The sequence below is a fragment of the Pleurodeles waltl genome, chromosome 8, assembly GCF_031143425.1.
Source record: "Pleurodeles waltl isolate 20211129_DDA chromosome 8, aPleWal1.hap1.20221129, whole genome shotgun sequence".
In the NCBI taxonomy this organism is placed as follows: Eukaryota; Metazoa; Chordata; class Amphibia; order Caudata; family Salamandridae; genus Pleurodeles; species Pleurodeles waltl.
The window spans coordinates 685190708-685262796 of NC_090447.1; positions in this window are offsets into that span (position 1 = coordinate 685190708).

Genomic DNA, 72089 nt, shown 5'->3' on the forward strand with positions numbered 1-72089 from the left:
CACTGGTCCTCTGGGTCCCCTCTCATCCTGACGAGTGTGGTCCCTGGAACACAGGAGCTGGGTCCAAGTGTCTCCCACAGTCCAGTGGCCCTTCTGTCCAAAGTTGGTGGAGGTAAGTCCTTTCCTCCCAACACAAGGCAGCAAACCTGTGTACTGTGTCATTTGCAGCCGCTCTGGCTTCTTTGCACTTTTCCAAGGATTCCTTTGTGCACAGCCTAGCCTGTGTCCCCAGCACTCTTTCCTGCATTGCCCAACTCTCTGAGTTGGATTCCGACACTGTGGGACCCTCCTCTGTGACTCGAGTCAACTGCTGTCCTCAAATCTTCTAAGTGCCTGTTACGGTACTTCTGCGGGTGCTGCCTGCTTCTGTGGGGGCTCTCTGAGTTGCTGAGTGCCCCCTCTGTCTCCTCCTCCAAGGGGCAACATCCTGGTCCTTCCTGGAACCGAGCAGCACCCAAAAACCTCAACCGCAACTCTTGCAGCTAGCAAGGCTTGTTTGCAGTATTTCTGCCTGGAAATACTTTTGGAACCTCCACCATGGGACATCTTTTATCCAAATGAGAAGTTCCTAGTCCTTTTTGTTGTTGCAGAATCTTTGGCTTCTTCCACCCAGAGGCAGCCCTTTTGCACCTTCATCTGGGGTTTGTTGGGCTCCTGCCCCCCCCAGACACTTGCGTGACTCTTGGACTTGGTCCCCTTCCTTTACAGGTCCTAAGGTCCAGGAATCCGTCTTCAGTGCTTTGGTAGCAGTTGTGGTTCTTGCAGAATCCCCTATCACAACTATACTGTCTTTCTGGGGTAGTAGGGTAACTTTACTCCTACTTTTCAGGGTCTTGGGGTGGGGTATCTTGGACACCCTTACTGTTTTCTCACAGTTCCAGTGACCCTCTACAACCTCCCATAGGCCTGGGGTCCATTTGTGATTCGCATTCCACTTTTGGAGTATATGGTTTGTGTTGCCCCTAGGCCTATGTTTACCTGTTGCATCGTATTGTGATACTACATTGTTTGCACGACTTTTCTTACTGTTACAAACCTGTTTTGGGTTTGTGTACATATAATTTTGGGATATTACTTACCTCCTAAGTGAGGGTATCCTCTGAGATACTTTTGGCATATTGTCACTAAAATAAAGTACCTTTATTTTTAGTAACTCTGAGATTTGTGTTTTCTTATGATATTGTGCTATATGATATAAGTGGTATAGTAGGAGCTTTGCATGTCTCCTAGTTCAGCCTAAGCTGCTTTGCCATAGCTACCTCTAACAGCCTAAGCTGCTAGAAACACCTCTATTGTACTAATAAGGGATAACTGAACTTGGCACAAGGTGTAAGTACCACAAGGTACCCACTATAAGCCAGGCCAGCCTCCTACACTGCACAGATAGGGAATGGAACATGGTCTTGGAGAGCCCTATTCAGGTTCCACAGAATGTTGACTTCCGCTTTATCCGATTTTACATTCTTGAAAGAGCTTACCTTACCCTATGCAAAACAAACCGATACTTTTTACGTACAAATACTCCTGCCCCAGATGCTATCTTGTCCATGCCAATACTCTACACCTGTTGTGGTTATATATTTCTCTACATATATACTGGCATGAGGTTTCAACCCGTTTGGCAGTCTTCACGGGAAGCCCAGCATTGCATACATGGGAAACCTGTATACTGGGGATCCAACAACGAGATAAGAAACACAGAGCTACAGATAGGTTTATAGACCTGGGTCACTTACTTGCTAACCGAATAATCACATGTAGCTGGAGATCACCTACCCTCTCCCCACCTCACCTATTGCATGGAAGGATTCCATAATTAATTGGGCACAGGCGGAAAGCATTAATCTTCATAAAGAGGACACACTTGGGTTGTGCAAGTACCCACTGGCAGCCTCATGGGATGACACATTGGCGGACTTCCAAGCACCCCTTTCTACCACGGAAGACTCTTCCACGTGACAGCTCTCAATGCTCACGGTTGTTATCTTCTGTGTATTAGTTTTAGCCACCCCATGGTCCTATATGCCCCAGAACCTTCAGCTATATACTCAATCAGTTCACTGGCCCATATACTATACTGACTGCGTAACATGCGTGACTGCTGTGGTTGGGTGTGATTTAATACAATGTTTAGAAGAAAGGACTATCATACCGTATATTCTGTATTTTGTACCACTCAATTTACCTTGCATTACCCTGTGTATGATTTGCTCCTATTAATGTATCACACCCGTTTGCTTTGCGTACACGGATTTGAACTGAGGACTCTGCCAGTGGTAACCACCGATTTGTATTCTCTTCTTTACTCGCCTGCATGATGCAAATTGCAATTGTGCTTGATGAACCTTCTCCTACCACTCATTCACTATGCTCTGTAACCATATGAAGTGTCATAATTATGCATGTTTCTTCTGATGTCCTTGCTTTTTCCAGTTTTTCCTTTTCCTGTTTTTTTTTATTTTTTATTTTTATTTTTTATTTTATTGAAAATGTTATGAAACAGATTTAAACAAAAAAAATCACATTGGGGTAGTCCTTCATAGAGCTGGCAGTTTGCTTGGTCACATGTGCACAATGCTATTGCAACTCATAGTCGCTCTTTAACTTATGATAAATAAACTGGTAAAGATATCATTAAACACTAAGGGACTTAACCACCCAGTTAAAAGAAAAAATTGGCCTATTGTCACAACCATAAAGGTGCCATCATCCTCCATCAAGAAACGAGAATTGGTGAGACAGAATCATGCCTGCACCAATTCTATCTCATCATCCCCGGCTATCAAAAATAAAAATGGAGAAATCACACTGATCCCTGAAAAAGCAGGCATCAATTACACACAAAAAGAAAATCATGAAAATAATAGTAGGTGGCTAATCTTTAAAATGTTAGGGACAGCAATGTGTTTTATGCGGCTGATGTAAATGCCTCGACAAGTGATGACCCTAATTTCTGAACAAACATTCTCTGAACTACTGAAGAAAACTGGCCTAATATTGGGTGGTGGTAGCACTTTAGATAGATTATCGTCATGTGTTTGAAGACCAGAGTCCATAAGCAAATGTGTGAGAGGAGGCCTCTTTTTACATGGTTAGCCCCCACATTTTGCCTGATGTTAATGTTTCCTAGAAGCTGTAGTGTCCAGGGTCCCTGCTAACCAGGTTACCTAGGCCAGTGCTCTTTCCCTAAATCTGTTGTGATGCACAGCACAATTGGAAACACTCTTTAAACTTTCCCTGTAAGTCCCTAGTAAATGGGTACATATGTACTCAGGGCACGAGGTATTAAGGGTAGTCCCATGAAGGCAGCAGCTCTGATTGTGCCACACTCTAGTGCCCCGTACACAGACACCCAACACTGCCATTGCAGTCTGAGTGTTCTGGGGCAAACCTAAAAAGACAAATTCGACTTGGCACACTCCCTGTGTGTCCTGTCCACCCTACACCAAATATGTTATGGGTAAGTCACCCATCTAGCTGGCCTTTCAGTACCAAAGCAGGGTACACCATACTATATGTGAGGGCATAGTTGCATGAGCAATATGCCCCACTGTGTCCTTGCCAAACCTGGGACATAGTGAGTGAACAGAGCATCGATTTTAAGTACATGTACTGGTCACTGGTCAAACACGAGTTCCCCAGCTACATGATGGCCACTCTGCACCCTAGGTTGTTTGGTATCAAACAACTCAGGAAGATAAATACAAACTGGTACCAGTAGTGGATTTATCCCTAAATGTACCCAGGGGACACCTTGGAGGTGCCCCCTGCAAAAGCTAACCTAACTGGCATGGTTGCTGTCTAGTTCCATCCAGCATGCCACCTCCATACAGCCAATATACAAACCCTGGGGAAGAGCTCTGTCTCGCTGGTTTGTAAGACAATGCCCTTCCTGGGTGGAGGAGCTAACACCCCCTCCCTCTCTCAGGAATGTGCACTCTCCTGGTGGTGTGCTTCAACGGGCTTAAGCCCTTGAAACTTGAGCCCCCAGGCCTGCTGCTAGGAATAGATGGCTTCCCCTTTTGTCCACCCCCACTTTTGGCCAGAGCAAAGGTGGGAACCACATAAACGTTAGGCGGAGGGGTCTCACTGACCATGCATCACCCCTAAGGGCTTGCAGGCGAAGTGGACCCTCCATTTCATGTTCCTCCATGTTGGATGGCAGGAAAATAGCCAATGAGATTTAGAGTAGTGACAATTCCCACAGGAAGTGGTCACTGTAGTGGGCTCCCCTAGACCAAGAAACCAGATTCATCAGGAAGAAAAGAAGACAGCATCAAAGAACCCAAAAGCATGAGAACAGAGGACCTGCTGCAACAGAAAGGATCCAAGATCCCTGCTTGCTGCACCAGAGTCCCAACAATCGCCGCTGCAGAGGAGCTGACCACTGGACCAACCTCAAAAAAGCTAGAGGACCTCCAGACTTCACAAACAGCCTGAGATCTCCCTCCTGAGTGGAGGCACCACTCAAGAAACTAAAGAAGCCTGCAAAGAAACAGCAAACCAGTGAGGGTCACTTCACCGACCCGCCAATCTCTCTGCAACCAAAAGTTGCAGCCAGACCTGATGACACACCAAAAACAGCCCAGACGAGACCTACAAGTATGCCAACTTTGGTGGCACTGCACCCTACCATGGCCGAGTTGTGCCAATACCCCAGGTACTAGTCCGTGAACATCGGACGACAGCAAAAACAGCTTGCCCAGAGCTGCAACTGGACCAAAAGGAAGCCCCAGTTGAGGGACTTCAGGAACGCCCTTGTGGTCCTGCAAGGCTCCCAGAAGACAATTTACCTCAGCTCCAAAGGGTTCCATAGTGCACAGCCTCCAAGACGTCAAACTCGCCCTGCATCTGGCCACCCTGAGCCTTGCATCGCCGAACCTGCTGTGTGCCACGGGTCCCTAACCCCTTGCGATCTCAACTGCCCAACGGGACCCAAGGGCACCACCTTTAAACCTGCAAACCAGCTCCTTTTCCAGGTGGCCCCTCTAAGTGGCCCTTTGCCTGTGCCAAGAGCCTTTCATCACTGCTCCCGCCAGAACTGGGAGCCAACCGAAATTCTCCAGCTGGCATGGTGTGCCCACTAACCTCATTGACTATCATGCAAAAGAAGAGACTGGTAACTCACCTGTGTGATTTATATGCATTTTTCTAGGTGGCCTTCCACTGATTCCCATGGTGCGTAATTACGCACAGAAAGACTAACTTTATTTAAACTTTGAAAAATCTTAACTTAAAAAGTACTTAACCATATCTTAACCATTTTGTTCTGAAAATTATATAAAGGTCTGAAGATTTTTTTTATAAATTCTGGTTGGAGTTATTCATTGAGTGTGTGTGCTGCATGATTGATTTTGTGAGTACAACAACTGTTTAGCACATCTCCTGATTAGCCTAACTGCTTGACCAGCTACCTTAAAAGTTGGAGCATTAGGTGATCTAAATTTTACCTCTGGAAACCAACGTGTGGTTGTCTGGATGCCCTGCACAGTTTTGCACACTACATAGAGGGCCAGCCTTCTACATTTGGTGTATCAGTGGTGGGATAAAGACTTTGCATTTGCTGATACCACTCTGTCAATTGTGTGAACACATAAATAACTCTTTAAATTGTCTTCAGATAATTATTTTAGATTTTCTAATTGACTCACAATTTTTTTACAAAATTTTAAAATAAATATTAGGATCCTGGTTAGGTCCCTACAACTCTAGAAAAAGTTTAAAAGTTGTTGCTTTAGTTGGTTATCCAAAAAGGGGAATTCTAAATTCTGCAAAGGTCCCAGATTTAGTAAGATAAAAATGTCTCATAGAGAGGTCAGAACCCAGGAGCTCAACCTGGAACCTTATGAAGCATATAGTTATGACCAATTAAAGAAACTCTGCAGACTATACAAACTTCAAACTGGAAATATCCCCAAAACAGAGAAACTGGTGGCCCAGTATGAAATAGATCATCCTCCAGCTGAAAATGACGATGATACATCTGAGGTGGATGAAAATCCTGTGGATAATGGGTTGAGGGTAGCTCCTGTTCTCCCAGAAGCTCTAGAGCACCCACAGACACAGACCTGGACATTGCCTGGCTGACCAAAAGACTGGCTTTAGAAAGTCAGCTTTTGGAGATATAGAAGCAAAGAAAAGAGTTGGGCTTGACACCCATCTCTGGTGGCAGCATTCAACTATTGAAAGAAAAAGCTTTCAACATCAAACTCCCAAAAGGAGTTGTCTCTCCCTTCACTGAAGGGGATGATGTAGTTAAATGTTTTTCTGCCTTTGAAAGAACCTGCATTGGGTGGGAAATTGAAAAGAAACACTGGCGCACACTTATGTAGGAGTTAGTGCAGGGATAGGCTCCTGACGCTGAATGAGGCAGATTCTAAATCCTATGACCTCATGAAGAGTACCCTGATTGAGGGCTTTGGATTTACAACTAAAGAGTACAAAATAAAGTTCAGGGAGGCTCGAAAATCCCAGAGCCAGACCTGGGTTGACTTTCTGGACTATTCAGTGCAAATTCTGGGTGGTTGGTTAGCTGGGAACAAAGTACAAGATTATGATGGGCTGTACAATTTGTTTGTGAAAGAGCACCTGTTGAGTAATTGTTCCAATGATAGGCTACCTCAAAATCTGATAGACATGGGTCCATTTCCCCCTCAAGAGTTGGGGCGGAAGCAGACCATTGGGTCAAGACAAGGGTGACCAAAACTCCCACTAGTTGGGGAGACAGAAAGAAATATGCCAAAAAGCCCCCAAGGGAAAGATGGGAGCCAGGGAAAAAACAACAAAGAGTCTTCTCAAGGCCCCCAAAGATCTGCACAGGAGGGTTGTCTCAGAGACTACTCACAGTCCAGGGGTGGGTACAAAGGGAAACATTTTGACCCCAGCAGGCTTGGTGCCAAGATTGCAGAACCAAAGGGCACCAAATTGGAGACTCTGGCTGTAAAAACAAAAAGAATGCCTCTAGTCAACCTGCAGTAGTGGAGATGTGTGGCACAATGGTTAGAGCGGCAGACCCTGATGCAGAGATCTGGCCCGGGACCAGGGTTCAATTCCCGCCTCGGCGAGTCTTGGGCTCAATTCCCTTGGACCAGATAATTCTCGCCTCAGTGTCTAATCTAATTAATGGGTCCCACTCTGGGCAATAGCTTGCTTAATCTCCACAATGGCCCTGACAGCGCTTGGATGCCTAGCTTCACCCTGGGGGTTGCCCAGGAGTGGGCCCCTCACAGGGAAAGGCCAGGATGGGTTCCACAGCTGTATGTGTACAGCGCCTTGAGACCCTAACGGGTGAGTAATGCGCTATACAAGTGCAAAGTTTACAGTAAATGCAGTTGCCAACATCCAGATGGGGTCAGAGGTGTGACCTGACCATGTCAGTGTCCCCACAGAGGCAACATTAGTTACTGAGGGTGAGGCAGATTTGTCCTCTGCTGCCTGGCAAAGTAACATGAAAAAATATAGGCAGCACCCTATACTTAATGGGGAGAAAACTGAAGCCTTGAGAGATACATGGGCTAGTATCACTTTGGTATCTCAGCACCTGGTTCCTCAACTCAGTGCCTGGTAGGGAGGTCCTGTCCAGTCACCAATGCTGACAATGAGATCAGGTTCCACACCATGGCTATGGTAAACTTTGAATGGGGAGGAGTAATAGGGCAGAAAGAAGTGGTTGTGTCCTCATCCATCCCTGCAGATTGCTTGCTTGGAAATTACCTGGAGCATTCCCCATGGGCTAAGATAGGGCTAAAGACCCATGCAGCAATGCTAGGGATCCCTCAGTGGGTATGTGTCAAGACTAGGGCACAGAACAAACTTCAGAGGGAGAAGGGAGAGCTGGATCCTGAAATAGTGGACCAGCCTCCCAAGAGAAAAGGCAGGAAGACTGGGGAACCAGCTTCCAAACAGATCCCAAGACAGGACCCCTTTTCTCAGGAGGAGGAGTCACCCACCCTAGAGGGGACTAAGCCTGAGGAGCTTGGGCCTTACCACCCAGAGATCCTGGGCCCAGGGGGGCCCTCTAGAGAAGATCTGTGCCAGGGACAAAGAGAGGGTCCCACTCTTGAAGGCCTGAGACAGCAAGCTGCTCAGGAGGAGCTAGGAAATGTCAGTTGTACCCACAGGGTTTACTGGAAGGAGGCGCTCCTGTACACTGAGGCCAGAAACCTCAAGCTTGGTACAAATAGGATGGTGGCAGTGCCACAGAAGTTCAGGGACTTCCTTTTAACTTTAGCCCATGACATCCCCCTAGCAGGGCATCTGGGACAAACTGAAACTTGGAGTCTTGCGTAGGCTCTAATTATTCTAATGAGACTTGAAAGGCAGAATCGCCTGCGGTGTGGGAGACTGAGCCTTAACCCACTACAGGTGACACCTGTCGCCCTAATCCGGGTTTTGCTCCGGCTAACTAGCAGTGCCTCATCTCTACCCAAGACCAGGGATGATTGGGCAGCCGAGCGCATGACACAATTGATTCCTCAGGGAAATCGTGGTCACTCAGATCTCATCCGTTTCTCTCAGTTACATTAGTCTCACATGTACAAGGACAAGCAGAGGCAGTATATGTTTCAAAAGGTTTTTAATGAAGCAACTGCATCTTAGATACTAAAGCATGTACTGCAATAACCAGTACGATAAAGCATGACAGGATTAAAATGGTGAGTGAAGCATAGAAATAACGCTACCATATTGTCACTAGAGTCAATAGACTAATTCCTACCTAGGCTATAATAGAGCACAGCATGTTAAGCTCTAATTCTGCCCTTCAGGTTCCACTGGGAAGACATCATCCCCCATACCTGAGCAAAGGCCTGAAGTCTGCACAAGCAGCTGTAACAAAGCATTCAGAAATCAGCATACCCTCTCAGAACAACAGCAGACTTCAGTAGTCCTCAACCAGTATGCTGGTCTATTTTCTCTGACCCCTGGGAAGACAAACTGGTGTACCCATGATGTGGACACTGGTGACAGCCTGCCTGTCAAGAACAACATTTGCAGACAGTCTGGCCATGTCAGAGAAAGCATAGAAGATGAAGTAAAGAAAATGTTGGAATTGGGTGTCATTGAACCCTCAGAGAGCCCCTGGGCTAGCCCAGTAGTGTTAGTCCCCAAAACTCGTTCCAAGGGTGAAAAAAAGAAATGTGGTTTTGTGTGGACTGCAGGGGCCTCAACTCAGTAACTGTAGGAGGCTGGCCTGGTTTGTAGTGGGTACCTTGGGTACTTACACCTTATACCAGGTCCAGTTATCCCTTATTAGTGAAGTAGTAGTGTTCTAGCAGCTTAGGCTGATAGAGGTAGCTATAGCAGAGCAGCTTAGGCTGAACTAGGAGACATACTAAGCTCATGCAATACCACTTAACCAACCAAGTCTGCAAACGACAGCTGCTGGATTCCTAGACCTGAAGACCTGCAAAAGAAGGGAACCATGTCCAGAAGTCGAAAGAAGTTCCAAGAAGAACAGGAGCCCCTGCCAACCCAGAAGAGGGTGCAAAAGAAGAATCCCCGGTTGGACGAAGACTGCAGAAATACACCCTAGGAAGATGCCAGTGGGTTCCTGCATTATGCAATGGATGTCCCATGACATGAAGATGGATGCAGATGTGATTTTGTGTTGCAAGTCGCCAACAAGCCTTGGTTACGACCAAGTTGCGTTTTACGTCAAAATGTCGCTGGCTGGACCCAGGAGGGACCTGGGGGACTCAACTCTGTGTGAGGAGGAAGAGGGGGCTCTCAGCACTTTATAGAGCCCTCAGGATGCCAGACAGCACCCACGGGAGTCCCAGGACAAGGCCATCATCAAAGAACTCACCAAACCCAAATCCTGCACCAGCAACACCCCAACACTCCCAAGACATCTGCAACTCCCTCTCCAACTACTTCCACCGCAAGATCGCAGACATACACGACAGCTTCACACTGTCAGAACCCACCATCACTACCACCGACACAACCAACACCACAACACCCTGCCGCACCAACCTCCTGAACACTTGGACCCCCACCAAAGATGAAGAAATCGGCAAAACCATGATCTCCATCCACTCAGACTCCCGAACTGACCCTTGCCCCACCACATCTTCAACAAGGCCAGCCAAATCATTGTATCCCAGATATTTGGAAACACATTGAAGTCAACGCTCTTCTCAAAAAACCCAAAGTAGAACCTGAAGACCTCACAAACTACCGACCCATCTCTCTTCTCCCCTTCCCCGCAAAGGTCAGGAGAAGATAGTAAACATACAACTGTCTCGCTTCCTAGAAGACAACAACATACTCGACGTCTCCCATTCTGGATTCCGCAAAAACCATAGCACAGAGACTGCCCTCATCGCCTGCACAGACGACATCAGGACCAGATTGGACAAGGGCGAAATCGTCGCACTCATTCCCCTAGACCTCTCCGCAGTTTTTGACACCGTATGCCACCAAACCCTCCACACATGCCTTTTTGACGCTTAAATTCGCCACTAAGCCCTGGACTGGCTCACCTCCTCCCTCTCCGAAAGAACCCAAAGAGTTTGCCTCCCTCCTTTCCGGTCTACAGCCACCAAGACCATATGTGGGGTCTCCCAAGGACCCTCCCTCAGCCCCGCCCTTTTCAATATCTACATGGCTCCTCTCGCCAACATCATATGCCCCCACGGACCCCATCATTTCATATGCTCATCATCTCCTCACGAGGAACCCAGCTACCGCCAAGAATAACCTACACGCCAGACTCCTCGCCATCGCTAACTGGATGACAGAAAGCCACCTCAAACTGAACTCAGAAAACACAGAGATCGTCATCTTCGGTCCCAACAAGAGAGCGTGGCTCACCACCCTTGGACCCCCCCCAACACCCACCACCCATGCATGCAATCTTGGCATCATACTGGACTCATCCCTCTCCATGACTCAGCAAATCAACACCATGTCATCCTCCTGCTTCAACAATTTTCGCATGCTACGCAAGACTTTCAAATGGATTCCTTTAGAAACAAGAAGAACTGTCACCCATGCCCTCATAAGCAGCAGACTGGACAACGGCAACGCCTTCTACGGAGGGACAACAGCCAAGCTTCAGAGAAAACTCCACCGAATCCAGAACACAGCCGTACGCCTCATCCTCAACCTCCATCGCCACAAACACATCTCCGCCCACCTCAGATCCCCACCCTGGCTGCCCATCAACAAAAGGATCATTTTCAAAATCCTTGTCCACGCTCACAAAGCCCTCCACGACACCGGACTGGCCTACCTCAATGAACGAATCAACTTCCACAAACCAACTCGACAGCTCCGCTCCGCCGACTTCGTCCTCGCTACAGTCCCCCGCATCCAACGCAACACCTCTGGTGGCAGATCCTTCTCCCACCTCACCGCCAAAACCTGGAACTTCCTCCCCACAAACCTACGCAAGACCCACGACATCCTAACCTTAAGGAAGCACCTCAAAACTTGGCTTTTTGAGCAGTAACCCCCCCTCCCAGCGCCTTGAGACCCTACCGGTGAGTAGTGCGCTTAAGAAATTTGTTTGATTGATTGATTGAATCCCACTCTCAGGGCTATTTAGGGTCACTCCTGTGGGTTCTATTCATATTCTACTTGCAAGTTTCCAACAGGAATCCTCTGCAACTACTACTTAATCCTCTGACCTCGGATCAACCGCAGCCTGCTCCAGGAACTGCTGTACCAGCAGCAAAGTATCCAGAAGGGATACTTTTCCTCTGCAACTTCAGCTCAGCCAGCAACTGCAACAGTTCCCACGTTGTACACGCTCTGAGGACTACCTGTCTTCACCCTGCACCAGAAGGACCAAAGAAATCTCCCATGGGGTGACGGAGTCACTCCCCTGCTCACGCTTGCACCTTCTAAGTCGACGACCGGTTCTCTTGGACTCCTCTCCTGGCAATGAGCGTGCTCCTTTGAACACAGAGGGTAGACCCCATTGACACAAACTGTCCTGAGGTCCTGCTGTCGTAATTTGGAGGAGGTAAAACCTTGCCTTCCCCCAGAACGACAGAACCCCTGTGCACTGCATCTTCTTCACCTCCTGAGGCCTCTGCGCACTATTTGCAAAATTCCTTCATGCACCCTGGCCCAGGACCCCAGCACTCTATCCTGTGACGCTCAACTCACCGAGTTGTTCTCCAGCGGCGAGGGACCTTCCTTTGTAATGCTGCACCAACCGCATTTTGCACCTCCTTTGTCCCCGTGTCCTGGGACTCCCGTGGGTGCTATCTGGTGCTCTGGGGGCTCTCTGAAATGCTGAGATCCCCCTCTTCCCCCTCATATAGAGTTGAGGCCCTAGGTCCCTCCTGGGTCCAGATAGCGCCTAGTTGACGCAAAACGCAACTTTGCCAGAACCAAGGCTTGTTGGAGGAATCCAGTGCCAAAACTTCCCTGCATCCAACTTCACGACGTGGGACATCCTTTGCATCCACTGGCATCTTCCTAGGGTGCATTTCTGCAGCCTTTGTTCAACTAGGGACTCTTCTTTTGCACCCTCTTCTGGGTTGGCAGGGGCTGATGTCCTTCCTGGAAGTTCTTTCGACTTCTGGACTTGGTCGCCTTCTTTTGCAGGTCCAGGAATCCATTGTTTGTTGTTTGCAGACTGGGTTGGTTCTCACAATAACTCCAATCACGATGTGAAGTATGTCCTAAGGAAATTTGCAGTACTTTACTCCTGCTTTTCTGGGCTCTACGGTGTGGTAATTTACTTACCTTTACTGTATTCTTACTCTCCCAGAAATTCTGCACACACTACTCTTGTCTAGGGGGGACTTTGAGATTTGCATTCCATTTTCTTAGTATATGGTTTTTGTTGCCCCTAGACCTATTTTCTCCCTTTGCATTCTATAGCATTTCCTATTGCTTGCACTATCCTATGTCTATTTACTTGCCTTATTTTTGTGTCTAGTGTATATATTGTGTATAATACTTACCTCCAGAAGGAGTATTGCCTCTAAAATATTTATGGTACTGTGTCACCCAAATAAACAACACTGAGTATTGGCTTTACTTGTGTTTAAGTACTGTGTAACTATAAGTGGTATTGCGTGAGCTTTGCATGTCTCCTAGTTCAGCCTAAGCTGCTCTGCTATAGCTACCTCTATCAGCCTAAGCTGCTAGAACACTACTACATTTTACTGATAGGGGATTACTGGACCTGGTATAAGGTGTAAGTACCGAAAGTACTAACTACAAACCAGGCCAGCATCCTACGTTGGTGGTGCAGCGGTGGGATAAGTACTTGGAATTGCTTTTCCACTTTGTTACTGGTGCTTTTCACAAAAAAGCTTGCTCCAATACTTAGAGCATATATATTATATATCTAGGAGTAATTTTCTAACTTTCTAAAAAGTTCTTTAAAGTTTGCAAAAGGTTTTAAAAAGTTCTGAAACGTTTTCTTCTTTTCTCTAAAAAGTTAGCTATGTTATTCTACTAACTTTTTACTCACTTTCCAAAACTTTTTCTCTTTCAATATGTCTTCTGTAGAAGCTACCCCTAGAGTTCTGAAAACAACCTATGAGAATTTAAACTTTAAAAGTTTGAGGGGTCTCTGTACTGAAAGACGTTTAGGGATTGTGAAGAACCCCAATAAGGAGTTCCTCTTAAATTTTCTCCTTCAAGATGACCAGGGACTCAGCACTGGTCCAGATCAGACAGAGGAGGGGGTGGATGAAGATTCCAACCAGGCAGGCTCAAAGGAACACACTGATAAACCTGGGGAGGGTCCTTCCACTGATGTATCTGTTAACAGACCCCTTAGAACAGCTCGGAGTGGGAAGGGTTCACACACTAGTAGGGCTCGCTTCACACCTAGAGGCCAGGTCACTAAGGTGGCTCCAATAAGGGACAGATCAGCATCTGCACATTCCCATGTTACCTCTGTTTCAGAGGCATCCCACACATCTAGCCCTGAGGACCAGTCCCTAGATAGGGAACTCAGAAAGCTGATGTTAGAGGAGGCCAGACTGAGGCTACAGCAGCAACAGTTGGCCTTAGACAGGGAATCCCTGGCTGTGGCGAGGGAAAGGCAGGGATTAGGGGTAGTTCCCCGTAGTGGCAGCAGCAGTTTCAGTAATTCAAATGTTAGGGAACCTTCATTTTACTCTAGGAATCTGCATAAACTTGTCCCTCCTTACAAGGATGATGATGATATATATAAGTGGTTTGCTGCACTTGAGAGGGCCTGTAAAGTTCAGAGGGTCCCTTATATACAGTGGGCTGCTATCCTGTGGCTATCCTTCTCTGGTAAGAGAAGAGACAGATCCTTATTGTCAGAGAGGATGATGCAGATAATTACCAAATTCTTAAAAGTGCACTCTTACATGGTGTGGGCTTAACCACTGAACAATACAGGATAAAGTTCAGAGAAACCAGAAAGGAGTCATCACAGGATTGGACAGACTTTGTAGACTGTTCAGTGAAGGCCCTAGAAGGTTGGTTAAATGGGAGTAAGGTGACTGACTATGGAAGCCTATATAACTTGATTCTGAGAGAGCATATCTTGAATAATTGTGTATCTGACTTGTTGCATCAGTATCTTGTGAACTCAGATCTGACCTCTCCCCAAGAATTGGGAAAGAAGGCAGACAAATGGGTCAGAACAAGAGTGAACAGAAAAGTTCATACAGGGGGTGACAAGGATGGCAAGAAGAAAGATGGTGAGAAATCTCAGGATAAGCATGGGGATAAAGGTAAAACTAAAGATCCTTCTTCAAATCCTAAACACTCTTCAGGGGATGGGGATAAATCATCTTCCTCCTCTTCTTCACAACCCACACACATTAAAAAGCCTTGGTGCTATGTGTGTAAAAGTAAAGGCCGTAGGCCAGGGGATACGTCCTGCCCAGGTAAATCCCCTGAGCCTACCACCACTAATACATCAAACTCTAGTGCCCCTAGCAGTAGTGATAATAGTGGTGGGACTGCTGGCAACAGTCAAAATAAGGATATAGTTGGGTTCACTTATGGGTCCATCATAGAAACTGGGGTAGTCAGTCCCAAGACGGTTTCTCTCACACCTGGTGGCACTGGCCTTGCCACACTGGCTGCTTGTCCCCTTACAATGGATAAGTACAGGCAGACAGTTTCAATAAATGGTGTTGAGGCTCAGGCCCACAGGGAAACAGGTGCCAGCATCACTTTGGTGACTGAAAACCTAGGGCCTGATTCTGACCCTGGCGGCCGGTGACCGCCAGGGTCACCGGCCACGGGAGCACCGACAACAGGCTGGCGGTGCTCCGAAGGGCATTCTGACCGCGGCGGTTCAGCCGCGGTCAGAAAGGGTAAACCGGCGGTCATCCGCCGGTTTACCGCTGCCCTTCTGAATCCTCCATGGCGGCGGAGCGCGCTCCGCCGCCATGGGGATTCAGACACCCCGTACCGCCATCCTGTTCATGGCGGGAAACCCGCCATGAACAGGATGGCGGTAGGGGGTGCCGCGGGGCCCCTGGGGGCCCCTGCAGTGCCCATGCCAATGGCATGGGCACTGCAGGGGCCCCCGTAAGAGGGCCCCGCAAAGTATTTCAGTGTCTGCTATGCAGACACTGAAATACGCGACGGGTGCCACTGCACCCGTCGCACCTTCCCACTACGCCGGCTCAATTCTGAGCCGGCGTCCTCGTGGGAAGGTTGATTTGCCCTGGGCTGGCGGGCAGCCTTTTGGCGGCCGCCCGCCAGCCCAGGGCAAATCTCAGAATCACCGCAGCGGTCTTTCGACCGCGGTGCGGTGTTCTGACGGGGTTACTTTGGCGGGCGGCCTCCGCCGCCCGCCAAAGTAAGAATGACTACCCTAGTGTCTCCTGAACAACACATCATTGGACAACAGTGCAAGATTATTGATGTCCATAACTCCACTAAGTTTCTTCCCTTAGCTATAATTCAGTTTAGCTGGGGTGGAGTTACTGGCCCTAAGCAGGTGGTAGTATCACCTAGCGTACATGTAGACTGTCTTTTAGGTAATGACCTAGAGGCCTCAGGTTGGGCTGAGGTAGAGTTTAATATCCATGCAGCCATGCTGGGTATCCCTGAGGAATTGCTTCCTCTCATTTCAGCTGAAATGAAAAAGCAAAGGAGAGAAAAAGGCCTGAAAACTCAGGATCCTTCTCCAACAACAGGTAAAAAGGGCATCAAAGTATTCCCTACCCACCCTGCCATTCAGGATACCATTCCTGTGGTGGGAGAAACCTCTCCTGGGGTGGCACCTGTACCAAGGGAACCATCAGCTGGCACAGCTGTACTCCCTGAGGTGGAAGTACCTCTCTGTGGTATACTTAATATTGGTGAGACAAAGTGCGCCATTTTAGTTAACATGGAGCATCCCTCCAACCCTCCCAGAGAAACTTTAATGTAGCAACCCTGCACTGCAACACAACACAGCAGCCCTGCCCTAGTGTGGAGCTCATAGGACAGCATCCCTACCCTGTTCCAACTCAAGAGAAACAGCAACCCTGTTCTCTCATACAGCCATGTGGACAAAGTTTTTGCCCAGCTATGGCTTTATTGAGACAGCATCCCAGTCTGGCATTCCCATCACTTTATATAGGTCCAGTGGACAATTCCCACTGCCCTAACTTAAACATACTAATAGGAACTCTGAGAATATAACTTCACATTGTTGGCTAGCTAAAAAACTTCAAACAGGGTGGTTTACATCCCCACAGGGAAGTAACCATATAGTGGATAATAAAGGGAGTAACCAATCTATTGCAGAGCTACTCTCCACTTATCACCACTTAGACAATAAAGACTCAACTGGCCAAGGTTAGCCTTATTGTGCTTCGTTTGGGGGGGGGGGGGTTGTGTAGGAAGGTAGCCTCTTTCTAGCCTTGTTACCCCCACTTTTGGCCTGTTTGTGACTATATGTCAGGGTGTTTTTACTGTCTCACTGGGATCCTGCTAGCCAGGGTCCAGTGCTCATAGTGAAAACCCTATGTTGTCAGTGTGTTTGATATGTGTCACTGGGATCCTGCTAGCCAGGACCCCAGTGCTCATACGTTTGTGGCCTATATGTGTTCCCTGTGTGGTGCCTAACTGTATCACTGAGGCTCTGCTAACCAGAACCTCAGTGTTTATGCTCTCTCTTTGCTTTAAAATTGTCACTGCAGGCTAGTGACTAATTTTACCAATTCTCATTGGCACACTGGAACACCCTTATAATTCCCTTGTATATGGTACCTAGTCACCCAGGGTATTGGGGTTCCAGGAGACCCCTACGGGCTGCAGCATTTATTTTGCCACCCATAGGGAGCTCAGACAATTCTTACACAGGACTGCCACTGCAGCCTGAGTGAAATAACGTCCACGTTATTTTACAGCCATTTTTCACTGCACATAACTAACTTATAAGTCACCTATATGTCTAACCTTCACCTGGTGAAGGTTAGGTGCCAAGTTACTTAGTGTGTGAGCACCCTGGCACTAGCCAAGGTGCCCCCACATTGTTCAGGGCAAATTCCCCGGACTTTGTGAGTACAGGGACACCATTAAACGTGTGCACTACACATAGGTCACTACCTATGCGTAGCGTCACAATGGTAACTCCGAACATGGCCATGTAACATGTCTAGGGTCATGGAAGTGTCACCCCAATACCATTCTGGTATTGGGGGGACAATTCCATGATCCCCCGGGTCTCTAGCACAGAACCCGGGTACTGTCAAACTGCCTTTCTGGGGTTTCCACTGCAGCTGCTGCCAACCCCTCACACAAGATTCTGCCATCCTGGGATCTGGGCAGCCCCGACCCAGGAAGGCAGAACAAAGGATTTCCTCTGAGAGAGGGTGTTACACCCTCTCCCTTTGGAAATAGGTGTGAAGTGCTGGGGAGGAGTAGCCTCCCCCAGCCTCTGGAAATGCTTTGATGGGCCCAGATGGTGGCCATCTCTGCATAAGCCAGTCTACACCGGTTCAGGGATCCTCCAGCCCTACTCTGGCGCAAAACTGGACAAAGGAAAGGTGAGTGACCACTTCCCTGACCAGTACCTCCCAGGGGAGGTGCTTAGAGCTCCTCCAGTGTGTCCCAGACCTCTGCCATCTTGGATTCAGAGGTGTTGGGGCACAATGGACTGCTCTGAGTGGCCAGTGCCAGCAGGTGACGTCAGAGACCCCTCCTGATAGGTGCTTACTTCTTTAAGTAGCCAAGCATCCTTTCTTAGTAGCCAAACCTCCTTTTCTGGCTATTTAGGGTCTCTCCTCTGGGCTATTCCTCAGATAACGAATGCAAGAGTTCACCAGAGTTCCTCTGCACATCCCTCTTCGACTTCTGCCAAGGATCGACCGCTGACTACTCCAGGACGCCTGTAAAACCGCAACAAAGAAGCAAGACGACTACCAGCAACATTGTAGTGCCTAATCCTGGCGGCTTTCTCGACTGTTCCTGGTGGTGCATGCTCTGAGGGCTGTCTGCCTTCATCCTGCACTGGAAGACAAGAAGAAATTGTAGGAGGCTGGACTGGCTTGTAGTGAGTACCAAGGGGTACTTGCACCTTGCACCTTGCACCAGGCCCAGTTATCCCTTATTAGTGTATAGGGTTTCTAGCAGCTTAGGCTGATAGATAATGGTAGCTTAGCAGAGCAGCTTAGGCTGAACTAGGAGACGTGTGAAGCTACTACAGTACCACTTAGTGTCATATGTACAATATCATAAGAAAACACAATACACAGTTATACTAAAAATAAAGGTACTTTATTTTTATGACAATATGCCAAAGTATCTCAGAGTGTACCCTCAGTGAGAGGATAGGAAATATACACAAGATATATATACACAATAGCAAAAATATGCAGTATAGTCTTAGAAAACAGTGCAAACAATGTATAGTTACAATAGGATGCAATGGGGACACATAGGGATAGGGGCAACACAAACCATATACTCCAAAAGTGGAATGCGAACCACGAATGGACCCCAAACCTATGTGACCTTGTAGAGGGTCGCTGGGACTATTAGAAAATAGTGAGAGTTAGAAAAATAACCCTCCCCAAGACCCTGAAAAGTGAGTGCAAAATGCACTAAAGTTCCCCTAAGGACAAAGAAGTCGTGTTAGAGGAATAATGCAGGAAAGACACAAACCAACAATGCAACAACGATGGATTTCTAATCTAGGGTACCTGTGGAAGAAGGGGACCAAGTCCAAAAGTCACAAGCAAGTCGGAGATGGGCATATGCCCAGGAAATGCCAGCTGTGGATGCAAAGAAGCTTCTACTGGACAGAAGAAGCTAAGGTTTCTGCAGGAACAAAAAGAGCTAGAGACTTCCCCTTTGGTGGAAAGATCCCTCTCGCCGTGCAGAGTCGTGCAAAAGTGTTTTCCCGCCGAAAGAATGCCAACAAGCCTTGCTAGCTGCAAATCGTGCAGTTAGAGTTTTTGGATGCTGCTGTGGCCCAGGAGGGACCAGGAGGTCGCAAATTGGACCAGGAGGTAGAGGGGATGTCGAGCAAGACAGGGAGCCCTCTTAGCAGCATGTAGCACCTGGAGACGTGCCAGGAACAGGCACTACGAGGATGCGTGAAACGGTGCTCACCCGAAGTCGCACAAAGGAGTCCCATGTCACCGGAGACCAACTTAGAAAGTCGTGCAATGCAGGTTAGAGTGCCGTGGACCCAGGCTTGGCTGTGCACAAAGGATTTCCACCGGAAGTGCACAGGGGCCGGAGTAGCTTCAAAAGTCGTGGTTCCCAGCAATGCAGTCTAGCGAGGTGAGGCAAGGACTTACCTCCACCAAACTTGGACTGAAGAGTCACTGGACTGTGGGAGTCACTTGGACAGAGTTGCTGGATTCGAGGGACCTCGCACGTCGTGCTGAGAGAAGACGCAAGGGACCGGTAATGCAGCTTTTTGGTGCCTGCGGTTGCAGGGGGAAGATTCCGTCGACCCACAGGAGATTTTTTCGGAGCTTCTAGCGCAGAGAGGAGGCAGACTACCCCCACAGCATGCACCACCAGGAAAACAGTCGAGAAGGCGGCAGGATCAGCGTTACAGAGTTGCAGTAGTCGTCTTTGCTACTATGTTGCAGGTTTGCAGGCTTCCAGCGCGGTCAGCAGTCGATTCCTTGGCAGAAGGTGAAGAGAGAGATGCAGAGGAACTCGGATGAGCTCTTGCATTCGTTATCTAAAGTTTCCCCAGAGACAGAGACCCTAAATAGCCAGAAAAGAGGGTTTGGCTACCTAGGAGAGAGGATAGGCTACTAACACCTGAAGGAGCCTATCAGAAGGAGTCTCTGACGTCACCTGGTGGCACTGGCCACTCAGAGCAGTCCAGTGTGCCAGCAGCACCTCTGTTTCCAAGATGGCAGAGGTCTGGAGCACACTGGAGGAGCTCTGGACACCTCCCAGGGGAGGTGCAGGTCAGGGGAGTGGTCACTCCCCTTTCCTTTGTCCAGTTTCGCGCCAGAGCAGGGCTAAGGGGTCCCCTGAACCGGTGTAGACTGGCTTATGCAGAATTGGGCACATCTGTGCCCAAGAAAGCATTTCCAGAGGCTGGGGGAGGCTACTCCTTCCCTGCCTTCACACCAATTTCCAAAGGGAGAGGGTGTAACACCCTCTCTCAGAGGAAGTCCTTTGTTCTGCCATCCTGGGCCAGGCCTGGCTGGACCCCAGGAGGGCAGATGCCTGTCTGAGGGGTTGGCAGCAGCAGCAGCTGCAGTGAAACCCCAGGAAGGGCAGTTTGGCAGTACCAGGGTCTGTGCTACAGACCACTGGGATCATGGGATTGTGCCAACTATGCCAGGATGACATAGAGGGGGTAATTCCATGATCATAGACATGTTACATGGCCATATTCGGAGTTACCATTGTGAAGCTACATATAGGTAGTGACCTATATGTAGTGCATGCGTGTAATGGTGTCCCCGCACTCACAAAGTCCGGGGAATTGGCCCTGAACAATGTGGGGGCACCTTGCTAGTGCCAGGGTGCCCTCACACTAAGTAACTTTGCACCTAACCTTTACCAGGTAAAGGTTAGACATATAGGTGACTTATAAGTTACTTAAGTGCAGTGTAAAATGGCTGTGAAATAACGTGGACGTTATTTCACTCAGGCTGCAGTGGCAGGCCTGTGTAAGAATTGTCAGAGCTCCCTATGGGTGGCAAAAGAAATGCTGCAGCCCATAGGGATCTCCTGGAACCCCAATACCCTGAGTACATCAGTACCATATACAAGGGAATTATAAGGGTGTTCCAGTAAGCCAATGTAAATTGGTAAAATTGGTCACTAGCCTGTGAGTGACAATTTGAAAGAAATGAGAGAGCATAACCACTGAGGTTCTGATTAGCAGAGCCTCAGTGAGACAGTTAGTCACTACACAGGTAACACATTCAGGCACACTTATGAGCACTGGGGCCCTGGTGAACAGGGTCCCAGTGACACATACAACTAAAACAACATATATACAGTGAAAAATGGGGGTAACATGCCAGGCAAGATGGTACTTTCCTACACAACCCCCCCCCAAACGAAGGACAATAAGACTAGCCATGACCTGATGAGTCTTCATTGTCTAAGTGGAAATATCTGGAGAGTCCATCTGCATTGGAGTGGCTACTCCCAGGTCTATGTTCCACTGTATAGTCCATTCCCTGTAGGGATATGTACCACCTCAACAATTTAGGATTTTCACCTTTCATTTGTTTTAGCCAAAGTAGAGGTTTGTGGTCTGTCTGAACAATGAAGTGAGTGCCAAACAGGTATGGCCTCAACTTCTTCAGTGCCCAGACCACAGCAAAGGCCTCCCTCTCAATGGCAGACCAACGCTTTTCTCTAGGGGTCAACCTCCTACTAATAAAAGCAACAGGTTGATCCTGGCCCTCAGAATTAAGTTGTGATAGGACTGCCCCTACTCCTAATTCAGATGCATCAGTTTGGACATAGAATTGTTTAGAGTAACTAGGGCTTTTCAGGACAGGTGCAGAGCACAGGGCCTGCTTCAGCTCCTCAAAAGCTTTCTGCCAGTTTGCTGTCCATAATACCTTTTTAGGCATTTTCTTGGATGTGAGGTCATTAAGAGGGGCTGCAATGGAGCCATAGTTCTTAATGAACCTCCTGTAATACCCAGTGAGGCCTAGGAAGGCTCTCACCTGAATCTGAGTAGTAGGGGGAACCCAGTCTATGATAGTCTGGATTTTCCCCTGAAGTGGTGCAATCTGTTCCCCACCAACAAGGTGTCCCAGATAAACCACCTTACCCTGCCCTATCTGGCACTTTGAAGCCTTGATAGTGAGGCCTGCCTTTTGCAGGGCCTCCAAAACTTTCCATAGGTGGACCAGGTGATCATCCCAGCTGGAGCTAAAGACAGCTATATCGTCCAAATATGCTGCACTGAAGGCTTCCAGCCCTTGCAGGACTGTGTTCACCAACCTCTGAAAAGTGGCAGGTGCATTTTTCAATCCAAAAGGCATTACAGTGAACTGGTAATGTCCTCCAATGGTTGAAAATGCTGTTTTAGGTTTAGCATCTTCTGATAATTTGATCTGCCAATACCCTGCAGTCAAATCAAAAGTGCTTAGATACTTGGCAGATGCCAGTGTATCTATGAGCTCATCTGCCCTGGGTATAGGGTGAGCATCAGTTTTGGTTACCAGGTTGAGACCTCTATAGTCTACACAAAACCGCATTTCCTTCTTTCCATCTTTGGAATGGGGTTTTGGTACAAGTACCACAGGAGAAGCCCATGGACTTTCAGAGTGCTCAACCACTCCTAGTTCTAGCATTTTCTGCACCTCTTGCTTTATGCAGTCCCTGACATGGTCAGGCTGCCTATAGATCTTACTTTTGACAGGCAAGCTGTCTCCAGTATCTATAGTGTGCTCACACCAAGAAGTGGTACCTGGCACAGTAGAGAAGAGTTCAGAGAATTGATCTAGGAGATTTATGCAATGGTCTTTCTGCTCAGCAGTAAGACAATCAGCCAAAACTACACCTTCCACAAGAGCATCTTGTTCTTGGAAGAGAAGAGATCAGGTAGAGGATCACTGTCTTCTTCCTGTCCCTCATCAGTTGCCATGAGCAGGGTGAGATCAGCCCTGTCATAGTAGGGTTTCAGGCGGTTGACATGGAGCACCCTAAGGGGACTCCTGGCAGTGCCTAAGTCAACTAAATAGGTGACTTCTCCCTTCTTTTCAACAATTGAGTGGGGTCCACTCCATTTATCTTGGAGTGCTCTTGGGGCCACAGGCTCCAAGACCCACACTTTCTGCCCTGGTTGGTACTGAACCAAAACAGCCTTCTGATCATGCCATTGCTTCTGGAGCTCTTGGCTGGCTTGAAGGTTCTTACTGGCCTTTTTCATATACTCAGCCATCCTTGATCTGAGGCCAAGTACATAATCCACAATATCCTGCTTAGGAGCTTTTAAAGGTTGTTCCCAACCCTCCTTTACAAGTGTGAGTGGACCCCTAACAGGGTGTCCAAAAAGAAGTTCAAAAGGGCTGAAGCCCACTCCTTTCTGGGGTACCTCCCTGTAGGCAAAAAGGAGGCATGGTAACAGGATATCCCATCTCCTGCGGAGTTTTTCAGGGAGACCCATAATCATACCTTTGAGAGTTTTGTTAAATCTCTCCACCAGTCCATTTGTTTGTGGATGATAGGGTGTAGTGAACTTGTAAGTTAGACCACACTCCTTCCACATGGCCTTTAAGTATGCAGACATGAAATTGCTTCCCCTGTCTGATACTACTTCCTTTGGGAAGCCCACCCTGGAAAATATTCCCAGGAGGGCCTTTGTCACTGCAGGAGCTGTAGTGGTCCTTAAAGGAATAGCTTCAGGATATCTTGTGGCATGGTCCACTACCACCAAGATAAACCTATTGCCTGAAGCAGTAGGAGGGTCAAGGGGGCCAACTATGTCAACCCCTACCCTCTCAAAGGGAACCCCAACCACAGGCAGTGGGATAAGGGGTGCCTTTGGGGTGCCACCTGTCTTGCCACTGGCTTGACAGGTTTCACAGGACTTACAAAATTCCTTTGTGTCCTCAGACATCCTAGGCCAATGAAACAAGGGGACAAGTCTGTCCCAAGTTTTCATTTGTCCCAGGTGTCCAGCTAGGGGAATGTCGTGAGCAAGAGTTAGGAGGAACTTTCTGTACTCCTGAGGGATCACTTATCTCCTGGCAGCTCCAGGTTTAGGATCCCTTGCCTCAGTGTACAAGAGATTGTCCTCCCCCAGTAAACTCTGTGAGAGTCACTAACATCCCCATTAGCCTGTTTGACAGCTTGCTGTCTCAGACCCTCTAATGTGGGACAGGTTTGCTGTGCCACACTCAGCTCCTCCCTGGCAGGCCCCCCTTCACCGAAAAGCTCAGCAGTGTCTGCTTCAAGCTCCTCTGGTGTAGGTTCTGCACAGGGAGGGAATTCTTCTTCCTCAGAAGTTGAATCCACTGTAGAGGGAGGGATAGTAGGAAGTGGTTTGCTTCTACTAGCCCTAGCTTTAGGGAGCACTTGGTCCATTGTTCCAGGATCCAAGTCACCCTGTCCTTTTTGCTTTTTGGCCTGAGCCTTTGTTAAAGCAAAAATATGCCCTGGGATGCCCAGCATTGCTTCATGGGCCTCCAACTCCACATCCGACCAAGCTGATGTCTCCAAATCATTCCCTAATAGACAGTCTACAGGTAAATCTGAAGCTACCACAACTTTCTTTGGACCAGTAACCCCCCCCCCAGTTGAGATTTACAACAGCCATGGGGTGGCTATGTGTGTTGTTGTGAGCATCGGTTACTTGGTACTGGTGACCAAGTAGGTGTTGTTCAGGGTGAACCAGTTTCTCTATGACCATAGTCACACTGGCTCCAGTGTCCCTGTAGGCCTGAACCTCAACACCATTTATTAGGGGTAGCTGCTTGTACTTATCCATATTAAGGGGACAAGCAACTAAGGTGGCTAAATCAATAGCCCCCTCAGAGACTAACAGCCTCTGTGGCCTCCCTAACAAGGCCAACCCCAACTAAGTTACCAATAGTGAGCCCAACTACTCCCTTGGATTGGCTATTAGTAGGTTTGCTCCCACCACCACTGCTATTAGTAGGGACACTAGGGGTAGCAGTAGGGGTTGTAGTGGTAGGAGGCTTGGTGCTTTTCTTTGGACAACTGGGATCTGTTGTCCAATGGCCTTTTACTTTACATAAATAGCACCATGGTTTCTTTTCTTTGTTTTGATTAAAGGAGGATTTGGACCCACCACCCCCACCAGAGTGTTTTAGTGGGCCTGATGAAGACTCATTTTTAGATTTGTCCCCACCCTTGTCAGAAGACTTACCATCCTTCTTTTTGTTGCCATCTTTGTCACCCCCTGTATGAACTTTTCTGTTCACCCTTGTTCTGACCCATTTGTCTGCCTTCTTTCCCAATTCTTGGGGAGAGGTCAGATCAGAGTCCACCAAGTACTGGTGCAACAAATCAGACACACAATTATTAAGAATATGCTCTCTCAGGATCAAGTTATACAGGCTGTCATAATCAGTAACTTTACTGCCATGTAACCACCCCTCCAAGGCCTTCACTGAATGGTCAATGAAATCAACCCAGTCTTGTGAAGACTCCTTTTTGGTCTCTCTGAACTTTATCCTGTACTGTTCAGTGGTTAAGCCATAACCATCCAGGAGTGCATTCTTAAGAACTGTAAAATTATTGGCATCACTTTCTTTCACAGTAAGGAGCCTATCCCTACCTTTTCCACTAAATGATAGCCATAGGATAGCAGCCCACTGCCTTTGAGGGACATCCTGTACAACACAGGCCCTCTCAAGTGCAGCAAACCACTTGTTAATGTCATCCCCCACCTTATAAGGGGGAACTATCTTATGCAGATTCGTGGAATCATGCTCTTTTGCAGGATGACTATGGGGAATACTGCTGCTCCCACCATGGGTTTCTAAACCCAGTTTCTGTCTCTCCTTCTCTACTTCTAAAGTCTGTCTTTCCAAATCCAGCTGTTGCTTCTTGAGCTTCAGTCTGGTTTGTTCCACTCTCAATCTATTGAGCTCCCTTTCTAACAATCTGTCATCAGGGTGGGTGGGAGGGACATGCCTTGAAACAGAAGTATGGTGAGAATGGACAGAAGGAGACCTGTCCCTTACAGAGGACACCCTAACAGCTTCGCTGACAGAAACATCATTTCTACTGTGATGAGAATGAATGCTCTTGCTATGATGTGAGACAACACTATCTGTATGGTGTGACTCAACATCAGTACCAACTATGCTAGACTGTCTAGTAATGGGCAGGCTTGGAAGTTTCTTTCCTGAATCTTTCCCTGGGGGAGTCCCTGGATCAGATTGGGAACCATTAGCTACTTTTTCTACAGATGGGGCACTTCTAGCCTTATCCTGTTCTCTAAGCATGTTAAGTAACAGTTCCAAGGAAGGATTCTTCCCTACACTCAAACCTCTCTCTACACAGAGACTCCTTGCTCCTTTCAAGCTAAGGTGGTCATATGCAAGTTTGGACAGATCAACATTTTGGCCTGTGCCAGACATTTTTAGAGAGAGTTAAAGTGATAGAAAAAGAGAAAAAAGTTTGTCAGAGCTTTTTAGAAAGACAGAGAAAAAATCTTTTTAAACTTTTTAGAACTTTTTAGAAAGTTTAGAAGTACTTTTCAGCACTTAGAAAAGAGTGAAAAGAGAAAATGCAAAACTTTTTGGCTATGTGTATATACACTGAACTTGTTTTGTATATTTTTCTCTTATGAAAAGTACAATGACAAGAGTGGTAAGTAGTCTCAAAGCACTTATCCCACCGCTGCACAACCAATGTAGGAGGCTGGACTGGCTTGTAGTGAGTGCCAAGGGGTACTTGCACCTTGCACCAGGCCCAGTTATCCCTTATTAGTGTATAGGGTGTCTAGCAGCTTAGGCTGATAGATAATGGTAGCTTAGCAGAGCAGCTTAGGCTGAACTAGGAGACGTGTGAAGCTACTACAGTACCACTTAGTGTCATATGTACAATATCATAAGAAAACACAATACACAGTTATACTAAAAATAAAGGTACTTTATTTTTATGACAATATGCCAAAGTATCTCAGAGTGTACCCTCAGTGAGAGGATAGGAAATATACACAAGATATATATACACAATAGCAAAAATATGCAGTATAGTCTTAGAAAACAGTGCAAACAATGTATAGTTACAATAGGATGCAATGGGGACACATAGGGATAGGGGCAACACAAACCATATACTCCAAAAGTGGAATGCGAACCACAAATGGACCCCAAACCTATGTGACCTTGTAGAGGGTCGCTGGGACTATTAGAAAATAGTGAGAGTTAGAAAAATAACCCTCCCCAAGACCCTGAAAAGTGAGTGCAAAGTGCACTAAAGTTCCCCTAAGGACAAAGAAGTCGTGTTAGAGGAATAATGCAGGAAAGACACAAACCAACAATGCAACAACGATGGATTTCCAATCTAGGGTACCTGTGGAACAAGGGGACCAAGTCCAAAAGTCACAAGCAAGTCGGAGATGGGCATATGCCCAGGAAATGCCAGCTGTGGATGCAAAGAAGCTTCTACTGGACAGAAGAAGCTGAGGTTTCTGCAGGAACGAAAAGGGCTAGAGACTTCCCCTTTGGTGGACAGATCCCTCTCGAGCAAGACAAGGAGCCCTCTTAGCAGCAGGTAGCTCCCGGAAAAGTGCCAGAAACAGGCACTACGAGGATGCGTGAAATGGTGCTCACCCGAAGTCGCACAAAGGAGTCCCACGAAATGTAGGAGTAAATTTACCCTACTACCCCAGAAAGACAGTATAGTCGTGATAGGGGATTCTGTAAGAACCACAAGCACCAGCAAAACACTGAAGACGGATTCCTGGACCAGAGGACCTGTAAAGGAAGGGGACCAAGTTCAAGAGTCACGAAAGTGTACGGGGGGGCAGGAGCCCACAAAATCCCGGATGAAGGTGCAAAAGGGCTGCCTCCAGGTGGAAGAAGCCAAAGATTCTGCAACAACGAAAAGGGCTAGGGACTTCTTCTTTGGATGGAAAATGTTCAACGGTATGCTGGAGGTTGCAGAAGTGTTTCAGGCAGAAAAACTGTAAACAAGCCTTGCTAGCTGCAAGAGTCTTGGCTGAGGATTTTGGGTGCTGCTGGGGACCAGGAAGGACCAGGATGTTGCCCCTTGAAGAAGGAGACAGAGGGGGCGCTCAGCAACGCAGAGAGCCCCCGCATAAGCAGGCAGCACCCGCAGAAGCACCAGAACAGGCACTTGGAAGATCTGAGGACAGTGGTCAACTCAGAGTCACAAAGGAGGGTCCCACGACGTCGGAGTCCAACTCAGCGAGTTGGGCAATGCAGGACGGAGTGCTGGGGACCCAGGCGAGGCTGTGCACAAAGGAAGTCCTAGAAAAGTGCAGAGAAGCCGGAGCAGCTGCAAATCATGCAGTACACGGGTTTGCTGTTTGGTGTGGGGAGGCAAGGACTTACCTCCACCAAACTTGGACAGAAGGGCCACTGGACTGTCAAAGACACTTGGACCCAGCTCCTGTGTTCCAGGGACCAGTGATGCAGAAGTTTGGTGCCTTCGTTGGCAGGGGGAAGATACAGTTGACCCACAGGAGATTTCTGTAGGAATGTACCATCTTGCCTGGCATGTTACCCCCATTTTTCACTGTATATATGTTGTTTTAGTTGTATGTGTCACTGGGACCCTGTTCTCCAGGGCCCCAGTGCTCATAAGTGTGCCTGAATGTGTTACCTGTGTTATGACTAACTGTCTCACTGAGGCTCTGCTAACCAGAACCTCAGTGGTTATGCTCTCTCATTTCTTTCAAATTGTCACTAACAGGCTAGTGACCAATTTTACCAATTTACATTGGCTTACTGGAACACCCTTATAATTCCCTAGTATATGGTACTGAGGTACCCAGGGTATTGGGGTTCCAGGAGATCCCTATGGGCTGCAGCATTTCTTTTGCCACCCATAGGGAGCTCTGACAATTCTTACACAGGCCTGCCACTGCAGCCTGAGTGAAATAATGTCCACGTTATTTCACAGCCATTTTACACTGCACTTAAGTAACTTATAAGTCACCTATATGTCTAACCTTTACCTGGTAAAGGTTAGGTGCAAAGTTACTTAGTGTGAGGGCACCCTGGCACTTGCCAAGGTGCCCCCACATTGTTCAGGGCCAATTCCCCGGACTTTGTGAGTGCGGGGACACCATTACACGCGTGCACTACATATAGGTCACTACCTATATGTAGCTTCACAATGGTAACTCCGAATATGGCCATGTAACATGTCTATGATCATGGAATTGCCCCCTCTATTTCATCCTGGCATAGTTGGCACAATCCCATGATCCCAGTGGTCTGTAGCACAGACCCTGGTACTGCCAAACTGCCTTTCCCGGGGTTTCACTGCAGCTGCTGCTGCTGCCAACCCCTCAGACAGGCATCTGCCCTCCTGGGGTCCAGCCAGGCCTAGCCCAGGATGGCAAAACAAAGGACTTCCTCTGAGAGAGGGTGTTACACCCTCTCCCTTTGGAAAATGGTGTGAAGGCAGGGGAGGAGTAGCCTCCCCCAGCCTCTGGAAATGCTTTCATGGGCACATTTGGTGCCCATTTCTGCATAAGCCAGTCTACACCGGTTCAGGGACCCCTTAGTCCTGCTCTGGCGCGAAACTGGACAAAGGAAAGGGGAGTGACCACTCCCCTGACCTGTACCTCCCCTGGGAGGTGCCCAGAGCTCCTCCAGTGTGCTCCAGACCTCTGCCATCTTGGAAACAGAGGTGCTGCTGGCACACTGGACTGCTCTGAGTGGCCACTGCCATCAGGTGACGTCAGAGACTCCTCCTGATAGGCTCCTTCAGGTGTTGCTAGCCTATCCTCTCTCCTAGGTAGCCAAATCCTCTTTTCTGGCTATTTAGGGTCTCTGTCTCTTGGGATTCCTTAGATAACGAATGCAAGAGCTCATCCGAGTTCCTCTGCATCTCTCTCTTCACCTTCTGCCAAGGAATCGACTGCTGACCGCGCTGGAAGCCTGCAAAACTGCAACATAGTAGCGAAGACGACTACTGCAACTCTGTAACGCTGATCCTGCCGCCTTCTCGACTGTTTTCCTGGTGGTGCATGCTGTGGGGGTAGTCTGACTCCTCTCTGCACTAGAAGCTCCGAAGAAATCTCCCGGGGGGCGACGGAATCGTCCCCCTGCAACCGCAGGCACCAAAGAACTGCATCACCGGTACCTTGGGTCTCCTCTCAGCACGACGAGCGAGGTCCCTTGAATCCAGCAACTCTGTTCAAGTGACTCCCACAGTCCAGTGACTCTTCAGTCCAAGTTTGGTGGAGGTAAGTCCTTGCCTCCCCACGCCAGACTGCAATGATGGAAACCGCAACTTGTGCAGCTACTCCGGCCTCCATGCACTTCCGGCGGAAATCCTTTGTGCACAGTCCAACCTGGGTCCACGGCACTCTAACCTGCATTGCACGACCTCCTAAGTTGTTCTCCGGCGACGTGGACTCCTTTGTGCGACTTCGGGTGAGCACTGTTTCACGCATCCTCGTAGTGCCAGTTTCTGGCATTTCTCTGGGTGCTGCCTGCTGCTGAGAGGGCTCTTTGTCTTGCTCGATGTCCCTTCTGTCCCCTGACGCAATTTGCGACATCCTGGTCCCTCCTGGGCCACAGCAGCATCCAAAAACCCTTACCGCATGATTTGCAGCTAGCAAGGCTTGTTGGCGGTCTTTTGGCGAGAAAATACTTCTGCATGACTCTCCACGGCGTGCGGGATCCGTCCTCCAAAGGGGAAGTCTCTAGCCCTTGTCGTTCTTGCAGAAACCTATGCTTCTACTGTCCAGTAGCAGCTCCTTTGTACCCACAGCTGGCATTTCCTGGGCATCTGCCCATCTCCGACTTGCTTGTGACTTTTGGACTTGGTCCCCTTGTTCCACAGGTACCCTCGACTGGAAATCCATCGTTGTTGCATTGTTGATTTGTGTCTTTCCTGCAGAATTCCCCTATCACGACTTCTATGTCCTTTGGGGAACTTTAGTGCACTTTGCACTCACTTTTCAGGGTCTTGGGGTGGGCTATTTTTCTAACCCTTACTATTTTCTAATAGTCCCAGCGACCCTCTACAAGGTCACATAGGTTTGGGGTCCATTCGTGGTTCGCATTCCACTTTTGGAGTATATGGTTTGTGTTGCCCCTATCCCTATGTGTCTCCATTGCATCCTATTGTAACTATACATTGTTTGCACTGTTTTCTAATACTATTACTGCATATTTTGGTATTGTGTACATATATCTTGTGTATATTTGCTATCCTCATACTGAGGGTACTCACTGAGATACTTTTGGCATATTGTTATAAAAATAAAGTACCTTTATTTTTAGTATATCTGTGTATTGTGTTTTCTTATGATATTGTGCATATGACACTAAGTGGTACTGTAGGAGCTTCACTCGTCTCCTAGTTCAGCCTAAGCTGCTCTGCTAAGCTACCATTATCTATCAGCCTATGCTGCTAGACACCCTATACACTAATAAGGGATAACTGGGCCTGGTGCAAGGTGTAAGTACCTCTTGGTACTCACTACAAGCCAGTCCAGCCTCCTACAGAGGGGGTGCCCAGTAAGTCAGGGAGCCCTCACAGAAGCAGGCAGCACCCGCAAAATTACCGGGTCAGGCACTTAGAAGAGGAGTGAACCGGAGTCCACCCGAAGTCAGAAAAGGGAGTCCCACGACGCCGGAGGACAATTCAGAAGGTTGTGCACTGCAGGTTAGAGTGTCGGGGACCCAAGCTTGGCTGTGCACGAAGGAAATCCTGGAAGAGTGCACAGGAGCCGGAGCAGCTGCAAATCACGCGGTACCCATCAATGCAGTCTAGCGTGGGGCTGCAAGGACTTACTCCACCAAACTTGGACTGAAGAGTCACTGGACTGTGGGAGTCACTTGGACAGAGTTGCTGAGTTCCAGGGACCACGCTCGTCGTGCTGAGAGGGGACCCAGAGGACCGGTGATGCTGTCTTTTGTTGCCTGCGGTTGCAGGGGGAAGATTCCGTCGACCCACTGGAGATTTCTTCAGAGCTCCTGGTGCAAGAAGAAGGCAGGCTACCCCCAGAGCATGCACCACCAGGAAACAGGCGAGAAAGCCAGCAGGATGAAGCGATACAAGGTTGCAGTAGTCATCTTTGCTACTTTGTTGCGGTTTTGCAGGCGTCCTGAGCAGTCAGCGGTCGATCCTTTGGCAGAAGGTGAAGAGGGAGATGCAGAGGAAGTCTGATGAGCTCTTGCATTCGGTATCTGCAGAATTCCCCAAACAGAGACCCTAAATAGCCAGAAAATGAGGTTTGGCTACCTAGGAAGAAGGATAGGCTAGTAAGAAAGGTAAGAGCCTATCAGAAGGAGTCTCTGACGTCACCTGCTGGCCACTCAGAGCAGTCCAGTGTGCCAGCAACACCTCTGAATCCAAGATGGCAGAGGTCTGGGGCACGCTGGAAGAGCTCTGGGCACCTCCACTGGGAGGTGCAGGTCAGGGGAGTGGTCACTCCCCTTTCCTTTGCCCAGTTTCGCGCCAGAGCAGGGCTGGGGGATCCCTGAACCGGTGTAGACTGGCTTATGCAGAGATGGGCACCATCTGTGCCCATCAAAGCATTTCCAGAGGCTGGGGGAGGCTACTCCTCCCCAGCCCTGACACCTTTTTCCAAAGGGAGAGGGTGTAACACCCTCTCTCTGAGGAAGTTCTTTTTTCTGCCTTCCTGGGCCAAGCCTGGCTGGACCCAGGAGGGCAGAAACCTGTCTGAGGGATTGGCAGCAGCAGCAGCTGCAGTGAAACTCCAGGAAAGGCAGTTTGGCAGTACCCGGGTCTGTGCTAGAGACTCGGGGGATCATGGAATTGTCTCCCCAATGCCAGAATGGCATTGGGGTGACAATTCCATGATCTTAGACATGTTACATGGCCATGTTCGGAGTTACCATTGTGACGCTATACATAAGTAGTGACCTATGTATAGTGCACGCGTGAAATGGTGTCCCCTCACTCACAAAGTCCGAGGAATTTGCCGTTAACGATGTGGGGGCACCTTGGCTAGTGACAGGGTGCCCTCACACTAAGTAACTTTGCACCCAACCTTCACCAGGTGAAGGTTAGACATATACGTGACTTATAAGTTACTTAAGTGCAGTGGTAAATGGCTGTGAAATAACATGGACGTTATTTCACTCAGGCTGCACTGGAAGCCCTGTGTAAGAATTGTCAGAGCTCCCTATGGGTGGCAAAAGAAATGTTGCAGCCCATAGGGATCTCCTGGAACCCCAATACCCTGGGTACCTCAGTACCATATACTAGGGAGTTATAAGGGTGTTCCAGTATGCCAATGTGAATTGGAAAAATTGATCACTATCTTGTTAGTGACAATTTGTAAAGTAGAGAGAGCATAACCACTGAGGTTCTGGTTAGCAGAGCCTCAGTGAGACAGTTAGGCATCACACAGGGAACACATACATATAGGCCACAAACTTATGAGCACTGGGGTCCTGGCTAGCAGGGTCCCAGTGACACATAACAAACATACTGACAACATAGGGTTTTCACTATGAGCACTGGGCCCTGGCTAGCAGGATCCCAGTGAGACAGTGAAAACACCCTGACATATACTCACAAACAGGCCAAAAGTGGGGGTAACAAGGCAAGAAAGAGGCTACTTTCTCACACTCACTTTATTCTTCAAACAGACCACAAACCTCTATTATGGCTTAAACAAATGAAAGGTGAAAACCTTAAATTGTTGAGGTGGGCCATTTCCCTACAAGGTATGTGTAGGAGGCTGGCTGGCATACAGTGGGTACATTGTGGTACTTACACCTTGTGCCAGGTCCAGTTATCCCTTAATAGTAGATTAGTAGTGTTCTACCAGCTTAGGCTGATAGAGGTAGCTATAGCAGAGCAGCTTAGGCTGAACTAGGAGACATGCAAAGCTCCTACTATACCACTTATATCATATAGTACTATATCATAAGAAACACAATACTCAGAGTTACTAAAATAAAGGTACTTTATTTTAGTGACAATATGCCAAAAGTATCTCAGAGGATATACTCCCTTAGGAGGTAGGTAAAATACACAAAATATACACACAAGCTAAAATCAGGTAAGTAAAACACTGAGGGCCATATTTATACTTTTTGACGCACAACTGCGGCAACGCAGTTGTGCGCCAAAAATTTTAACGCCGGCTAACGCCATTCCAAAGTGCCATGCGGGCGCCTTATTTATGGAATTACGTTAGCCGGTGCAGCTGACTGGTGTGCGTCAAAAAAAATGACCCACACCAGGCTGCGCCGCGTAGGGGAAAATGGAGCTTGGGCGTCAAAAAATGGGGCAAGTCGGTCTGAGGCAAAAAATCGGCCTCAACCCGATTTGCGCCAAACTTTTTTGACTCCCACCCTCCATTGACATGACTCCTGTCTTAGCAAAGACAGGAGTCATGCCCCCTTGCCCAATGCCCAGGCCCAGGGGACTTATGTCCCCTGGGCATGGTCATTGGGCATAGTGGCATGTAGGGGGGCACAAATCAGGCCCCCCTATGCCACAAAAAAAAAATATATATATACTTACCTGCTCTTACCTTAAGTTCCCTGGGATGGGTCCCTCCATCCTTGGGTGTCCTCCTGGGGTGGGCAAGGGTGGCAGGGGGTGTCCCTGGGGGCATGGTAGGGCACCTCTGGGCTCCTTCCGAGCCCACAGGTCCCTTAACGCCTGCCCTGACCAGGCGTTAAAAAATGACGCAAAAGCGGCTGGACGTCATTTTTTCTTTGACCCGCCCTCTCCTGTGCGTCATTTTTGCACGGGAGTTTAAATAAGGCGCACATGGAGTCATTTTTTAGACGGGAACGCCTACCTGGCATATCATTAACGCAAGGTAGGTGTCCACGCTAAAACATGACGCAAACTCCAAGATCTTTGGCGCTAGACTGGTCTAACGCCAAAGTATAAATATGGAGTTAGCTTTGCGTCAGATTTGCGTAAAAAAAAATGACGCAATTCCGGCGCAAACAGAGTATAAATATGCCCCTTAGAAAAGTACTGCAAACACTGTAGCACACAATAGAATGCAATAGGAGACAATAGGCCTAGGGGCAACACAAACCATACACCCCAAAAGTGGAATGCGAACCACGAATGGACCCCAGGCCTAGTGTAGTGTGTAGAGGGTCGCTCGGAGTGTAAGAAAACAGTAAGTATGTCCAAGATACCCCACCCCAAGACCCTGAAAAGTAGGAATAAAGTTACCCTAGTACCCCAGAAAGACAGTAAAGTTGAGATAGGGGATTCTGCAAAGACAACAACTGACTGCAAAGCACTGAAGATGGAATCCTGGACCTGAGGAACTGCAAAGGTAGCGGACCAAGTCCAAGAGTCACTCAAGTGTCCAGGGAGGGCAGGAGTCCACTAACCCCCGGATGAAGGTGCAAAAAGGCTGCCTCTGGGTGGAAGAAGCTGAAGATTCTGCAACAACAGAATGGGCCAGGAACTTCTCCTTTGGTCAGAAGATGTCTCACAGCGTTCTGGAGGATGCAGCATTATTTTCAAGCAGAAAGACAACAAACAAGCCTTGCTAGCTGCAAGAGCCGCGGTTAAAGGTTTTGGGTGCTGCCAGGGTCCAGGAAGGACCAGGAGGTCGCCCCTTGGAGGAGGAGATAGAGGGGGCGCTCAGCAATACAGAGAGCCCATGTAGAAGCAGGAAGCACCCGCAGAAACACCTGAACAGGCGTTCAGGAAGTCTGAGCATGGCAGTCGTCTGAGCACAACAAAAGAGGGTCCCACGAAGTCGGAGGTCAACTCAGCGAGTTGGGCAATGCAGGACGGAGTGCTGGGGATCTGGGATATGCTGTGCACAAAGGAAGTATTGCAAAAGTGCACTGAAGCCCTAGCAGCTGCAGATCACGCAGAACACAGTATTACTGTCTGGCGGGGGAGGCAAGGACTTACCTCCACCAAATTTGGACAGTAGGACCACTGGACTGTCGGGGTCACTTGGATCCAGCTCCTGTGTTCCAGGTACCACGCTCCTCAAGATGAGAGGGGACCCAGAGGACAGGTGATGCAGAAGTTTGGTGCCTGCGTTAGGAGGGGGAAGATTCCGTCAAGCCACAGGAGATTCATGTCAACCGCCTGAAACCCTACTATGACAGGGCTGCTCTCACCCTGCTCATGGCAACAGATGAGGGACAGGAAGAAGAGAGTGACCCTCCCCTGATCTCTTCTCCACCACTGAAGCAGATGCCTTAGTGGAGGGAGTAGTTTTAGCATATTGTCTGACTGTGGAACAGAAAGACAACTGCATCAATCTCCTAAGCCAGTTTTCAGACCTCTTTTCACTTGTACCAGATACAACATCCTAGTGTGAACATACAATTGACACTGGAGACAGCCTGCTGGTCAAAATTAAAATTTATAGGCAGCCTGACCATGTCAGAGATTGCATAAAACAAGAGGTGCAGAAAATGTTGGATTTAGGGGTGAATGAACCTTCTGAAAGTCCATGGGCTAGCACAGTGGTGCTTGTACCTAAACCTCACACCAAAGATAGAAAGAGAGAGATGAGGTTTTGTGTAGATTACAGAGGACTCAATCAGGTAACCAAAACTGATGCTCGCCCTATACCCAGGGCAGATGAGCTCATTGATACACTGGCTTCTGACAAGTATCTTAGCACTTTTGATTTACTGCAGGCTATTGGCAGATTAGATTGGCAGAAGATGCATTTTCTACCATTGGAGGGCACTACCAATTCACAGTAATGCCCTTTGTTTTGAAAAATGCACCTGCTACTTTTCAGAGGTTGGTGAACACAGTCCTGCAAGGGTTGGAGGCTTTCAGTGCAGCATATCTAGATGATATTGCTGTCTTTATCTCAACCTGGGATGATCACCTGGTCCACCTATGGAATGTTTTGGAGGCCCTGCAAAAGGCAGGCCTCACTATCAAGGCCTCAAAGTGCCAGATAGGGCAGGGGAAAGTGGTTTATCTGGGCCACCTGGTTGGTGGAGAACAGATTGCACCACTACAGGGGGAAATCCAAACTACCGTGGATTGGGTGCCCCCTAGAACACAGACCCATGTGAGAGCCTTTTTAGGCCTCACAGGGTTCTATAGGAGATTCATCAAGAATTATGGCTCCATAGCAGCCCCGCTTAATGATCTCATTAGCAAGAAAATGCCTATGAAGGTGTTATGGACAGCAAGCTGTCAGAAAGCTTTTGAGGAGCTCAAACAGGCCATGTGCTCTGCACCTGTCCTAAAAAGCCCATGTTACTCCAAGAAATTCATTGCTCAAACTGATGCATCTGAATTAGGGGTAGGGGCAGTACTATTACAACTGAATTCTGAGGGCCAGGATCAACCAGTTGGTTTTATCAGCAGAAGGTTGACCCCTAGAGAAAAGCATTGGTCTGCCATAGAGAGGGAGGCCTTTGCTGTGGTCTGGGCACTGAAAAAGTTGAGACCATACCTGTTTGGTACTCACTTTATTGTTCAGACAGACCACAAACCTCTACTTTGGCTAAAACAAATGAAAGATGAAAACCCTAAATTGTTGAGGTGGTCCATATCTCTACAGGGAATGGACTATACAGTGGAACATAGACCTGGGAATACCCACTCCAATGCAGATGGACTCTCCAGATATTTACACTTAGACAATGAAGACTCATCTGGACAAGGCCCCCAGTGCTCATAGTATGTGCCCTGTATGTGCTCCCTGTGTGGTGCTTAACTGTATCACTGAGGCTCTGCTAACCAGAACCTCAGTGTTTATGCTCTCTCTGCTTTCTAAATTTGTCACTGCAGGCTAGTGACTAAATTTACCAATTCTCATTGGCACACTGGTGTGAGAAATTAGCCTCTTTCTAGCCTTGTTACCCCCACTTTTGGCCTGTTTGTGAGTATATGTCATGATGTTTCCACTGTCTCACTGGGATCCTGCTAGCCAGGGCCCTGTGCTCATAGTGAAAACCCTAAGTTGTCAGTATGTTAGTTATGTGACACTGGTACCCTGCTAGCCAGGACCCCAGTGGTCATAAGTTTGTGGCCTATATGTATGTGGTCCCTGTGTGATGCCTGACTGTCTCACTGAGGCTCTGCTAACCAGAACCTCAGTGGTTATGCTCTCTCTGCTTACCAAATTTGTCACTAACAGGCTAGTGACGAAATTTACCAATTCACATTGGCATACTGGTACACCCATATAATTCCCTAGTATATGGTACTGAGGTACCCAGGGTATTGGGGTTCCAGGAGATCCCTATGGGCTGCAGCATTTCTTTTGCCACCCATAGGGAGCTTTGACAATTCTTACAAAGGCCTGCCAGTGCAGCCTGAGTGAAATAACGTCCACATTATTTCATAGCCATTTACCACTGCACTTAAGTAACTTATAACTCACCTATATGTCTAACCTTCACCTGGTGAAGGTTGGGTGCAAAGTTACTTAATGTGTGGGCACCCTGGCACTAGCCAAGGTGCCCCCACATTGTTCAGGGCAAATTCCCCGAACTTTGTGAGTGCGGGGACACCATTACACACGTGCACTATACATAGGTCACTACCTATGTATAGCGTCACAATGGTAACTCCGAACATGGCCATGTAACATGTCTAAGATCATGGAATTGTCACCCCAATACCATTCTGGTATTGGGGGGACAATTCCATGAGCCCCCGGGTCTCTAGCACAGAACCCGGGTACTGCCAGACTGCCTTTCTGGGGTTTCCACTGCAGCTGCTGCTGCTGCCAACCCCTCAGACAGGTTTCTGTCCCCCTGGGGTCTGGGCAGCCCTGGCCCAGGAAGGCAGAACAAAGGATTTCTTCTGAGAGAGGGTGTTACACCCTCTCCCTTTGGAAATAGGTGTGACGGGCTGGGGAGGAGTAGCCTCCCCCAGCCTCTGGAAATGCTTTGATGGGCACAGATGGTGACCATTTTTGCATAAGCCAGTCTCCACCGGTTCAGGGACCCCCCAGCCCTGCTCTGGCGCGAAACTGGACAAAGGAAAGGGGAATGACCACTCCCCTGACCAGTACCTCCCAGGGGAGGTGCCCAGAGCTCCTCCAGTGTGTCCCAGACCGCTGCCATCTTGGAAACAGAGGTGTTGGGGGCACACTGGACTGCTCTGAGTGACCAGTGCCAGCAGGTGACGTCAGAGACCCCTCTGATAGGCTATTACCTCTCTTGGTAGCCAATCCTCCTTTCTGGGTAGCCAAACCTCCTTTTCTGGATATTTAGGGTCCCTCCTCTGGGGAATTCTTCAGTTAACGAATGCAAGAGCTCACCAGAGTTCCTCTGTGTAGGAGGCTGGTCTGGCTTGTAGTGGGTTTCAGAGGTACTTACACCTTGTGCCAGGTCCAGTTATCCCTTATTAGTGTAGAAGAGGTGTTTCTAGCAGCTTAGGCTGATAGAAGGTAGCTATGGCAAAGCAGCTTAGGCTGAGCTAGGAGACATGTAAAGCTCCTACTATACCACTGGTGTCATATTCACAATAGCATAAGAAAACACAATACACAGATATACTAAAAATAAAGGGACTTTATTTTTATGACAATATGCCAAAAGCATCTCAGTGAGTACCCTCAGTATGAGGATGAGAAATATTCACAAGATATATGTACACAAACCAAAATTATGCAGATAATAGCAAAAGGAAGTAATGCAAGCATTGTAAAATTACAATAGATTGCAATAGGAGTACATAGGTATGGGGGCAACACAAACCATATACTCCAAAAGTGGAATGCGAACCACGAATGGACCCCAAACCTATGTGAGCTTGTAGAGGGTCGCTGGGACTGTAAGAAAACAGTGAGGGTTAGAAATATAGCCCACCCCAAGACCCTGAAAGGTAGGTGTAAAGTGCACCTACTACCCCCAGAGAGCACAGAAGTCGTGATAGGGGGATTCTGCAGGAAGAACAAACACCAGCAATCAACAACAGTGGATTTCCAGACCTGAGTAGCTGTAAGACAAGGGGACCAAGTCCAAGAGTCGCGACAATGTCGAGAGTGGGCAGGAGCCCAAGAAATGCCAGCTGAGGGTGCAAGGAAGCTGCCACCTGTTGGAAGAAGCTTGGTGTTCTGCAAGAACGAAGAGGCCTAGGAACTTCCCCTTTGGAGGATGGATGTCCCACGTCGTGAACAAGCTTGCAGAGGTGTTCCCACGCAGAAAGACCGCAAACAAGCCTTGCTAGCTGCGTGGGAACACGTCTGCAAGCTTCTTCACGACGTGGGACATCCATCGTCCGAAGGGGAAGTTCCTAGCGTGGTCCCTGGAACACAGGAGCTTGATCCAAATGACCCCGACAGTCCAGTGGTCCTTCTGTCTAAATTTGGTGGAGGTAAGTCCTTGCCTCCCCACACCAGACAGTAATCCTGTGTACTGCGTGATCTGCAGCTGCTAGGGCTTCTGTGCTCTTTTGCAAGGAATCCTTCATGCACAGCATATCCCAGGTCCCCAGCACTCCGTCCTGCATTGCTCAACTCGCTGAGTTGACCACGTTCTTTGTGGGACCGTCCTTTGTAGTGTTGAGATGACTGCCGTGCTCAGATTTCTTGAATGTCTGTTCAAGTGCTTCTGTGGGTGCTGCCTGCTTCTGCATGGGCTCTCTGTGCTGCTGAGCGGCCCCTCTGTCTCCTACTTCAAGGGGCGACCTCCTGGTCCTTCCTGGGCCCGGGCAGTACACATTTTCTTTAACCACGACCTTTGCAGCTAGCAAGGCTTGTTTGCGGTCTTTCTGCGTGGAAACAACTCTGCATCCTCCAGCACTCCGTGGGACATCTTCTCTGCAAGGTAGAAGTTCTTGGCACCTTCTGTTGTTGCAGAATCTTCAGCTTCTTCCACCCAGAGGCAGCCCTTTTGCACCTTCATCGGGGGTTTAGTGGGCTCCTGCTCCCCCTGGACACTTGTGTGACTCTTGGACTTGGTCCCCTTTCTTTACAGGTCCTCAGGTTCAGGAATCCGTCTTGAGTGCTTTGCAGTCAGTTGTTGCCTTTGCAGAATCCCCTATCACGACTTTCCTGTGTTTCTGGGGTAGTAGGGTAATGTTACTCCTTCTTTTCAAGGTGTTGGGGTGGGGTATCTTGGACACCCTTAGTGTTTTCTTACACTCCCAGCGACCCGCTACACACTACACTAGGTCTGGGGTCCATTTGTGGTTCGCATTCCACTTTTGGAGTATATGGTTTGTGTTGCCCCTAGGCCTATTGTGTCCTATTGTATCCTATTGTATTCTACAGTGTTTGCACTGCTTTTCTAACTGTTTACTTACCTGATTTTGGTTTGTGTGTATATTTTGTGTATTTTACTAACCTACTAAGAGAGTATATCCTCTGAGATACTTTTGGCATATTCTCACTAAAATAAAGTACCTTTATTTTGAGTAACTCTGAGTATTGTGTTTCTTATGATATAGTGCTATATGACATAAGTGGTATAGTAGGAGCTTTGCATGTCTCCTAGTTCAGCCTAAGCTGCTCGGCTATTGCTACCTCTATCAGCCTAAGCTGCTAGAACACTACTAATCTACTAATAAGGGATAACTGGACTTGACACAAGGTGTAAGTACCATAAGGTACCCAATATAAGCCAGGCCAGCCTCCTACACAGCAACATTGTAGCGCCTAATCCTGCTGGATTTCTCGACTGTTTCCTGGTGGTGCATGCTCTGAGTGCTGTCTGCCTTCAACCTGCACTGGAAGCCAAGAAGAAATCTCCCATGGGTTGACGGAATCTTCCCACTGCTAACGCAGGCACTAAACTTCTGCAACACCGGTCCTCTGGGTCCCCTCTCATTTTGACGAGCATGGTCACTGGAATACAGGAGCTGGAGCCAAGTGACCCCTACAGTCCAGTAGTCCTTCTGTCCAAATTTGGTGGAGGTAAGTCCTTGCCTCCCAATGACAGACAGTAATCCTGTGTACTGCGTGATCTGCAGCTGCTAGGGGTTCTATGCTCTTTTGCAAGGAAGTATTCATGCACAGCATAGCCCAGGTCCCCAACACTCCGTCCTGCATTGCTCAAATTGCTGAGTTGACCACCGGCTTCGTAGGACCCTCCTTTGTAATATTGAGACGAGTGCCATGCTCAGATTTCTTGAATGCCTGTTCAAGTGCCTCTGCGGGTGGTGCATGCTTCTGCATGGGCTCTCTGTGCTGCTGAGCGCCCCCTCTGTCTCCTTCTCCAAGGGGCGACCTCCTGGTCATTCCTGTGGCCCAGGCAGTACCCATTTTCTTCAAACGCGACCATTGCAGCTAGCAAGACTGGTTTGAGGACTTTCTGCATAGAAACAACTCTGCATCCTCCAGCACTCTGTGGGACATCTTCTGTGCAAAGGAGAAGTTCTTGGCGCCTTCCGTTGTTGCAGAATCTTCAGCTTTTTCCACCCAGAGGCAGCCCTTTTGCACCTTCATCCGCGGTTTAGTGGGCTCCTGCTCCCCCTGGACACTTGCGTGGCTCTTGGACTTGGTCCCCTTCCTTTACAGGTACTCAGGTCCAGGAATCCGTCTTCAGTGCTTTGCAGTCAGTTGTTGCCTTTGCAGAATCCCCTATCACGACTTTCCTGTGTTTCTGGGGTAGTAGGGTAACGTTACTCCTACTTTTCAAGGTCTTTGGGTGGGGTATCTTGGACACCCTTAGTGTTTTCTTACACTCCCAGCGACCCTCTACACACTACACTAGGTCTGGGGTCCATTCGTGGTTCGCATTCCACTTTTGGAGTATATGGTTTGTGTTGCTCCTAGGCCTATTGTGTCCTAATGCATCCTATTGTATTCTACAGTGTTTGCACTGCTTTTCTAACTGTTTACCTACCTGATTTTGGTTTGTGTGTATATTTTGTGTATTTTACTTACCTCCTAAGGGAGTATATCATCTGAGATACTTTTGGGATATTGGGCCAGATGCAGGAAACGGATAGCGACTTGCAAACGGCAAAAATTGCCATTTGCGACTCGCTAATCGCGTTTCCCTATGCAGAAATGCATATTGCGAGTCGGTACCGACTCGCAATATGCATTTCAGAATCGCAAATAGGAAGGGGTGTTCCCTTCCTATTTGCGATTCGGAGTGGTATGCAATACCATTTGCGACCGCATTTGCGGTCGCAAATGGTGTCGCAGTTACCATCCACTTCAAGTGGATGGTAACCCACTCGCAAATTGAAAGGGGTCCCCATGGGACCCCTTCCACTTTGTGAATGGACCCACAAATATTTTTTCAGGGTAGGTAGTGGTCCCAGGGACCACTACCTGCCCTGAAATAAAACCGAAACTAAAGGTTTCTGATTTTTTTTTAAGTGCAGCTCGTTTTCCTTTAAGGAAAACGGGCTACACTTAAAAAAAAAAACTGCTTTATTTAAAAGCAGTCACGAACATGGAGGTCTGCTGACTACAGCAGGCCTCCATGTTTGCGAGTTCCTAGACTCGCTATGGGGCCGCAATTTGGGACCCACCTCATGAATATTGATGAGGTGGGTCATTGCGACCCCATAGCGAGTCGCAGACAGTGTCTGAGACACCGTTCTGCATTGGAAATTGCGACTTGCAATTTGCGAGTCACTCCGACTCGTAAATTGCAAGTCGCAATTCCCAACTTTGCTACATCTGGCCCATTGTCACTAAAATAAAGTACCTTTATTTTTAGTAACTCTGAGCATTGTGTTTCTTATGATATAGTGCTATATGACATAAGTGGTATAGTAGGAGCTTTGCATGTCTCCTAGTTCAGCCTAAGCTGCTCTGCTATAGTTACCCCTATCAGCCTAAGCTGCTAGAACACTACTAATCTACTAATAAGGGATAACTGGACCTAGCACAAGGTGTAAGTGCCATCAGGTACCCAATATAAGCCAGGCCAGCCTCCTACATTGGTGGTGCAGCGGTGGGATAAGTACTTGTAACTGCTTTACCACTTTGTCATTGGTGCTTTTCATAAGAAAAACATCTACCAAATACTTCAGAATATACACAGTTAACCTAAACAGTTTTACTTTCTTTCTTTAAACTTTCTAAAACATTTCTGAAAAGTTTTCCAAAGTTTTGAAAAGTTTGAAAAAGTTTTTCTCTTTTCTTTAAAAGTTTCTAAACTTTTTTCTCTCTTTCTAACAGTCATGTCTGTAGTAGAACTTACTCCCACAGTTGTCCAGGCAGTCTATGGTAGTTTAAACTTTAAAAGTTTGAGGGGTCTCTGCATTGAAAGAGGTTTTAGCATTGGTAAGAACCCTACCAAAGGTCTTCTCCTTAGCCTTCTCCTAGAAAGTGAACAGAACCAGTCTGGCCCATCCCAGGATCAGGAGGTAGAGGAGGGGGGTACCCAGCAAGACTACGAGGAGTCCCCTGAGGATGCTGGGGAAGGTTCATCCAAAGACCTGCCAGCTAACAGGCCATCTAGTGACACTGGTAGTGGGAGGGGGGTCACACACACTAGTAGGGCACCATTCACTCCTAAAGGCCAGGTTACTAGAGTCCAGCCAGTTAGAGACAGGTCACATTCTGCCAATTCCCACATTTCTTCTGTGTCCCAGAATTCTGAAGCCTCCCACCCTGTGGATAACCTGATGGAAAGGGAACTCAGAAAGCTAAAGTTGGAAGAGGCCAGGCTGAAGCTAAGACAGTAGCAGCTGGTCTTAGACAGGGAATCTCTAGATGTAGAGAGGGAAAGGCAGCGGTTGGGGTTAGTTCCCCATGGTGGTAGCAACAGTGTTTTTGATAGCAATCCTGTAAGAGAACAAGATTCCAGAAACCTGCATAAGATAGTCCCCCCTTACAAGGAGGGGGATGTCATTAACAAGTGGTTTGCTGCACTTGAGAGGCCTTGTATGGTACAGTTGGTCCCTCAAAGGCAGTGGGCTGCTATTTTGTAGCTATCTTTCACTGGTAAGGGTAGGGATTGTCTCCTTACTGTCAGAGAAAGTGATGCTAATAATTACAAAGTTTTGAAGGATGTACTCTTGGATGGATTTGGCTTAACCACTGAACAATACAGGATAAAGTTCAGAGATACCAGAAAAGAGTCCTCTCAAGACTGGACTGACTTGGTAGACTGTTCAGTGAAAGCCTTTGGAGGGTTGGTTACATGGCAGTAAGGTGACTGACTATGAAAGTCTAAATAATCTAATCCTGAGAGAGCATATTTTGAACAATTGTGTGTCTGATTTGTTGCACCAGTACTTGGTAGACTCAGATCTGACCTCTCCCAAGAATTGGGAAAGAAGGCAGACAAATTGGTCAGAACAAGATTGAACAGAAAAGTTCATCCAGGTGGTGACAAGGATGACAAGAAGAAAGATGGTGAGAAATCTCAAGATAAGCATGGGGATAAAGGTAAAACTAAAGATCCTTCTTCAAATCCTAAACACTCCCCAGGGGTGGGGATAAATCATCTTCTTCCTCTTCTTCACAATCCATACACTAAAAAGCCTTGGTGCTATGTGTGTAAAAATAAAGGCCATAGGCCAGGGGATAAGTCCTGCCCAGGTAAACCCCCTGAGCCTACCACCACTAATACATCAAACTCTAGTTCCCCTAGCAGTAGTGGTAATAGTGGTGGGACTGTTGGCAACAGTCAAAATAAGGGTGTAGTTGGGTTCACTTATGGGTCCATCATAGAAACTGGGGTAGTCAGTCCCAAGACAGTTTCCGTCACACCAGGTGGCATTGGCCTTGCCACACTGGCTGCTTGTCCCCTTACAATGGATAAGTACAGGCAGTCAGTTTAAAAAAAATATGTTGAGGCTCAGGCCTACAGGGACACAGGTGCCAGTATCACTTGGTGACTGAAAACCTAGTGTCTCGAGCACAACACATCATCAGACAACAGTACAAGATTATTGATGTCCATAACTCCACTCAGTTCCTCCCCTTAACTATAATTCAGTTTAGTTGGGGTGGAGTTACTGGCCCTAAGCAGGTGGTAGTATCACCTAGCTTACCTGTATAGTGTCTCTTAGGTAATGACCTATAGACCTCAGGTTGGGCTGAGGTTGAATTTAAGAACCATGCAGCCATGCTGAGTATCCCTGAGGAATTGCTTCCTCTCATTTCAGCTGAAATGAAAAAGCAAAGGAGAGAAAAAGGCCTGAAAACAAAAATCAGGATCCTTCTCTAACAACAGGTAGAAAGGGCATCAAAGTACCCCCTACCCACCCTGCCATTAAGGATACCATTCCTGTGGTGGGAGAAACCTCTCCTGGGGTGGCACCTGTACCAAGGGAACCATCAGCTAACACAGCTGTACTCCCTGAGGTGGTAGTACCTTTCTGTGGGATAACTAATATTGGTGAGAAAAAGTGCACCATTTTAGTTAACATGGAGCATCCCTCCCACCCTCCCAGAGAAACTTTAGTGCAGCAACCCTGCACTGCCTCACAACACTTAGGACAGCAACCCTGCCCTAGTGTGGAGCTTATAGGACAGCAGCCCTGCCCTGTTCCAACTCAAGAGAAACAGCATTCCTGTTCTCTCTGACAGCCATATGGACAATGTTTTTGCCCAGCTATGGCTTTATTGTGACAGCATCCCTGTCAGACATTCTAATCATTTGACATAGGCCCAGTGGACAATTACCACTGCTCTAAACTAATACATACTAATAGGAACTCTGAGAATATAACTTCACATTGTTGGCTAGCTAAAAAAACTACTTCAAACAGGGTGGTTCACATCCCCACAGGAAAGTAACCATACAGTGGATGATAAAGGGAGTAACCAATCTATTGCAGAGCTACTCTCCACTTATCACCACTTAGACAATAAAGACTCAACTGGCCAAGGTTAGCCTTATTATCCTTCGTTTGGGGGGGTTGTGTAGGAAGGTAGCCTCTTTCTAGCCTTGTTACCCCCACTTTTGGCCTGTTTATGAGTATATGTCAGGGTGTTTTTACTGTCTCACTGGGATCCTGCTAGCCAGAGGCCCCAGTGCTCATAGTGGAAACCCTATTTGTCAATGTGTTTTATATGTCTCACTGGGATCCTGCTAGCCGGGACCCCAGTGCTCATAGTTTGTGTCCTCAATATGTTCCCTGTGTGGTGCCTAACTGTGCCACTGAGACTCTGCTAACCAGAATCTCAGTGCTTATGCTCTCTCTGCTTTTAAAATTGTCACTGCAGGCTAGTGACCATTTTTACCAATTCTGATTGGCACACTGGAATACCCTTATAATTCCCTAGTATATGGTACCTACGTACCCAGAGTATTGGGGTTCCAAGAGATCCCTATGGGCTGCAGCATTTCTTTTGCCACCCATAGGGAGCTCAGACCAATATTACACAGGACTGCCACTGCAGCCTGAGTGAAATAACATCCACTTTATTTCACAGCCATTTTACACTGCACTTAAGTAACTTATAAGTCAGCTTTATGTCTAACCCTCACCTAGTGAAGGTTAGGTGCAAAGTTACTAAGTGTGAGGGCACCCTGGCACAAGCCAAGGTACCCCCACGTTGTTCAGGGCAATTTCCCCAGACTATGTGAGTGAGGGGACACCATTACACGTGTGCATTACACATAGGTCAATACCTATATGTAGCTTCACAATGGTAACTCCAAATATGGCCATATAACATGTCTAAGATCACGGAATTGTCCCCCCATGCAAATTTGATATTGGGGTGCCAATCCCATGCATCCCCGGGGCTCCAGCATGGACCCCGGGTACTGCCAAACCAGCTCTCTGCGGTTTTCACTGCAGCTACCGCTGCTGCCAACCCGCAGACAGGCTTCTGCCCTCCTGGGGTCTGGGCAGCGCAGTCCCAGGAAGGCAGAACAGAGGATTTCCTCTGAGAGAGGGTGTTACACCCTCTCCCTTTGAAAATAGGTGTTAAGGGCTGGGGAGAAGTAGCCTCCCCCAGCCTCTGGAAATGCTTTGAAGGGCACAGATGGTGCCCTCCTTGCATAAGCCAGTCTACAAATGTTCAGGGATCACCCAGCCCCTGCTATGGCACGAAACTGCACAAAGGAAAGAGGAGTGACCCCTCCCCTGTCCATCACCACCCCAGGGGTGGTGCCCAGAGCTCCTCCAGTGTGTCCCAGACCTCTGCCATCTTGAATGCTGAGGTGTGAGGGCACAATGGAGGCCTCTGAGTGGCCAGTGCCAGCAGGTGACGTCAGAGACCCCTTCTGATAGGTGCTTACCTGGTTTGGTGGCCAATCCTCCTCTTAGGGCTCTTTAGGGTCTCTCCTGTGGGTTTCTCATCCGATACCGAATGCACGAGCTCACCAGAGTTCCTCTGCATCTCCCTCTTCGACTTCTGCCAAGGATCGACCACTGACTGCTCCAGGACGCCTGCAAAACCGCAACAAAGTAGCAAGACGACTACCAGCAACATTGTAGCATCTAATCCTGCCAGCTTTTTCGACTGTTTCCTGGTAGTGCCTGCTCTGAGGGCTGTCTGCCTTCACCCTGCACTGGAAGCCAAGAAGAAATCCTGCGTGGGTTGATGGAATCTTCCACCTGCTAACGCAGGCACCAAACTTCTGCATCTCCATTCCTCTGGGTCCCCTCTCATCTCGATGAGCGTGGTCCCTGGAACACAGGAGCTTGATCCAAGTGACCCCGACAGTCCAGTGGTCCTTCTGTCTAAATTTGGTGGAGGTAAGTCCTTGCCTCCCCACACCAGACAGTAATCCTGTGTACTGCGTGATCTGCAGCTGCTAGGGCTTCTGTGCACTTTTGTAAGGAATCCTTCGTGCACAGCATAGCTCAGGTCCCCAGCACTCCGTCCTGCATTGCTCAACTCGCTGAGTTGAACACCAGCTTCGTGGGACCCTCCTTTGTTGTGTTGAGACAACTGCCGTGCTCAGATTTCTTGAACGCCTGTTCAAGTGCTTCTGCGGGTGCTGCCTGCTTCTGCGTGGGCTCTCTGTGCTGCTGAGTGCCCCCTCTGTCTCCTCCTCCAAGGGACGACCTCCTGGTCCTTCCTGGGCTCTGGCAGCACCCATTTTCTTTAACTGCAACCTTTGCAGCTAGCAAGGCTTGTTTGTGGTCTTTCTGTAAAGAAACAACTCTGCACCATCCAGCACGCCATGGGACAGCTCCTGTGCAAAGGAGAAGTTCCTGGTATCTTCCGTTGTTGCAGAATCTTCAGCTTCTTCCACCTGGAGGCAGCCCTTTTGCACCTTCATCGGGGGTTTAGTGGGATCCTGCCCCCCTGGACACTTGCGTGACTCTTGGACTTGGTCCCCTCCTTTACAGTTCCTCAGGTCCAGGAATCCGTCTTCAGTGCTTTGCAGTCAGTTGTTGCCTTTGCAGAATCTCCTATCACAACTTTCCTGTGTTTCTGGGGAAGTAGGGTAACTTTATTCCTACTTTTCAGAGTCTTGGGGTGGGGTATCTTGGACACCCTTAGTGTTTTCTTACACTCCCAGCGACCTTCTACACACTGCACTAGGCCTGGGGTCCATTCGTGGTTCACATTCCACTTTTAGAGTATATTTTTTGTGTTGCCCATAGGCCTATTGCATCCTATTGTATTCTACAGTGTTTGAACTACTTTTCTAACGGTTTACTTACCTGATTTTGGTTTGTGTGTATATTTTGTGTATTTTACTTACCTCCTAGGGGAGTATATCCTCTGTGATATTTTTGGCACATTGTCACTAAAATAAAGTACCTTTATTTTTAGTAACTCTGAGTATTGTGATTCTTATGATATAGTGCTACATGATATAAGTGGTATAGTAGGAGCTTTGCATGTCTCCTAGTTCAGCCTAAGCTGCTCTGCTATAGCTACCTCTATCAGCCTAAGCTGCTAGAACACTACTAATCTACTAATAATGGATAACTGGACCTGGCACAAGGTGTAAGTACCATCAGGTACTCACCATAAGCCAGACCAGCCTCCTACAGTACCTAAGGTATTTACACCTTGTACCAGGTCCAGGTATTCCCTTTTACTTAAATGTAGCCAATATCTAGAAGCCAGGCTCTCTAGCGGTAGCTGTGGATGAGCAGCCAATGCTTATAAAGGAGACATGCAAAGCTCATGCAATAGCATGGTAGTCACGCAGCACTTTTACACATGAAAGAAACCACACAGTGTTAAAAAAAGGTACTTTGTTATGGTAACACAGTACCAAAAATACTATAGAGGCAATACTCCCTTAGGAGGTAAGTAATACACATGTTGTATACACTAATTGTCAGAAATAGGCATAAGAATAGTTAGAAAACAGTGCAAATAGTGTTAAACACAATAGAGAATAGTGGCCCTAGGGAAAGCACAAATCATATACTAAATAAATGGAATTCAAGAGTGTCACCCCCACCTAGATAAGTGGAGTGTGTAGAGGGCCACTGGAGGTAGCAGGAAAACACTAAGGTAAGTACCACAACACCCCCCCAGCAACCAGGAAAGCAGGACTAAATTACTAGAATTGGAAGACCTGTGGTGGAAAGAGGGGACCAAGTCCAGAAGACACAGGAGAGTCCAGTGGGGGAGGAGCCCCTACCCACTAAGCTGAGGTTAACAGGAGTTGGTCGACGGTGAGAAAGGAAAGTCAGCACTGCAGCCCTGGATTCGGAGTTAAGTTCCTGGAGCATGGAGGTGAAGTCCCACATTGGAAAGAAGATTGCAGTTGGGTTTGCATGTCCTGATTCCACCAACAAGCCTTTGCACAGGCAAAACCTGCGGGTGGCAGGAAGTTGTAGAGACCTATGTCCAGCACATGGTTAAAATAGCATCCTGCACTCACAAAGGCCAGTAAAGTGGATCTGGAGTTTGTGGGGGCGCCCCTGCTAGTACAGGGGTGTCTTCACACACAGGTACCTGCACCCTGCCCCTCTAGGCTGAGAGGGCATACCATAGGTGGTGCCATGGTGCAGTGACCTATAGTAAAAAAGGGCGCATGCACCTGGTTCACGCAGACTGCAATGGCAGGCCTTCAGAAACTTTTGAATGGGCTCCCTATGGGTGGCAGAATAACTACTGCAGCCATTAGGGATCCCCTGGTACCTATGTACCATTTACTAGGGGCTTCCATGGGGGCACCAGTATGCAAATTGTGGGATGAAATGTCACCAGTAACCAAATTTAAAGGAGAGAGCATAATCACTGGGGTCCTGGTTAGCAGGATCCAAGTGAACACAGTCAAACACACTGACAAACAGGCCAAAAAGTGGGGGTAACCAAGCTAGAAAGACGCTACTTTCCTGCAAGGATTATGGCACAATAGTTGCCCTCTCAATGAGTTTACCTCCAAGTCATGCCCAGAAAAATCAACTGGACAGAAGGTTGTCAAAAGGCCTTTGACACTGAAGAAAGCTATGTGCTCTGCTCCAGTTCTACAAGCACAAGACTACTCCAAGGAATTCATAGACCAGACAGATGCTTCAGAAATGGGGATATGAGTGGTCCTTTCCCAAAGGAATGATGATGGACACGACCAGCCTATTGCTTTTATTAACATAAAAGCTACTTCCTAGGGAGCAAATATGGAGTGCCATAGAGAGGGAGGCCTTTGATGTGATTTGGGCTCTGAAAAAGTTGATGCCATACATGTTTGGCTCTCACTTCACTTTTGAGACTGATCACAGGCCTCTCAGATGGCTACAACATATGAAAGGTGGGAACCCCGAACTGCTTAGGTGGTCCATTTCCCTACAGGGGATGGACTTTAAAGTGGAACACAGACCTGAGACTGCCCATGCCAATGCAGATGGCCTCTCCAGGTTCTTCCACTTAGAAGATAGAGACTCACTAGGAAAAGGGTAGTCTCATCCTCTGGGGCGGTAGTGTGAGAGGAGCCCTCTTTTTGCATGGATAGCCCCCACTTTTTGACTGATGTTGATATGTCCTAGACGTTGTAGTTCCCAGGGCCCCTGCTAACCAGGGTCCCTGGGCCAGAGCTCTTTCCCTAAATCTGTTGTGATACTTGGCACAATTGGATACACTCTTAACTTTCCCTGTAAGTGCTAGTAAATGGGTACCCATGTACCTAGGGCATGGGGTATTAAGGGTAAGCCCCTGAAGGCAGCAGCACTGACTGTGCCACCCTCTAGGGCCCTGCACCCAGATACACCCATTGCAAACTGAGTGTTCTGGGGCTAACCTAAAAGACCAGTTTGATTTGGCACACTCCCTGTGTGCCCTGTCCACCCTACACTGCATATGTTATGGATTAGTCACCCCTCTTGCAGGCCTTTCAGCCCTAAGGCCGGGTGCACCATACTATATGTGAGGGCATAGTTGCATGAGCAATATGCCCCCACTGTGTCCTTGCCAAACCTGGGAAATAGTGAGTGAACAGAGCAGCCATTTTAAGTACATGTACTGGACACTGGTCAAACACGAGTTCCCTAGCTACATGATGGCCACTCTGCACCCTGGGTTGTTTGGTATCAAACAACTCATGAAGATAAATCCAAACTGGTACTAGTAGTGGATGTATTCCTAAATGTACCCATGGGACACTTTAGAGGTGCCCCCTGCAAAAGCTAACCTAACTGACATGGTTACTGACTGGTTCCATCAAGCATGCCACCTCCAGATAGCCAATATACAAACCCTGGAGGAGAGCCTCTCTGGTTTGTAAGACAATGCCCTTCCTGGTTGGAAGAGCTAACACCCCCCTCCCTCAGGAATGTGCACTCTCCTGGTGGTGAGCTTCAAAGGGCTACCGCCCTTGAAACTCAAGTCCCCAGGCCTGCTACTAGAAGCAGATGGCTTCCCCTTTGTCCACCCCTACTTTTGGTGGGAGCAAAAGTGGCAAACCACACAAAGGATAGGAGGAGGGGTCTCACTGAGCATGCACCACACCTAGGCATTTGCAGGTGAAGTGGACCCTCCATTTAATTTTCCTACATTTTGGATGACAGGAAAACAGACAATGAGGTTTAAGGTAGTGACCCTTCCCACAGGAAGTGGTCACTGTAGTGGGTGTAGCCACCCAAGGGTAAGTGTCCCATTGGATACTACCATTTCCCCCTAAAACGCTCACTAAATTCAGCATTTAGTGGGCTCCCCTAGAGCAAGAAACCAGATTCATCAGGAAGAAAAGAAGACAGCACCAAAGAACCCAACAGCATGAGAACTGAGGACCTGCTTCACCAAGGGCACTGCCTGCTGCACCAGAGTCCTGACAATCACTGCTGTGGAACAGCTGACCACTGGACTGACATCAAAAGACCCAGAGGACCTCCAGACTTTACAAATAGAGAGAGATCTCACTCCTGAGTGGAAACACCACTCAAGAAACTTAAGAAACCTGCAAAGAACCATCAAACCAGTGAGGGTCAACTTCACCGACTGGATGATCGCTCCACAACCGGAAGTCGCAGCTACAAGTGTGCCAAATTTGTTGGCACTGCACCCTCCTGTGGCTGAGTTGTGCCAATACCCCAGGTACTGGTTGTAGGAGGCTGGCCTGGCTTGTAGTGGGTACCAAGGGGTACTTACACCTTGCACCAGGTCCAGGTATCCCTTATTAGTGTAGAGGGGTGTCTAGCAGCTTAGGCTGATAGAAAAGGTAGCTTAGCAGAGCAGCTTAGGCTGAACTAGGAGACGAGTGAAGCTCCTACAGTACCACTAGTGTCATATGTACAATATCATAAGAAAACACAATACACAGATATAGAAAAAATAAAGGTACTTTATTTTTATGACAATATGCCAAAGTATCTCAGTGAGTACCCTCAGTATGAGGATAGCAAATATACACAAGATATATGTACACAATACCAAAATATGCAGTAATAGCAATAGAAAACAGTGCAAACAATGTATAGTCACAATAGAATGCAATGGGGGCACATAGGGATAGGGGCAACACAAACACTATACTCGAGAACTGGAATGCGAACCACGAATGGACCCCAAACCTATGTGACCTTGTAGAGGGTCGCTGGGACTGTAAGAAAACAGTGAGGGTTAGAAAAACAGCCCACCCCAAGATCCTGAAAAGTGGGTGCAAAGTGCACCTAAGTTCCCCAAAGAGCACAGAAGTCGTGATTGGGGAATTCTGCAAGAAAGACCAACACCAGCAATGCAACAACGATGGATTTCCAGACGAGAGTACCTGTGGAACAAGGGGACCAAGTCCAAGAGTCACGATCAAGTCGGGAGTGGGCAGATGCCCAGGAAATGCCAGCTGTGGGTGCAAAGAAGCTGCCACTGGATGGTAGAAGCTGTGGATTCTGCAGGAACGAAGAGGGCTAAAAACTTACCCTTTGGAGGATGGATGTCCAACGTCGTGAAGAAGCTTGCAGAGGTGTTTTCGTGCAGAAAGACCGCAAACAAGCCTTGCTAGCTGCAAGGGTTGTGGTTAGGGTTTTTGGATGCTGCTGTGGCCCAGGAGGGACCAGGATGTCGCCAATTGCGTGAGGAGACAGAGGGGGCGCCCAGCAAAACAAGGAGCGCACTCAGAAGCAAGCAACACCCGCAGAAGTGCCGGAACAGGCACTACGAAGTGGAGTGAACTGGAGCTCACCAGAAGTCACAAAGGAGGGTCCCACGATGCCAACTCAGGAGGTCGTGCACTGCAGGTTAGAGTGCCGGGGACCCAGGCTTGGCTGTGCACAAAGGAAATCCTGGAAGAGTGCACAGGAGCCGGAGCAGCTGCAAATCACGCGGTTCCCAACAATGCAGTCTAGCGTGGGGAGGCAAGGACTGACCTCCACGAAACTTGGACTGAAGAGTCACTGGACTGTGGGAGTCACTTGGACAGAGTTGCTGAGTTCAAGGGACCTCGCTCGTCGTGCTGAGAGGAGACCCAGAGGACCGGTTGTGAGAAAGTAGCCTCTTTCTAGCCTTGTTACCCCCACTTTTGGCCTGTTTGTGAGTGTATGTCAGGGTGTTTTCACTGTCTCACTGGGATCCTGCTAGCCAGGGCCCAGTGCTCATAGTGAAAACCCTATGTTTTCAGTATGTTTGTTATGTGTCACTGGGACCCTGCTAGTCAGGACCCCAGTGCTCATAAGTTTGTGGCCTATATGTATGTGTTCCCTGTGTAGTGCCTAACTGTCTCACTGAGGCTCTGCTAACCAGAACCTCAGTGGTTATGCTCTCTCATTTCTTACAAATTGTCACTAACAGGCTAGTGACCAATTTTACCAATTTACATTGGCTTACTGGAACACCCTTATAATTCCCTAGTATATGGTACTGAGGTACCCAGGGTATTGGGGTTCCAGGAGATCCCTATGGGCTGCAGCATTTCTTTTGCCACCCATAGGGAGCTCTGACAATTCTTACACAGGCCTGCCACTGCAGCCTGAGTGAAATAACATCCACTTTATTTCACAGCCATTTTACACTGCACTTAAGTAACTTATAAGTCACCTATATGTCTAACCTTTACCTGGTAAAGGTTAGGTGCAAAGTTACTTAGTGTGAGGGCACCCTGGCACTAGCCAAGGTCCCCCCCACATTATTCAGGGCCAATTCCCTGAACTTTGTGAGTGCGGGGACACCATTACACGCGTGTACTACATATAGGTCACTACCTATATGTAGCTTCACAATGGTAACTCCGAATATGGCCATGTAACATGTCTAAGATCATGGAATTGCCCCCTCTATGCCATCCTGGCATTGTTGGCACAATTCCATGGTCCTAGTGGTCTGTAGCACAGACCCTGGTACTGCCAAACTGCCTTTCCTGGGGTTTCACTGCAGCTGCTGCTGCTACCAACCCCTCAGACAGGTTTCTGCCCCCTGGGGTCAAGCCAGGCTTGTCCCAGGATGGCAGAACAAAGGTCTTCCTCTGAGAGAGGGTGTTACACGCTCTCCCTTTGGAAAATGGTGTGAAGGCAGGGGAGGGGTAGCCTCCCCCAGCCTCTGGAAATGCTTTCTTGGGCACAGATGTGCCCAATTCTGCATAAGCCAGTCTACACCGGTTCAGGGACCCCTTAGCCCTGCTCTGGCGCAAAACTGGACAAAGGAAAGGGGAGTGACCACTCCCCTGACCTGCACCTCCCCTGGGAGGTGTCCAGAGCTCCTCCAGTGTGCTCCAGACCTCTGCCATCTTGGAAACAGAGGTGCTGCTGGCACACTGGACTGCTCTGAGTGGCCAGTGCCACCAGGTGACGTCAGAGACTCCTTCTGATAGGCTCCTTCAGGTGTTAGTAGCCCATCCTCTCTCCTAGGTAGCCAAACCCTCTTTTCTGGCTATTTAGGGTCTCCGTCTCTGGGGAAACTTTAGATAACGAATGCAAGAGCTCATCCGAGTTCCTCTGCATCTCTCTCTTCACCTTCTGCCAAGGAATCGACTGCTGACCGCGCTGGAAGCCTGCAAACCTGCAACATAGTAGCAAAGACGACTACTGCAACTCAGTAACGCTGATCCTGCCGCCTTCTCAACTGTTTTCCTGGTGGTGCATGCTGTGGGGGTAGTCTGCCTCCTCTCTGCACTAGAAGCTCCGAAGAAATCTCCCGTGGGTCGACGGAATCTTCCCCCTGCAACCGCAGGCACCAAAAAGCTGCATTACCGGTCCCTTGGGTCTCCTCTCAGCATGACGAGCGAGGTCCCTCGAATCCAGCAACTCTGTCCAAGTGACTCCCACAGTCCAGTGACTCTTCAGTCCAAGTTTGGTGGAGGTAAGTCCTTGCCTCACCTCGCTAGACTGCATTGCTGGGAACCGCGACTTTTGCAGCTACTCCGGCCCCTGTGCACTTCCGGCGGAAATCCTTTGTGCACAGGCAAGCCTGGGTCCACGGCACTCTAACCTGCATTGCACGACTTTCTAAGTTGGTCTCCGGCGACGTGGGACTCCTTTGTGCGACTTCGGGTGAGCACCATTTCACGCATCCTTGTAGTGCCTGTCTCTGGCACTTCTCCGGGCGCTACCTGCTGCTAAGAGGGCTCCTTGTCTTGCTCGACGTCCCCTCTACCTCCTGGTCCAATTTGCGACCTCCTGGTCCCTCCTGGGCCACAGCAGCGTCCAAAAACTCTAACCGCACAATTTGCAGCTAGCAAGGCTTGTTGGCTTTCTTTTGGCGGGAAAACACTTCTGCACGACTCTCCACGGCGAGCGGAATCCGTCCACCAAAGGGGAAGTCTCTAGCCTTTTTCGTTCCTGCAGAAACCTCAGCTTCTTCTGTCCAGTAGAAGCTTCTTTGCATCCACAGCTGGCATTTCCTGGGCATCTGCCCATCTCCGACTTGCTTGTGACTTTTGGACTTGGTCCCCTTGTTCCCCAGGTACCCTAGATTGGAAATCCATCGTTGTTGCATTGTTGGTTTGTGTCTTTCCTGCATTATTCCTCTAACACGACTTCTTTGTCCTTAGGGGAACTTTAGTGCACTTTGCACTCACTTTTCAGGGTCTTGGGGAGGGTTATTTTTCTAACTCTCACTATTTTCTAATAGTCCCAGCGACCCTCTACAAGGTCACATAGGTTTGGGGTCCATTTGTGGTTCGCATTCCACTTTTGGAGTATATGGTTTGTGTTGCCCCTATCCCTATGTTTCCCCATTGCATCCTATTGTAACTATACATTGTTTGCACTGTTTTCTAAGACTATACTGCATATTTTTGGTACTGTGTACATATATCTTGTGTATATTTCCTATCCTCTCACTGAGGGTACACTCTAAGATACTTTGGCATATTGTCATAAAAATAAAGTACCTTTATTTTTAGTATAACTGTGTATTGTGTTTTCTTATGATATTGTGCAAGTGACACTTGTGGTACTGTAGTAGCTTCACACGTCTCCTAGTTCAGCCTAAGCTGCTCTGCTAAGCTACCATTATCTATCAGCCTAAGCTGCTAGACACCCTATACACTAATAAGGGATAACTGGGCCTGGTGCAAGGTGCAAGTACCCCTTGGTACTCACTACAAGCCAGTCCAGCCTCCTACACCGGTGATGCAGCTCTTTGGTGCCTGCGGTTGCAGGGGGAAGATTCCGTCGACCCACAGGAGATTTCTTCAGAGCTTCTAGTGCAGAGAGGAGGCAGACTACCCCCACAGCATGCACCACCAGGAAAACAATTGAGAAGGCGGCAGGAACAGAGTTACAAGGTCGCAGTAGTCGTCTTTGCTACTTTGTTGCAGTTTTGCAGGCTTCCAGCGCGGTCAGCAGTCGATTCCTTGGCAGAAGGTGAAGAGAGAGATGCAGAGGAACTCTGATGAGCTCTTGCATTCGTTATCTAAAGAATTCTCGAAAGCAGAGACCCTAAATAGCAAGAAAAGGAGGTTTGGCTACTTAGGAGAGAGGATAGGCTAGCAACACCTGGAGGAGCCTATCAGAAGGAGTCTCTGATGTAACCTGCTGGCACTGGCCACTCAGAGCAGTCCAGTGTGCCAGCAGCACCTCTGTTTCCAAGATGGCAGAGGTCTGGAGCACACTGGAGGAGCTCTGGGCACCTCCCAGGGGAGGTGCAGGTCAGGGGAGTGGTCACTCCCCTTTCCTTTGTCCAGTTTCGTGCCAGAGCAGGGCTGGGGGATCCCTGAACCAGTGTAGACTGGCTTATGCAGAGATGGGCACCACCTGTGCCCATCAAAGCATTTCCAGAGGCTGGGGGAGGCTACTCCTCCCCAGCCCTGACACCTTTTTCCAAAGGGAGAGGGTGTAACACCCTCTCTCTGAGGAAGTCCTTTGTTCTGCCTTCCTGGGCCAAGCCTGGCTGGACCCCACAAGGGCAGAAACCTGTCTGAGGGGTTGGCAGCAGCAGCAGCTGCAGTGAAACCCCGGGAAAGGTAGTTTGGCAGTACCCGGGTCTGAGCTAGAGACTCGGGGGATCATGGAATTGTCTCCCCAATGCCAGAATGGCATTGGGGTGACAATTCCATGATCTTAGACATGTTACATGGCCATGTTCGGAGTTACCATTGTGACGCTATACATTTGTCGTGACATATGTATAGTGCATGCGTGTAATGGTGTCCCCGCACTCACAAAGTCCGGGGAATTTGCCCTGAACAATGTTGGAGCACCTTGGCTAGTGCCAGGGTGCCCACACACTAAGTAACTTAGCACCCAACCTTTACCAGGTAAAGGTTAGACATATAGGTGACTTATAAGTTACTTAAGTGTAGTGGTAAATGGCTGTGAAATAACGTGGACGTTATTTCACTCAGGCTGCACTGGCAGGCCTATGTAAGAATTGTCAGATCTCCCTATGGGTGGCACAAGAAATGCTGCAGCCCATAGGGATCTCCTGGAACCCCAATACCCTGGGTACCTCAGTACCATATACTAAGGAATTATAAGGGTGTTCCAGTATGCCAATGTAAATTGGTGAAATTGGTCACTAGCCTGTTAGTGACAATTTGGAAAGAAATGAGAAAGCATAACCACTGAGGTTCTGGTTAGCAGAGCCTCAGTGAGACAGTTAGTCATAACACAGGTAACACATACAGGGCACACTTATGAGCACTGGAGCCCTGGCTAGCAGGGTCCCAGTGACACATACAACTAAAACAACATATATACAGTGAAATATGGGGGTAACATGCCAGGCAAGATGGTACTTTCCTACACAACCCCCCCCCCCAAACGAAGGACAATAAGACTAGCCATGACCTGATGAGTCTTCATTGTCTAAGTGGAAATATCTGGAGAGTCCATCTGCATTGGAGTGGGTACTCCCAGGTCTATGTTCCACTGTATAGTCCATTCCCTGTAGGGTTATGGACCACCTCAACAATTTAGGGTTTTCACCTTTCATTTGTTTTAGCCAAAGTAGAGGTTTGTGGTTTGTCTGAACAATGAAGTGAGTGCCAAACAGGTATGGCCTCAACTTCTTCAGTGCCCAGACCACAGCAAAGGCCTCCCTCTCGATGGCAGACCAACGCTTTTCTCTAGGGGTCAACCTCCTGCTGATAAAAGCAACAGGTTGATCCTGGCCCTCAGAATTAAGTTGTGATAAGACTGCCCCTACCCCTAATTCAGATGCATCAGTTTGGACAATGATTTTTTTGGAGTAACAGGGGCTTTTCAGGACAGGTGCAGAGCACATGGCCTGCTTCAGCTCCTCAAAAGCTTTCTGACAGTTTGCTGACCATAATACCTTTTTAGGCATTTTCTTAGATGTGAGGTCATTAAGAGGGGCTGCAATGGAGCCATAGTTCTTTATGAACCTCCTGTAGTACCCAGTGAGGCCTAAAAAGGCTCTCACCTGAGTCTGGGTTGTAGGGGGAATCCAATCTATAATAGTTTGTATTTTCCCCTGAAGTGGTGCAATCTGTTCTCCACCTACCAGGTGTTCCAGATAAACCACTTTCCCCTGCCCTATCTGGCACTTTGAAGCCTTGATAGTGAGGCCTACCTTTTGCAGGGCCTCCAAAACTTTCCACAGGTGGACCAGGTGATCATCCCAGGTGGAGCTAAAGACAGCTATATCATCTAGATATGCTGCACTAAAAGCATCCAACCCTTGCAGATCTGTATTCACCAACCTCTGAAAAGTGGTAGGTGCATTTGTCAACCCAAAAGGCATTACTGTGAATTGGTAGTGCCCTCCAATGATTGAAAATGCAGTTTTTGTTTTTGCATCCTCTGATAACTTGATCTGCCAATAATACCCTGCAGTCAAATCAAAGGTGCTTAGATAATTGGCAGATGCCAGTGTATCTATTAGCTCATCTGCCCTGGGTATAGGGTGAGCATCAGTTTTAGTTACTTGGTTGAGACCTCTATAGTCTACACAAAATCTAATTTCCTTCTTTCCATCTTTGGAATGAGGTTTTGGTACAAGTACCACAGGAGAGGCCCATGGACTTTCAGAGTGCTCAACCACTCCCAGTTCAAGCATTTTCTGAACCTCTTGTTTTATGCAGTCCCTGACATGGTCAGGCTGCCTATAGATCTTACTTTTGACAGGCAAGCTGTCTCCAGTATCTATAGTGTGCTCACACCAAGAAGTGGTGCCTGGGACAGTAGAAAAGAGTTCAGAAAACTGACCCAGGAGACTTATGCAGTGGTCTTTCTGCTCAGCAGTAAGACAATCTGCCAAAACTACACCTTCCACTAGAGCATCTTGTTCTGTGGAAGAGAAGAGATAAGGGAGAGGGTCACTCTCTTCTTCCTGTCCCTCATCTGTTGCCATGAGCAGGGTGAGATCAGCCCTGTCATAGTAGGGTTTCAGGCGATTGACATGGAGCCCCCTAAGGGGGCTCCTGGCAGTGCCTAAGTCAACTAAGTAGGTGACTTCACCCTTTTTCTCAACAATAATGTGGGGTCCACTCCATTTGTCTTGGAGTGCTCTTGGGGCCACAGGCTCCAAGACGCACACTTTCTGCCCTGGTTGGTACTGAATCAGAACAGCTTTCTGGTCATGCCATTGCTTTTGGAGCTCTTGGCTGGCCTGAAGGTTTTTACTGGCCTTTTTCATGTACTCAGCCATCCTAGATCTTAGGCCAAGTACATAATCCACTTTGTCTTGCTTAGGAGCTTTTAAAGGTTGTTCCCAACCCTCCTTCACAAGTGTTAGAGGACCTCTTACAGGGTGTCCAAATAGGAGTTCAAAGGGGCTGAAGCCCACTCCTTTCTGGTGTACCTCCCTGTAAGCAAAAAGGAGGCAAGGTAACAGGACATCCCATCTCCTGCGGAGTTTTTCAGGGAGTCCCATTATCATTCCTTTGAGAGTTTTATTAAACCTCTCAACCAGTCCATTTGTTTGTGGATGATAGGGTGTGGTGAACTTGTATGTCACACCACATTCCTTCCACATGGCCTTTAAGTAAGCAGACATGAAATTGCTTCCCCTGTCTGATACCACCTCTTTTGGGAAGCCCACCCTGGAAAAGATTCCCAGGAGGGTCTTTGCCACTGCAGGAGCTGTAGTGGTCCTTAGAGGAATAGCTTCAGGATATCTGGTGGCATGGTCCACTACCACCAAGATAAACCTATTGCCTGAAGCAGTAGGAGGGTCAAGGGGGCCAACTATGTCAATCCCTACCCTTTCAAAGGGAACCCCAACCACAGGCAGTGGAATAAGGGGTGCCTTTGGAGTGCCACCTGTTTTGCCACTGGCTTGACAGGTTTCACAGGACTTACAAAATTCCATTGTGTCCTCTGACATTCTAGGCCAATGAAACAAGGGGACAAGCCTGTCCCAAGTTTTCATTTGCCCCAAATGTCCAGCTAAGGGAATGTCATGGGCTAGAGTTAGGAGGAACTTTCTGTATTGCTGAGGAATCACCAATCTCCTGGCAGCTCCAGGTTTTGGATCCTTTGCCTCAGTATACAAGAGGTTGTCCTCCCAGTAAACTCTGCGAGAGTCACTGACATCCCCATTTGCTTGTTTGACAGCTTGCTGCCTTAGACCCTCTAGTGTAGGACAGGTATGCTGTGCCACACTCAGCTCCTCCCTGGCAGGCCCCCCTTCACCCAAAAGCTCAGCAGTGTCTGCTTCCAGCTCCTCTGGTGTAGGTTCTGCACAGGGTGGAAATTCTTCTTCCTCAGAAGTTGAATTCACTGTAGAGGGAAGGATAGTAGGTAGTGTTTTACCTTTACTAACCCTAGCTTTAGGGAGCACTTGGTCCATTCTTCCAGGATCCAAGTCACCCTGTTCTTTTTGCTTTTTGGCCTGAGCCCTTGTCAAAGCAAAAATATGCCCAGGAATGCCCAGCATTGCTGCATGAGCCTCCAACTCCACTTCTGCCCAAGCTGATGTCTCTAAATCGTTCCCTAGTAGACAGTCTACAGGTAAATCTGAGGCAACCACAATTTTCTTTGGACCAGGAACCCCCCCCCCCCCAGTTGAGATTCACAACAGCCATGGGGTGGCTAAGAGTGTTGTTATGAGCATCAGTCACTTGATACTGGTGACCGAGTAGGTGTTGTTCAGGGTAGACCAGTTTCTCTATTACCATTGTAACACTGGCACCTGTGTCCCTGTAGGCCTGAACCTCAACACCATTTATTAGGGGCAGTTGCTTGTACTTATCCATGTTAAGGGGACAAGCAACCAAGGTGGCCAAATCAATGGCCCCCTCAGAGACTAACACAGCCTCTGTGGTCTCCCTAACAAGACCAACCCCAACTAAATTACCAAAAGTGAGCCCAGCTACTCCCTTGGATTGGCTATTAGTAGGTTTGCTCCCACCACCACTGCTATTACTAGGGGCACTAGGTGCAGCAGCAGGGGTTGTAGTAGTAGGAGGCTTGGTGCTTTTCTTTGGACAACTGGGATCTGTTGTCCAATGGCCTTTTATTTTACATAAATAGCACCATGGTTTATTTTCTTTATTTTGATTTGAAGAGGATTTGGGCCCACCACCCCCACCAGAGTGTTTTTGTGGGCCTGATGAAGACTCATTTTTAGATTTGTCCCCACCCTTGTCAGAAGACTTACAATCCTTCTTCTTGCCATCCTTGTCACCCCCTGTATGAACTTTTCTGTTCACCATTGTTCTGACCCATTTGTCTGCTTTCTTTCCCAATTCTTGGGGAGAGGTCAGATCAGAGTCTACCAGATACTGGTGTAACAAATCAGACACACAATTATTAAGAATATGCTCTCTCAGGATTAAGTTATACAGGCTTTCATAGTCAGAAACTTTACTGCCATGTAACCACCCCTCCAAGGCCTTCACTGAATGGCCAACAAAGTCTACCCAGTCTTGTGAAGACTCCTTTTTGGTTTCTCTGAACTTGATCCTGTTCTGTTCAGTGGTTAAGCCATAACCATCCAGGAGTGCATTCTTAAGAACTGTAAAATTATTGGCATCACTTTCCTTAACAGTAAGGAGCCTATCCCTACCCTTTCCACTGAAAGATAGCCATAGGATAGCAGCCCACTGCCTTTGAGGGACCTTCTGTACAACACAGGCTCTCTCAAGTGCAGCAAACCACTTGTTAATGTCATCCCCCTCCTTGTAAGGGGGAACTATCTTGTGCAGATTCCTAGAATCATGCTCTTTTGCAGGATGACTATTTGGAATACTGCTGCTGCCACCATGGGGTCCAAACCCCAACCTCTGTCTTTCTTTTTCTAAGTCAAATGCTTCCCTGTCTAGATCCAGCTGTTGCTTCTTAAGCTTCAGCCTGGACTCTTCCACTCCCAATCTATTGAGTTCCCTTTCTAACATTCTGTCATCAGGGAGGGTGGGTTGGGCATGCCTTGACACAGAAGAATGGTGTGAATGAACAGAGGGAGACCTGTCCCTAACAGATGGCACTCTAACATTCTGGCCTATAGAAGTAACACTCCTACTGTGATGAGAACTCACATTAGTACCAGCCATGCTAGGTGGCCTGCTAAGGGGCAGGTTGGGAAGGTTCCCTTCTAACACTTTTACTGGGGGTGCCCCAGAGTCAGAGTGTGAACCATCAGCTAATTTCTCACCAGATGTGCCAACTAAGGTCTTATCCTGTTCAATGAGCATATTAACTAACAGTTCTATTGAGGGATTCTTCCCTACCCCTAAACTTCTTTCAATGCAGAGACTCCTTGCTCCTTTCCAGCTAAGGTGATCATAAGCAAGTATAGTCAGATCAACAGTTTGACCTGTACCAGACATTATAGAAAAGGTTTAAGGGACAGAAAAAGAAAGAAAAAGTTTCAGAACTTTTTAAAGAACAGAAAAAAACTTTAAAAACTTTTTAAGAACTTTTTGAAAGTTTTAGAGGTACTTTTCAGCACTTAGCAAAAGAGTAAGAGAAGAAAAGCAAAACTTTTTGGTTAGGTGTACATACACTGAACTTGTTTTGTATATTTTTCTCTTATAAAAAGTACAAAATGACAAAGTGGTAAGTAGTTGCAAGTACTTATCCCACCGCTGCACAAACAATGTAGGAGGCTGGCCTGGCTTGTAGTGGGTACCAAGGGGTACTTACACCTTGCACCAGGTCCAGATATCCCTTATTAGTGTAGAGGGGTGTCTAGCAGCTTAGGCTGATAGAAAAGGTAGCTTAGCAGAGCAGCTTAGGCTGAACTAGGAGACGAGTGAAGCTCCTACAGTACCACTAGTGTCATATGCACAATATCATAAGAAAACACAATACACAGATATACTAAAAATAAAGGTACTTTATTTTTATGACAATATGCCAAAGTATCTCAGTGAGTACCCTCTGTATGAGGATAGCAAATATACACAAGATATATGTACACAATACCAAAATATGCAGTAATAGCAATAGAAAACAGTGCAAACAATGTATAGGCACAATAGAATGCAATGGGGGCACATAGGGATAGGGGCAACACAAACACTATACTCGAGAACTGGAATGCGAACCACGAATGGACCCCAAACCCATGTGACCTTGTAAAGGGTCGCTGGGACTGTAAGAAAACAGTGAGGGTTAGAAAAATAGCCCACCCCAAGACCCTGAAAAGTGGGTACAAAGTGCACCTAAGTTCCCCAAAGAGCACAGAAGTCGTGATAGGGGAATTCTGCAAGAAAGACCAACACCAGCAATGCAACAACGATGGATTTCCAGACAAGAGTACCTGTGGAAGAAGGGGACCAAGTCCAAGAGTCACGATCAAGTCGGGAGTGGGCAGATACCCAGGAAATGCCAGCTGTGGGTGTAAAGAAGCTGCCACCGGATGGTAGAAGCTGTGGATTCTGCCAGAACGAAGAGGGCTAGAAACTTCCCCTTTGGAGGATGGATGTCCCACGTCGTGAAGAAGCTTGCAGAGGTGTTTTTGTGCAGAAAGACCGCAAACAAGCCTTGCTAGCTGCAAGGGTTCTGGTTAGGGTTTTTGGATGCTGCTGTGGCCCAGGAGGGATCAGGATGTCGCCAATTGCGTGAGGAGACAGAGGGGGCGCCCAGCAAGACAAGGAGCCCACTCAGAAGCAAGCAGCACCCACAGAAGTGCTGGAACAGGCACTACGAAGTGGAGTGAACCGGAGCTCACCTGAAGTCACAAAGGAGTGTTCCACGACGCCGGAGGACAACTCAGGAGGTTGTGCACTGTAGGTTAGAGTGCCGGGGACCCAGGCTTGGCTGTGCACAAAGGAAATCCTGGAAGAGTGCACAGGAGCCAGAGCAGCTGCAAATCATGCGGTTCCCAAAAATGCAGTCTAGCGTGGGGAGGCAAGAACTTACCTCCACCAAACTTGGACTGAAGAGTCACTGGACTGTGTGAGTCACTTGGACAGAGTTGCTGAGTTTAAGGGACCTCACTCGTCGTGCTGAGAGGAGACCCAGAGAACCGGTGATGCAGTTCTTTGGTGCTTGCGTTTGCAGGGGGATGATTCCGTCGACCCACGGGAGATTGTTTTCAGAGCTTCTAGTGCAGAGAGGAGGCAGACTACCCCCACAGCATGCACCAAAAGGAAAACTGTTGAGAAGGCGGCAGGATCAGTGTTACAAGGTTGCAGTAGTCGTCTTTGCTACTTTGTTGCAGTTTTGCAGGCTTCCAGCACGGTCAGCAGTCGATTCCTTGGCAGAAGGTGAAGAGAGAGATGCAGAGGAACTCTGATGAGCTCTTGCATTCGTTATCTAAAGAATTCCCCAAAGCAGAGACCCTAAATAGCAAGAAAAGAAGGTTTGGCTACTTAGGAGAGAGGATAGGCTAGCAACACCTGGAGGAGCCTATCAGAAGGAGTCTCTGACGTCACCTGGTGGCACTGGCCACTCAGAGCAGTCCAGTGGGCCAGCAGCACCTCTGTTTCCAAGATGGCAGAGGTCTGGAGCACACTGGAGGAGCTCTGGACACCTCCCAGGGGAGGTGCAGGTCAGGGGAGGGGTCACTCCCCTTTCCTTTGTCCAGTTTTGCGCCAGAGCAGGGCTGGGGGATCCCTGAACCGGTGTAGACTGGCTTATGCAGAGATGGGCACCATCTGTGCCCATCAAAGCATTTCCAGAGGCTGGGGGAGGCTACTCCTCCCCAGCCCGGACACCTTTTTCCAAAGGGAGAGGGTGTAACACCCTCTCTCTGAGGAAGTCCTTTGTTCTGCCTTCCTGGGCCAAGCCTGGCTGGACCCCAGGAGGGCAGAAAACTGTCTGAGGGGTTGGCAGCAGCAGCAGATGCAGTGAAACCCCAGGAAAGGTAGTTTGGCAGTACCCGGGTCTGAGCTAGAGACTCGGGGGATCATGGAATTGTCTCCCCAATGCCAGAATGGCATTGGGGTGACAATTCCATGATCTTAGACATGTTACATGGCCATGTTCGGAGTTACCATTGTGACGCTATACATATGTCGTGACATATGTATAGTGCACACGTGTAATGGCGTCCCCGCATTCACAAAGTCCGGGGAATTTGCCCTGAACAATGTGGGAGCACCTTGGCTAGTGCCAGGGTGCCCACACACTAAGTAACTTAGCACCCAACCTTTACCAGGTAAAGGTTAGACATATAGGTGACTTATAAGTTACTTAAGTGCAGTGGTAAATGGCTGTGAAATAACGTGGACGTTATTTCACTCAGGCTGCACTGGCAGGCCTATGTAAGAATTGTCAGATCTCCCTATGGGTGGCACAAGAAATGCTGCAGCCCATAGGGATCTCCTGGAACCCCAATACCCTGGGTACCTCAGTACCATATACTAGGGAATTATAAGGGTGTTCCAGTATGCCAATGTAAATTGGTGAAATTGGTCACTAGCCTGTTAGTGACAATTTGGAAAGAAATGAGAGAGCATAGCCACTGAGGTTCTGGTTAGCAGAGCCTCAGTGAGACAGTTAGTCATAACACAGGTAACACATACAGGGCACACTTATGAGCACTGGGGCCCTGGCTGGCAGGGTCCCAGTGACACATACAACTAAAACAACATATATACAGTGAAATATGGGGGTAACATGCCAGGCAAGATGGTACTTTCCTACACTGGTCAGTGCACGTCGGACAACAGCAAAAATAGCTCTCCCAGAGCTGCAACTAGATGAGGAGGAAGACCCAGTCAAGGGACTTCAGGAACATCCCAGACCTCCCCCCAGAGTGCCCTTGTCATCCTGCAAGGCCCCCCGGAAGAAGACTTACCTCCAGCTCCAAAGGGTTCAGTTACAGACAGCCTCCAAGAGCTCCAACTCGCCCTGCATCCAGCCACCCTGAGCCTTGCATCGCGGAGCCTGCTGTGTGCCACAGGTCCCTCACCCCTTGCAACCTCGACAGCCCAAGGAGACCCAAAGGCACCACCTTTAAACCTGCAAACCAGCTTCTCTTCCAGGGGGCCCCTCCATGTGCCCCTGTGCGAAGAGCCATTTCAGCACTGCTCCCTCCGAAACCGGGAGCCGCCCGAAACTCTCCAGCTGGCATAGTGTTCCCACCAACCTCATTGACCATCTTGCAAAAGAAGAGACTGGTAATTGATTTTATATGCATTTTCTAGGTGGCATTCCATTGATTCCTATGGTGCCTCATTATGCACAGAAAGACTACATTCATTCAAACTTTGAAAAAACATAACTCAAACAGTACTTATTGTATCTTAGCCATTTTTGTCTTAAAAATTATATAAAAGACTGAAGTATTTTTTATAAATTCTGGTCTTGAGATATTCATTGAGTTTGTGTGCTGCACGATTGATTTTGTGAGTACAAAAAATGCTTATTACATCTCCTGGATTAGCCTAACTGCTCAACCAGCTACCTTAAACATTGGAGCATTAGGTGATCTAATTTTTACCTCTGGAAACCAACGTGCGGTTGCCAGGACCCTTTGCATAGTGTGCCTAGTTTTGCACACTACATAGAGGGCCACCCTCCTAAAAATGAAAAATATTCTTAGTTCTCTTACCCTGAATGACTTGTGGTGCATTCATAATGCCAATGGAAGCACATTTACATGTTATTCCCATCTGCACAACCCTTTCCCAAGGATTACTACTTACTGATCCATATAATTATGTCTATGTCAATCCCAAGATTGGACCAGTTATTTCAGATCATGCATGTATATTTTTAAGGGTAGATTTTACTAAGGTTACACACGAGGATAAAAAATGTTGAATGAATGAAAAGATCTTGGAAGAGAGAGATGTGCTAAAACTAATCTTCTCCTCAACTACTAACGTTTTTGAGAAAAATAAGTTGAACAGTATTTCATCCAAAACTATTTTGAATGCCATAGAAGCTACAATAGGAGGGGTGCGGGGGTGATTGGAATCGTAGACCAAAACAATGTTAACTATTAAACACCAAAGTATACTTCTTAGAAAAGGAGATTGGGAAACTAAAAATATTACATTCTAGAGATAAAACTCACTAAAACATTAAAATATTAACACAATTGAGTAAATAAACTGAATGCAAGGAATTTATTGGAACATAACAAAGCAAGCAAATTTATGGCTATCAACCTTAAATATAAAAATAACAAAATCATATTGCGGTGGTTGGAGGCATGAACAGGAACATATACACTAGCGGGAAAGGAATAATGGAAACATTTCATAAATTCTACTCTATATTATATAATCCACAGAAAACTAAATGCATAGATGAATACTGGAGATATCTTAAAAAATTAAACCACCACATGATACAGAATGTGGATAAACGGTATTGGATAAAAAAATACATACATCAGAAATATCTAAGCCATATCCTCTCTAAAATCAAGGAAGGTCTGCATCCATCTAGAAAAATTACATAACACCCTTCTTCACCACTTAGGATCTCTTTTCACATATTTGGTGTCTCCAGTGAAATCAAAATCACTGCCTCAGAATTCACGTTTGTAGTAATACATAAAGAAGGAAAAGACCAGTTGAATCATAATACTGCAGACTGATTTCACTCTTGAATGTAGACTAGGATTTGAGCAAAAGTACTAGCTGTATGTCTAGAAAAAATCCTCCCTAAAATAAGCCATATTTTCAATAAAGATATACAGCAACCGGCTAATATCAGACTATTTATGCATGTCGTAGAAAAGACACCAAAAATGCATACCCCCTTGGGGACTTTAGCAGTCAAAACAGAGAAAGCCTTTGATAAAGTCTTGTGGACTTTCCTGTTTTCAATGCTAAGAGCTTTTAATGTTGGGGAAAACTATAAACGTATGGTAATGACATTATACACTCATCCTAAAGCCCACATCAGAATTAATGGTCATGATTCCTCTCATTTTAATTATCCCAGAATACCCTACAATGTTGCCCTTATTGCTCCTGTTACTTATAGAATCTCTCTTGATCGACATAAGATCTAATCCCCAGATCAAAGGTATATCATTCAACACAAATAGTCCTAAAATTGCACCCTATGTGGACAATGTCTATATTCATAGAACAGACAGAACTAGCAATTCTGGAAACTATTGCCTCCACTAACAATCATGCAACAGTCTCAGGCTACTCCCTTAATAAGGAAAAAACACAAAGCTTCCCTTTAAAAAATCGAGGCCATCCTGATCTAATAGGATCCTCCAGGATTAACTGGCAAACTAATCAAATAAATTATTTAGCCATAGATTTTAAAAAGAATCTACCATCAACATAGGAATGTTTGGAAGACAAGATTAACAGCAAAATCAAACCCCTAATGTCGTCAAGATCTCCTATGTTTTTCACATGGTGGGGGAGGATCAAATTAAACTGATGATTTCCCCTTAAATCAATTTCTATTCAAGTATGGTCACCTTACTTCTCTTCCTAATTTGTTTTAATTCAAGTGACAAAACAGTATCAAACTTTATCTGGAGGAATAAAAAAGCAATAGCAGTTCTACCTAAACTCAAAACAAATACAACTAGAGGTGGCATGAAACTGACAAAGTTTTATAATAAACAGCCTTCCTGTTAAAACAGGCTTGCTAATGGCTCTCCCCTCCTTCAGAATTCCAACCCTCTTGGTTAGAGATAGAAAAACATCATATTTACTGTTAGAAATTGGGTCTCTAGTTGGCAGAGGTATACACCCTTCTCCACATAGGGACCACAATCCTAGTCAGGGTAAGTCACACACAATCCAAATTATCCTGTGCCCACTCTCTGGTAGCTTGACACTGATCAGTCAGGCTTAGCTTAGAAAGTAATGTGTAAGGTATTTGTGCAATAAATCATACAGTAACACAGTGAAAACACCACAAAAATACACCACACAGGTTGAGAAAAATAGATAATATTTATCCAAATAAACTAAGGTCAAAACGTCAAATATCCAATAAGCACACGTTGAAATATCACTTTTAAAAGGTTTAAAAGAGTCTTAATACTTATAAATAAACAGTTGTCTCTCTGTTACACACAGTACCTGGCAAGTATCAAAAATAATGACACACAGAGACCGCAGAAGAGGAGATGCGAGGAAAAAAAAGGTGGTGCATCACATTTTTCAACGTGGCACAGACGATGCGTCGTTCTTTCTACCCTGCAAGGGGTTTGTGTCATTTTTTGGCACGCAGTCCTGGTTCCTCACTGTGATGCAGAGATATTTTGACTCCCAGGGATGATTCATGAAAATCCTTGATGCACTGGACAAAGGTACAGCGTGGCGTCAATCAGGTAGGCGATGCGTCAATTTTTTAATCACAAGGCAGGCGCTGAGGTGAATTTCCACTCAAGAAGTCGGGCTGCTTCGTTCCAGTCGACTGTGCTGCGATTTCTCGATCACAAGGTTGGCTTTGCGCCATTTTCAGCAGGGGTTGCATCGATTTTCAATGCACACGGAGTTTCTTTGAAGAGATGAAGTTTTTGCTGGCCCTGAGACTTCAGAAACAGGAGGCACGCTCAATCCAAGCCCTAGGAGAGCACTTTTGGGGGAAGGCAGAGTCCTTCCAGCAAAGTCAGAGGCCAGTAGGGCAGCAGGACAACAGCAGGACAGCAGTCCTTCTCAGCAAAGTAGTCCAGATGAGTCCTTTGGGCAGCCAGGCAGTTCCTCTTGACAGGATGCAGGTGTAGGTCCAGAAGTGTCTGAATTGGTGGGGTCAGAGACCCAGTGTATATACCCAAAAATGGCTTTCAAATGGGGGAAGACTTCAAAGAGTGGTTTTGAAGTGCACAAGTCCCCTTTCAGCCCAGTCCTGTCTGCCAGGGTCCCAGTGGGGGGACCATCAGTCTATTGTGTGAGAACAGCTTACTGGCCTTTGAAATGTAAGTGTCAGGCCCTCCACCCTTATGGCCCAGGAAGACACATTTAGGGCCTGATTTACACTTTTTTAGCGCTGCACTTTTGTCATTTTTTTACGCAAAGCCGGCGCAAACTTACAAAATATAATTGAATTTTAGAAGTTTGCGCCGCTTTTGCGTCCAAAAAATTGCCGCTAATGCGGTGCTAAAAAAGTATAAATCAAGCCCTTAGTATGCAGATGAACGCAGATGTGATTGAGTGTCATGTGCTTGT